The sequence below is a fragment of the Salmo salar genome, chromosome 14, assembly GCF_965601325.2.
Source record: "Salmo salar chromosome 14, fSalSal1, whole genome shotgun sequence".
NCBI lineage: Eukaryota > Metazoa > Chordata > Actinopteri > Salmoniformes > Salmonidae > Salmo > Salmo salar.
Window position 1 is genome coordinate 72090566 of NC_138304.1, and position 72089 is coordinate 72162654.

The 72089-nt window shown below is 43.0% G+C and overlaps 2 protein-coding genes and 1 long non-coding RNA gene across 3 annotated transcripts; 1 reads left to right on the forward strand and 2 right to left on the reverse strand.

Annotated features, from left to right (window-relative positions):
* Positions 1–5551: 5551 nt before the first annotated feature.
* On the reverse strand, positions 5552–40231 carry LOC106569952 (retinoic acid receptor RXR-beta-A-like). The gene is made up of 13 exons (XM_014141731.3): positions 40082–40231; positions 39415–39561; positions 31228–31457; positions 24473–24620; positions 23514–23693; positions 22955–22978; positions 19967–20127; positions 19573–19702; positions 14815–14947; positions 13131–13172; positions 12431–12522; positions 12193–12298; positions 5552–12093 (listed from the first exon to the last, which is right to left on the reverse strand). The coding sequence occupies exons 2-13, from the start codon at positions 39428–39430 to the stop codon at positions 11946–11948; spliced, it is 1410 nt and encodes a 469-aa protein (XP_013997206.2). The 5' UTR covers positions 39431–39561; positions 40082–40231; the 3' UTR covers positions 5552–11945.
* A 12374-nt stretch (positions 40232–52605) lies between these two features.
* Positions 52606–54233, forward strand: LOC145860376 (uncharacterized). Its single transcript, XR_014380414.1, has 3 exons — positions 52606–52729; positions 52814–52930; positions 53028–54233. It is a non-coding gene; the product is annotated as an uncharacterized LOC145860376 (long non-coding RNA).
* Positions 54234–64833: 10600 nt separating this feature from the next.
* On the reverse strand, positions 64834–69667 carry LOC106595621 (chitin synthase chs-1). The gene is made up of 9 exons (XM_082961408.1): positions 68688–69667; positions 68239–68397; positions 67330–67504; positions 67043–67144; positions 66793–66934; positions 66166–66366; positions 65785–66069; positions 65457–65636; positions 64834–65282 (listed from the first exon to the last, which is right to left on the reverse strand). The coding sequence occupies exons 1-9, from the start codon at positions 69665–69667 to the stop codon at positions 64834–64836; spliced, it is 2673 nt and encodes an 890-aa protein (XP_082817534.1).
* Between the last annotated feature and the right edge of the window lie 2422 nt (positions 69668–72089).

The following is a 72089-nucleotide window of genomic DNA, read 5'->3' on the forward strand; positions in this document are numbered from 1 at the left end:
TGTGCCAGCGCTCCGCCCTTGCAGGGCTAAAGTAAACATCCAGCCAGGACGGGTTGTGCCAGCCCTAAGCTCCAGACCTCCAGTGCGCCTCCACGGCCCAGTATACCCTGTGCCAGCTCTGCGCACCCGGTCTCCAGTGCGTCTCCCCAGTCTGGTGAGACCTGTTCCAGCTCCACGAAAGAAGCCTCCAGTGATGATCTATGGTCTGAAGCCTCCAGTGATGATCCATGGCACGAAGCCTCCAGTGATGATCCATGGCCCGGAGCCTGTAGTGATGATCCATGGCATGAAGCCTCCAGTGATAATCCATGGTCCGGAGCCTCCAGTGATAATCCATGGCACGAAGCCTCCAGTGATGATCCATGGCCCGGAGCCTCCAGTGATGATCCATGGCAAGAAGCCTCCAGTGATGATCCATGGTGCGGAACATGTAGTGATGATCCAGGGCATGGAGCCTCCAGTGATGATCCATGGCCCGGAGCCTGTAGGGATGATCCATGGCACGAAGCCTCCAGTGATGATCCATGACCCGGAGCCTGTAGGGATGATCCATGGCACGAAGCCTCCAGTGATAATCAATGGCCCGGAGCCTCCAGTGATAATCCATGGCAAGAAGCCTCCGGTGATGATCCATGGTGCGGAACCTGTAGTGATGATCCATGGCACGGAGCCTACAGTGAAGTCCCCTGGTCCGGAGCCTCCAGCGACGTTCCCCAGTCCGAAGCCTCCAGCAAAGGTCCGCAGTCCGGAGCCTCCAGCGAAGGTCCGCAGTCCGGAGCCTCCAGCGAAGGTCTGCAGTCCGGAGCCTCCAGCGAAGGTCTGCAGTCCGGAGCCTCCAGCAAAGGTCTGCAGTCCAGAGTCTCCAGCGCCGGCCTGCAGTCCAGAGTCTCCAGCGGCGGCCTGCAGTCCAGAGTCTTCAGCGGCGGCCTGCAGTCCAGAGTCTTCAGCGGCGGCCTGCAGTCCAGAGTCTTCAGCGGCGGCCTGCAGTCCAGAGTTTCCATTTCCGTTTCCTTTCTGTATTGTTTTTGGTTTCACTAATAAAGTATGTGGAAATACCGGCACGCTGCGCCTTGGCTGATCTATGACAGGGAGTTCGAAGATAGTGATCATGACAATGGTGGTGGCTGCATCATGTTATGGGTATGCTTGGCATCGGCAAGGACAAGGGAATTTTTTGGGATAAAAAGAACGGAATACAGCTATCTATAAGCACAGGCAAAATCCTATAGCAAAACCTGGTTGTCTGCTTTCCAACAGACAATGAGAGACTAGTTCACTTTTCAGTAGGACAATAACTTAAAACAAGGCCAAATCTGCAGTGTAGTTGCTTTACCAAGACAACATTGAATGTCGCTGAGTGGCTAGTTAGTTTTGACTTAAATTGACTTGAAAATCTATGGCGAGACTTGAAAATGGCTGTCTAGCAATGATCAACAACCAATTTGACAGAGCTTGTACAATCCAGGTGTGCAAAGCTCTTAGAGACTTACCCAGAAAGACTCAAAGCTGTAAATGCTCCCAAAGGTAATTCTAACATGTATTGACTCAGGGGTGTGAATACTTATGTAAATTAGATATTTCTTTCTACATTTGCTTAAATGTTTAAAAACCTGTTTTTACTTTGTCAGTATGCGGTATTGTGTGCTGATGGGTGACATTTTTAGTTTTTAATCCATTTTCAGGCTGTGACAACAAAATGTGGAATAGGTCAAGGGGTATGAATACTTTCTGAAGGCACTGTACCTTCCTCAAGTCTACCTGCATCGTTCACTTTTGACCTTATAGTCATAGAAAGAAACAGGATGGGACCGAAAGAAGAAAAAAAATGTAGGCTTTGTGAGCGATAATGGGATAGAATGAAGGCAGGATTAATACTGAGAGAGGAACGTAGCCAGTGTCCTAAATCAGATGATTTAGACAGAAAGGAACACGGGGGGATAACAGAAAGAAATGAGATTTAAGAGACACAGCCACGCTGATTAAAATAGATATTAGAGCATAACCTTCGAACCAAGTTCTTCAGTGATAGTGTGTATAACATGCAAATACATGCTTCAATATCTTAAATGTGAGTATAGTGTTTCTTAAATTGCACTGTGATTAAAGCATTCAAACAGTACAGAAACCTCAAGCCTTTCCATATGTGAATATTTGCTGAGTCTAAGTGATCAGTACACAGGTTCAATAAAGTTATGACTGCATGCAGCTAGGTGTGGGAGTTCCTTAACCACACATTGCCCACCAAAATGCTGGCATATGACTTCAAACAAATTGCTTGGTTCTCAAAACTCAGCAATAATATTAATTTAGAGTAATCAAACATTTGAGGTATGAGAGTTTAAAAAGAATGTGGAATTCCGTCCCTCCATGAAGGCCCCATTATGCCACCCTTAACACATAGGGAAATGGACAAGGAGGAGAAGAGGGAGAGGGGAGGGAGGAGAGGAACAGGATTGGGGAGGGACTGGGAGTTGGAAAGGAAAAGTGTTAAAAATAACCTGCGAGAGGTGAAGAAGCCATTTGCAAGAGAGGCCTCCACAGTGTGTGCAGCTGAGAGCAAGGGATTGTGAAAAACCAGCCACTGCAGATTCTGAAGAATGATTCACTGGCCTTAACAGTGTTGTATATATTCCCTTAATTCAAGAATTTCAGCCGATGCATTCAAAACGTTACTAAATATGACTCAAAGATACAGTTGAAGTCGGAAGTTTACATACACCTTAGCCAAATACATTTAAACTCAGTTTTTCACAATTCCTGACATTTAATCCTTGTAAAAATTCCGTTTTAGGTCAGTTAGGATCACCACTTTATTTTAAGAATGTGAAATGTCAGAATAATAGTAGAGAGAATGATTTATTTCAGCTTTTATTTCTTTCGTCACATTCCCAGTGGGACAGAAGTTTACATACACTCAATTAGTATTTGGTAGCATTGCCTTTAAATGGTTTAACTTGGGTCAAATGTTTCGGGTAGCTGATGTAACTGAGTCAGGTTTGTAGGTCTCTTTGCTCACACACACATTTTCAGTTCTGCCCACAAATTTTCTATAGGATTGAGGTCAGGGCTTTGTGATGGCCACTTCAATACCTTGACTTTGTTGTCTTTAAACCATTTTGCCACAACTTTGGAGGTATGCTTGGGGTCATTGTCCATTTGGAAGACCCATTTGCGACCAAGCTTTAACTTCCTGACTGATGTCTTGAGATGTCGCTTCAATATATCCACATAATTTTCCCACCTCATGATGCCATATATTTTGTGAAGTACACCAGTCCCTCCTGCAGCAAAGGATCCCCACAACATGATGCTGCCATCCCCGTGCTTCACGGTTGGGATGGTGTTCTTCGGCTTGCAAGCCTCCCCCCTTTTCCTCCAAACATAATGATGGTCATTACGGCCAAACAGTTCTATTTTTGTTTCATCAGACCAGAGGACATTTTTCTAGAAAGTACGATCTTTGTCCCCATGTGCAGTTGCAAACCGTAGTCGGGAATTTCTATGGTGGTTTTGGAGCGGTGGCTCCCTCCTTGCTGAGTGGCCTTTCAGGTTATGTCGATATAGGACTCGTTTCACTGTGGATATAGATACTTTCTACCTGTTTCCTCCAGCATATTCACAAGGTCCTTTGCTGTTGTTCTGGGATTGATTTGGACCTTTTGCACCAAAGTACGTTCATCTCTAGGAGACAGAACGCGTCTCCTTCCTGAGTGGTATGATGCTGTGTGGTCCCATGGTGTTTATACTTGCGTACTATTGTTTGTACAGATGAACGTGGTACCTTCAGGCGTTTGGAAATTACTCCCAAGGATGAACCAGACTTGTGGAGGTCTACAATTTCTTTTCTGAGGTCTTGGCTGATTTCTTTAGATTTTCCCAAAGTGGCACTGAGTTTGAAGGTAGGCCTTGAAATACATCCACATGTACACCTCCAATTGACTTAAATTATGTCAATTAGCCTATCAGAAGCTTCTAAAGCCATGACATCTTTTTCTGGAATTGTCCAAGCTGTTTAAAGGCACAGTCAACTTAGTGTATGTAAACTTCTGACCCACTGGAATTGTGATACAGTGAATTATAAGTGAAATAATCTGTCTGTAAACAATTGTTAGAAAAATTACTTGTCATGCACAAAGTAGATGTCCTAACTGACTTGCCAAAACTATAGTTTGTAAACAAGAAATTTGTGGAGTGGTTGAAAAAAGAGTTTTAATGACTCCAACCTAAGTGTATGTAAACTTCTGACTTCAATTGTACATGGGGGTCCACACATAGGCCTAGAATACAATTGAACCACTGCTTGACATCAAGTTCATCATGTCTCTGTGTTAAGAGGTTATTTATTGTACGTGCTCCCTCTGCCGGACACAATTGGAACAACAGACGCAGCTTCCTGAGTAGGCCTACTACTAAATGAGGACAGGCTCCACTTCAGTCAAATTCCACCGAATCACAATAAAGTTGGAAATTTGTATTGCGTGTGTAACGTAACGTTTGACTCGGTATGGTGCCGAAATAACGCGAGTACATAGCAAAAAGCCTTTTCAATTTCAGTCATAGCTGCTGCGTGACAGTAATTGACTAAGACGTTTAGACTAGCATACCGCCATTTGCCATTAGGCTACTTTACGCTGACCAAACCTGCAAAACGTGACTTTGAACAAGACATGTTTGAAACTATTTCAAAATAATGGGGAATTCAATTGTAACACGGTAGATAAATCTGAGGGACTGTAGCCTCAATAAATGGGGACCATTACTGAAAATGTGTTATAGAAAGTTGTATAGTCCGAGGCCTTGTTTTCAATGATATTATATAGTCTGCTATTTAGGCGGCCTGTGATTTATGTTCGGCATTTTACCGACTCGAAATGTATTGTTAATGGGCCCAAATAAATGAATTGTGCATATCGTTCTAGAAGTGTTTTGTAAATTTGAGGGGAAAGGCAAACAATTGTTGACCGAGAAGAAATTTAAACCAATGAGTGAAAATTGAGGGAGGAGACAGGGGCGGGTGGAGAGAACAAAAAATAAACCTGTACAGAGAAGCGGTCATAGCCAAACAGCGACGAGCAGACAGACACTCCGCGGCTGGGCAGTTGGTTCCAGGCCGGGGTAGAAAGGACACCATATAGTTGAATGAATGGGCGGACATAGGTCGGCGCTCCCTCTGCTGGGTTCATCACTAAACTACAGCGCCACTGGTCACTCGAGGCCCGGGGGTCCTGCTGGACTGAGGACCATACCATCCGATTTATTGGGATGGGGGACTACAAAGGCCAATCGGGACATTACATTTATTGGACAACAAGTTGTTTTATGTATGAAGGTTGGGGATGCTTACACTTACACACAAATGCTTACACTGATTTATATCAACTCAGAAGATCAGAATGTATAATTTATCTAAATACAAAAAAAATGTGGTCCAATAGTACATGGTTGTCAAGCTTCCAATAAGTCAAATGTTCCACATTGCTCTTTGAATGCTTCTTTTGAAACATGCACTGAAAAGCATGGAGTAAGACTAAATCCACCAAGACAGGAATGGTACAGTATTAAAACCTTTACTTGGAAATGATACAACAAACAGAAACAGATTCCGAATGACAATTTTTTGTTGTTACTTTCCTTCCCCAAAACACACAAAATAGTCTATAATTTGCACATGTATGCTGTAGTCAGAGATAAAAACTAGACAAAGAATTAACATGAGAAAAAGGAAACCCACGTGATTAAGTTTTTGCATTTGTTTAATACTCCTGAATACAGAAAGATGAACAGCGCGGTCATGGGAAAGAGTCAAACACAGACAAAGAAGCAGTGTATTGTGGTGGGAGTCAATGACAGGACATCTCTAGATCTAATTGAAAAGAAAACAGCTTTTCTTGATCAACAAATCATTATCTGATCAAGTCAAAGTGTCCCACCCTATGCCCCACCCTAAGCACTTCTCCAACTTTGAAAGCATTCTTTCAACTGGAGAGCACGACCTCCCTCCTATAAAGAGTGGCGTCTACCATGTTGAGTTGGCCCTCCCCTCAAGTTCATTCCATGTAATGGGACACTATCCAGAGGCGTGATTTCAGCGCGCACCTTTGGAGTCCATGCATTGGCTCCTTTTTTTCTCAGCCGAAGCCAAGGTTTGCTGCAGTGTCCCAACGCATATTTTTCTACGTAAACACTCCTGTTTGCGCTGGACACGGAAGATCGAACCGTGATCCAAATAGCCAAATGATCTGTGCACGTTCCTAGCTTGTAAATCTGCCCTCTTGGCAATCAAAGCAAGATCGACCCTTAAAAAAAAGCACCAATGTACAGCATTAGCACCATAGGGGCCACTGGCCCTCCCCCCTTGCTGTGACACCCTTCTTATAAGGGGCCTTTAGTGACAAACGCACACCCCTCAGCATGGCACAGCATCAACGCTGGCCTTCGAACCTGTTTGGCAGTGTTGCATCATCACATGGGTGGCGCAAACCAGCCAACCGCATGGGGTGTTTAGATCATTGCAGAGGGCCTTTGCTCCAGGGTGCCTATGTAAATAAGTATTGCGCCCCGCTACATACCAATACATGGCAGCTTCAAAGGCCCAGTTTTAATAAAGAAGCGTTTTTTTTTTAAAGCAAGTGATTTCAAAAGTAAGTTGGAGATACTGAACGTAATCAAAGGTCCAGGCGTCTGCCTTGAGTGCACGCGGTCACGAAGGACACGCGTCTTTGGGCCGCACGCCGGCGGTCTGTCTCCAAGAGCGACAACCGCCGCCGCACTGCCATCAAGTAATACCAAATGGCCATTGCACTCCGTTGGCAAGGGAAGAGGAAGGGCCGGGCAACGTGTATGCCAATTTACACCCCTTCGCTTGCGCCTTGCTATTCTGTGCATCTCGTTTTTTGTTGTTGAAAACCTCTCTCCATGCTGCAGCAGACCCGAGCTTGCTGGTATAACCAGAACAAGGCTTCATTGTACGCAGTCAACATCGTGACATATCAACATTGCGACATATCAACACAGTGACATAACACAATACCTTTAAAAAAAATTATAAAAATTACTTGGACCATCTTCTGATAAACTGTCTGCTTGAACAACTTGAAAATGCTTAGCTTATAAAACCTGTATAATTTGCATAGAGCTGTTATACGTATACTGTACTGTACTAAATAATCTCTGCTCATAGGAAAACTGCATTTTATAGGATAAGACACATTTTATAGGATAGCAAGGGATTCACTTTAAATGCACTGTTTTAACACTAGAAGAGGCAAGTGAGCCATTTTGACTTAATATGAATTTTAAATTGAAATATCTCAGCCATTTTTAAAGTCTGTCCTTGACTTTTCCTAAATAAGTCTGTTTAACACACGTATTTTATCATTTCGATATCACAAACAGAATGTGTGTTATAAGCTGTTTTAAAAGGACGTGTCTTTTTTAGAGTGCAAAAAAGGGACTTTTTCAAATCCTCCTACAGAGTCACATGCAGGTAAGACGTTTTGATTTCGATATAGTATCCAGAATTAGCTCCATTTCAAAACATCACTTCTCCCAATAATATCCACTGTTCCATGCGCTCCACACTTGAAGATTAGGCGACAGACAGCCTGCAGTAACATAAACAAATGAAAATTCTATTTTGTTCTTTGAAATTATAATTTTTTCGTATTCTAATGTTACCCAAGACATCCATAAACACAACCAAAATATTATTTATCCGATAGCGTATATGAAATGTACTTGCTAGACCTAGAATGTTGGAGTCAAAATGACTCGTTTGGTCCCTCGAGGCCAGGATTTTCTAGTGTTAAAGAAATGGGAGATGCAAGGCGTTCACATTCAACCGAGGAAGCTCCAAAAAAAACATGAGGGAATTGCAGAAAGGGCTGTTGCCAGCATCGTGAAGGTGTGACAAGATCATGGTCCACACTGGGGATGCACATATAAGATAGTCTACCCTGAGGTTCCACTCTGAAACCGTGGTGCGACAACAAGCAACCGCACCTCTTCTCTGTACATCCACAATCTGGACACTGAGGAACAGAGCATTTTCACATGTATAGACATACATAAACCAACAGGTATGTAAATAGTCTACAGTGCTCCTATTGCCTGTTCACAGGCTTGGAGTAGGACACACAAGTATAATCCTCCATATCCATATATTACATGGGGGAGGTGTTCCTCTCGCCAGAAAGGGCTGACTGCAAGTAAATCTAGGGGATCGGCTGAAAAGAGTACAGCTGAATGGGAATCCGATTTTAAGTAGACCTTGGTTTCAAGACGGAAAAAGGTGGAGGGTGTGTGTGCGTGTACTTGCACACTCTTAGCCTTGTGTTTGTGTGTGTACTGTGTCTGCGTTGGTGTAAACCAGGGGAGGCTGGTGGGAGGTGCTATAGGAGGACAGGCTCATTGCAATGGCTGGAATGGAATTCATGGAATGGTACCAAATATGCTTGACTCCGTTCCATTGATTCCGTTCCAGCCATTACAATGAGCCCATCCTCCTATAGCTCCTCCCACCAGCCTCCTCTGGTGTAAACAAGCATGTCTATAATTGTAAGACCATATGAGTCGTGTAGCACCTAGTTTAGGACAGCTGATCTACTGTCCAGTAAGAAGATACAGCAACCTCTATTCATCATAATTTCTGAATGGTAAATAATACCAATTTCTAAATATACTCCAGAAATCACCCATCTAAATCTTTTTATGGCCACAATATGGAAAGGGATACAGTGCCTTACAAAAGTATTCATGCCCCTTGGCGTTTTTCCTATTTTGTTGCATTACAACCTGTAATTTAAATGGATTTTATTTGGATTTCATGTAATGGACATACACAAAATAGTCCAAATTGGTGAAGTGAAATGAAAAAAAAAATACTTATTTCAAAAAATTCAAAACGGAAAAGTGGTGGGTGCATATGTATTCACCCCCTTTGCTATGAAGTCCCTAAATAAGATCTGGTGCAACCAATTACTTTCAGAAGTCACATAATTAGTTAAATAAAGTCCATCTGTGTGCAATCTAAGTGTCACATGATCTGTCACATGATCTCAATATATATATACACCTGTTCTGAAAGGCCCCAGAGTCTGCAACACCACTAAGCAAGGGGCACCACCAAGCAAGCGGTACCATGAAGACCAAGGAGCTCTCCAAACAGGTCAGCGACAACGTTGTGGAGAAGTACAGATCAGGGTTGGGTTATAAAAAAATATCTGAAACTTTGAACATTCCACTGAGCACCATTAAATCCATTACATGTTTGGTGTTCGCCAAAAGGCAGGTGGGAAACTCCTCAAACATATGGAAGAAGGTTCTCTGGTCAGATGAGACTAAAATTGAGCTTTTTGGCCATCAAGGAAAATGCTACGTCAGGCGCAAACCAAACACCTCTCATCACCCCGAGAACACCATCCCCACAGTGATGCATGGTGGTGGCAGCATCATGCTGTGGGGATGTTTTTCATTGGCAGGGACTGGGAAACTGGTCAGAATTTAAGGAATGATGGATGGTGCTAAATACAGGGAAATTCTTGAGGGAAACCTGTTTCAGTCTTTCAGAGATTTGAGACTGGGATAGAGGTTCACCTTTCAGCAGGGCAATGACCCTAAGCATACTGCTAAAGCAACACTTGAGTGGTTTAAGGGGGAACATTTATATGTCTTGGGATGGCCTAGTCAAAGCCCAGACCTCAGTCCAATTGAGAATCTGTGGTATGACTTAAAGATTGCTGTACACCAGCGGAACCCATCCAACTTGAAGGAGCTGGAGCAGTTTTGCCTTGAAGAATGGGCAAAAATCCCAGGGGCTAGATGTGCCAAGCTTAGAGACATACCCCAAGAGACTTGCAGCTGTAATTGCTGCAAAAGGTGGCTTTACAAAGTATTGACTTTGGGGGGGTGAATAGTTATGCACGCTCAAGCTTTCTGTATTTTTGTCTTATTTCTTGTTTGTTTCACTAGAAAAAATATTTTGCATATTCAAAGTGGTAGGCATGTTGTGTAAATAAAATGATGCAAACCCCCCAAAAATCAATTTTAATTCCAGGTTGTAAGGCAACAAAATAGGAAAAATGCCAAGGGGGGTGAATACTTTTGCAAGCCACTGTATATGGTCTCATTCTTTATGCATCCACCGATATTGCTTACGTTGTGTGTAATGATGCTCTTTTTATATTTCTGTTAATAGTTTGTATCTTATGTGTTGACATCCATTTCTGTTATGGGGAGCTGAATCAGCCCCCGGTGCATAGCTTTGTGTAAGCAGACCACACATTACATCCGCTGAAGCCTGCCGATCAGCTCCACGCTAAACAGGAAGTATCGTCTGAGGCTGGTCAGCCTAAGGGGGCGGGGTCTATCGCCCTGCCCGTGACACTGCCGACAGTGACCCGAAAGAATAGCATCACAACTACTAGTACAACTACTAGTACGACTACTAGTACGACTACTAGTACGACTACTAGTACAACTACTAGCAACCTACTAGTCAGTGACAATTAGGTGGGTTTTTCAAGCTTAAAATCCAGTCTATTGGTAAAACCCTTAAAGATTTTTTACAGATCAAGTTGAATGTGTAAAATAGCTGTTCATACTGTAGCTTGTGCTATCGGTGCATACTTTTTGTTGTGTGTGGGTATTAATATGCTCGCTAACGCCTGTGTCTTCCCTACTGTATGCATAGATTGGGATTACCCAATCGTACTCTAGTGAAGTAGTAGATGTGTCATGTTATTTACAGATTGTAAAAAGTTAACGGAAAGAGGCTGCAAGCACTGAATGAAACAAGCGGAGGATTCAGAAGGGGGGTTTGTAGGGGTATTGTAGGCCGATAGAACAAGATATCCAATGATATCCTGGCTTTTTTTAGAACGGACGGCCATTTCACAGAACAAAGCACCCAATTAACATATTGGTTCTTATGAAGACATATGATGAAAGATGGGGAGAGGTTCGTTCGATGACGTGTGTGTTGTGGTCGCCCCCAGTTTCTTAAAGATGGGCAGAAGGGTTTCTGCTAAATGTTTACTTACACAGTAACGTTTCACAGAGTGCAAAAATGACCATTAGCAAGGATAGGGTATGAAACAAAAGAAAGATCTACAACAGCACCAATGAACGCAGTGCTCTTGAACAAGGTTGCACTTTCTGTGCCCAATGGCCCTTGTTTGGACTTGAAGACCAAACGCCACAATGAAACAAAAGAAAACATCCTATAAGTCACTTTCTTTCTTTGAAAGCCTGGTGTGAGCTTTAAGAAGGGCCAATCAAAGTGCCCCCTCCTTGGATTTCAATGCCTTAAAAAAGGTCTCATTTTATGAGTACAGTACTTCAAAACAAATTCAGCGCATTTCAGCGTGAATAAAGCATAGTATTCAAATCACATTCAGATTGGTGAACTGAGAGGGGCGCGTCTGCCTCCGTTGGTTGTGTCCCGACCAATAGAAGCTGGAAAAGTTGGGAGACTTGATTGAAATATTACGCACCTGATTATGGCAGGTTTGGGGTAAACCCAAGAGTAAAACCAAAGACAGAGTAAGCCACTCGTCATATCTATGCGTACAGCAATGTATCTGAATAACCTACGAATCCCACAAGAAGCAGAGAGGTCTACCGGATATCGCAGAAGCATTTACACTCAAAGCTGAAGGCTACAAACTGAAGGCTAACTCATGATAAAACTTGTATATGTGGTTAAAAATGAGATATATCCATGTGTCTTAACCCCTACTGTGAAAAAGTATGTGTTTCTGGAAGAAGTGTTTGTTTTTGACAGCATATGGTCTTTTGGAGCTGTATCAGCTTGGGGGGATGTAATGAGTGAAGAAGGGGTGGTGGGGTTTGTGTGAGCGGGACGTCAAAACCAGCAGACATGGTGAAGTCCCAGTACCAGGGTGCCAGAACTAGAACCCCTGATGGACCAGAGCAGAACCTGGTTCCTAGGTCAGCTGGTGGGGCGCCTCCAGCATCTCCATGAGGAACGTGTCGATAGGGGTGTCGCCAATCAGCTTGAAGAAGAACAGGTGCTCCAGGCACTTCAGGCCAATGGAGCGTAGAGCTGGCAGCCGGAGGAGGAGCTTAGCGAACCTGGGGCGACGGGGGAGAACGAGTGAGGTCAATCATGGCGGTAACGTGGGAGTATTGTGTGGATAAGTGCTATAGTATGTCTGTGTGTTTCTCTTGTACCTGCCCTGCTGGTCGGGGTATCTATGTTTACAATAGGACTCCAGCGATGCGTACACCTTCTCCCTCAGCAATTCCACTTCACTGGAGCTGGAAAGGCCCTTGGCATCTGAACGCAGGAACAAACACCGGCATTATAGCACTGAGATGAATTAACGTGTGACTCTTCCTGACATCATGCTATATTTGGGATGAAATGGCTTATCTTGTCTCAAATCATTATTTGAGCGGATATCATTACCTGGGTTGAAGAGGATGATGGCTCGGAGGCACCCGAGCTCGGTCTTGTCCATCTGCATGTCTCTCATCTTACTGACCAGCTCAGTGAGAACTCTACAACCGGGGTCGAGGAGAAGGAGGTGTGACAGAGGGACGAGAGAGTGGGAGGAGATGGGTTAGCATCTTCTCTAGGGTTCACCACAGTTCCACTCAACGATGCAGCAGTTAAATAGAGAAATTAACAAGGGCAGGGGGGCTGGGATACAAGTCTAACATCCTCTTTACACTTTGTATTTACACTTTACACACAATCTACACATAACCTTATAAATTATAGAAATTGCAACAAAGCAATAGCCCAAACCACCACGTATTTATAGACTACGGCACATCGCAATAATGTTGGGTAATGTAATAATTCAATAAGGACAGAAAGAACACAAAGGGAGGAAAGTAAGCAGCCTGTGTTTTGTCGACACTGCGCCAGCGACCAGTCGAGCCTAATGTCCGACAGAAAAGAGGAGAAACAGAACACAACACTCACTGAAACACGTGCAGACAAGATACACACGACCCGCTTTTATACCTGGGCATATTACAGCACTTTCTTTGCCAGATTTGTTCATTCTCAACAACTGGGCCAAGATTGTTTTTGGGGGGGTGGCGTTATTTGTTTTGTTCGTTGTTGATAGGGGAAGGTGGGTGTGTAGTGATGTCATTACCTGTCAAATATGGCCCCAACCTCTGCATTGTGCGCACTCTCCCTGTGTATGCAATTACAATGTGTTATTACAATGTTATTACACAGTTACATTGTTATTACATTGTCCCCCCGCGTTGGTTTGGGCCCAGAGGAACAGGTAAGTTAGACTCTGCAGTGCATTTTGGTGCCCAGTTCCACTTCTGGGAGTAACAGGCTACAGGCTATTGTTGATGGAGACTTGACCTGATGAAAAGGTTTTTAGATAGCACTAAAACTACAGGAAGTAAAGCACCAAAACTACAGGAAGTAAAGCTTGAGGAATGACAAAAATACAAAGATATGACAATGTAACACAGCAACAAATAGATCAGAGACGTTTGGGCAGAAACACGATCAAGAGGAGAAAAAGTAAAAAGTTCTATGCAGTATTAACCAAGACCTCTGCTTAACTGAACTACTGTAGTGTTTTAGGCATACTTCATTGATAATTCGATAATTATCATATACAACTTCCTGGGTAAGTACGCATAATGAAAAAAATTCTAAATGTAACTGGTTTATCCAAATCAGCACAAAAAGGGTTATGTGTATTATGCATGAGCCAATGACAGTGGAGCAGGAGAATAGGAAAATAGAGGAGCGTGATAAATAGGCATCAAAGGAACAATGCAGTAATATGATCAGGGCAGTTTAATCATGTTCATTCAACCCATTTGGCATAAATCATAAAAGAATGCAAAGAAAATAATATTGTATGAATCAAACAAAAAAAAGAGAAGTGAGGATAAAAACATGAGAATTGAGAAATGTCAAAAAATAAATCAAAAAACCATTCACTGGACCACAAGGATGTCTAGATTGCGATGAATCTGAAACAAAAGCCTGCAACCGGTTAATCCAAGATATGCTTAAATTCCTGTGGGAATTGGGAGTCTTGCAGCTTATGAACTATTCATAAAAATGTAGTTACTGTGTAATAAACAATGAATTCACACCATGTGATGTGGCGACCCTACTGAGTTGGGGTGGGCACGCCTGTTCTTTGAGAGCTGCGATGAGCGCAGGATTTTACTCAAGACAGGTGCCATGCTACTGAATAAAATACTGACATCTGCCAATGTAAAACAGAATAGATGAATGTGTGGCTGTGATTGGGGTGGGGTGGAGGGGGTTATCCTAGTGAAATCAAGGGCGACGTCTACATGAAGCATTAGTCGCCAGCGTCCTGGCACGCTGTGTCATTCTAGAGGCAGACTAAGCAGTAAAGGCTCAGCAAGTCAGAGCCAGACACGCAGCCAGCAGAACCCTGGGAAAAAAAGTGCAAAGTTCTCCATTCTCCCTTCAGTCAGGAAAATGATTCAGCTCATTTCAACAAATCATCTGGACTCCAAAGAGAAACGGACATTTAATGAACAGTAAACTGCAACAGGCATAATTGGCCACCATTTCAATGCTTCAACGGATGACTATGACAGAAAGTGTATATATGACGGCGTGTATGATCAAATAAAACAAACGGCCATTACAAAAACACTAGACATTTATTGTTTAAACCAATGAAGAACGCTTTAATCATTCAGAGGCACTTTTTTTCAATCTTTCTCCCTGAAGTTTATGACCTTCTCTTTGAAAATTAACATGCAAAAGGTTGCTTCTATGTGCTTCACTGAGGTCCAACGCACGTGTGTGTGTGTGCCTGTTACCTGTCGAAGATGACTCCCACGCCAGCGCTGTGGGCGCTGTTCCTGTGCACATGCAGGCCGGTGGCCAGTAGGATGCCATCTTTCACGCTGATGGAGCGGTGAGAGAAGGAGGCAATCAGCAGCTCGTTCCAACCTGGAGAGAAGAGACAGACCGGGTTATCCATGTATTTGTATTTATTAAGGATCCCCATAAGCTGCTGCCTTGGCAGCAGCTACTCTTCCTGGGGTCCAGCAACATCAAGGCAGTTATAAACAATTCAAAATATTACATGACATTGCACTTCATAACACTTTTCCTAAGTCCCTCTTTGTGGCACCTGACCCCACGACTGGACAGTAAGTCCATGTGCGACAAAACCAGGGCCCGTAGGACCTGCAGAGTTGGGACCAAGTCACTATTATTCGAGTCCCGAGCAAGTCTCAAGTCACATGGTTTGAGTCTCAAGTCACAAGGTTCGAGTCTCAAGTCACAAGGTTCGAGTCTCAAGTCACAAGGCCTGAGTCTCAAGTCACAAGGTTCGAGTCTCAAGTCACAAGGCCTGAGTCTCAAGTCACAAGGTGCGAGTCTCAAGTCACAAGGTCCGAGTCTCAAGTCACAAGGCCTGAGTCTCAAGTCACAAGGTGCGAGTCTCAAGTCAAGACTCGAGTCAAGTCCAAGTCGTGCATTCTAAGAGCAAATCAAGTTGAGTCACGTTTTTCAAGTCAAGTAAAAAATACATATATACAAGCAACAACTTTGTCTATTTATTGAGGCTACCAGACAGCCATTTTCATTATTTTGTCTACAACACATTTTGACTATGTACTTGTAAAATAGGGAACTTGTAGCAGGCATGAAATCAGTAGAAGGCAAGGCAGGTTGACTGCTCAGAGTGTAGATTTATTTACAGGTCTTGATGATCCAATGGTGAAAGCGCCATTTCATACCAAATATACAAGTAGATTTACCAAATATACACGGGCAATAGCCCAAAAGAAATAGCCTTGGCCCGTGTATCAGGCTTAACTGGCTCTATCTTAACAGACACAGGTAGAGGGCAAGACTGTGCAGCCTCTCCTGGAGAAACCACATGGAATCTGTCTAACAGGAGCTCAAACAGGTAGGCCTACATTATATACGAACTTGGCCCCCAGGACCATATAATTACCCAACTGGCAATTACAACAAATCAACTGATTCTACAATGTAAAAGGACATTTTTCACATCAATTGTTACATTTGTCTTAATCAGATTTAATAATAATAATAATTTCAAACCCACGCATACATGGAACAATCATTTTCTCTTATTCAACTCCAAAGTGTTCTATGAGCACTGAGGCGCGCCCGCTCCAATTACGCACAACAGAAATGACAGAAATATAGGACACAGACACACAGAACTCTGACATAAACCGGAAAATATGAACAAAGGAAACCATATATTTAATTAAACAAACAGAACTTCTACCTCATGAGTCTTGCGAACGTTCATGCGCACTATAAAGTGCACTGCCTACTCAGAGCAGGGTAAGAAATGGTTGGCTAAATGAAAATGTGTTGTAGGCCTATCAAACATGAAACGGAAATGTCTACGTGTTGCAATAAACGGTACGGGATGGAATGATGAAACGCTATTAATGACTTTACTATTAAATGGAATATACAGTGCCTTCGAAAAGTATTCAGACTTTTTCCACATTTTGAAACGTTACAGCCTTATTCTAAAATGGATTAAATAAAAAATAAAAACTCAGCAATCTACACACAATACCCCATAATGACAAAGCGAAAACAAGTTTTTATAAAAATAAAAAAAATACCTGATTTACATAAGTATTCAGACCCTTTGCTATGAGACTCGAAATTGAGCTCATGTGCATCCTGTTTCCATTTATCATCCTTGAGATGTTTCTACAACTTGACTGGAGTCCACCTGTGGTAAATTCAAATGATTGGACATGATTTGGAAAGGCACACGCCTGTCTATATAAGATCCCACAGTTGACAGTGCATGTCAGATTAAAAACCAAGGGATGAGGTCAAAAGAATTGTCCGTAGAACTCCGAGACAGGATAGTGTTGGGTCACAGATCTGGGGAAGGGTACCAAAAAATGTCTACTGCATTGAAGGTCCCCAAATACACAGCGGCCTCAATCATTCTTAAATGGAAGAAGTTTGGAACCACCAAGACTCTTCCTAGAACTGACAGCCCGGCCAAACTGAGCAATCGGGAAGCATGGTGGTGACAGTATCATGCTGTGTGGAGGTTTCTCAGCGGCAGGGACTGGGAGACTAGTCAGGATTGAGGGAAAGATGAACGGAGTAAAGTACAGAGAGATCCTTGATGAAAACCTGCTCCAGAGCGCTCAGGACCTCAGACTGGGCACGAAGGTTCACCTGCCAACAGGACAACGACCCTAAGCACACAGCCAAGACAATGCAGGAGTGGCTTCGGGACAAGTCTCTGAATGTCCTTGAGTGGCCCAGCCAGAGCCGGACTTGAACCCGATCGAACATCTTTGGAGAGACCTGAAAATAACTGAACAGCAACGCTTCCCATCCAACCTTACAGAGCTTAAGAGGATCTGCAGAGAAGAATGGGAGAAACTCCCCAAATACAGGTGTGCCAAGCTTGTAGCATCATACCCAAGAAGACTTGAGGCTGTAATCACTGCCAAAGGTCCTTCAACAAAGTACTGAGTAAAGGCTCTGAATACTCATGTAAATGTAATATTTCCGTTTATTTTTATTTTTTTAAATTTTTAGCAAAAAAAAAAATATATATGTTTTCTCTTTGACATTATGGGGTATTGTGTGTAAATTGATGAGGGCCATTTAAAAAAAGGCCGTAATGTAACAAAATGTGTTAAAAGTCCAGGGGTCTGAATTCTTTCCGAAGGCACTGTACATTTACCACATAGGGCCTATGCATTTAAAAGTGTGAAAGCAACAGGAAACATTTCAACAAGAGAAAAGGCACTCTGTGCAAGTGAAGAGTCTTCGCCACAGTAATAATTCATTTTAACATCAAATTCCAAATGCATGCTTCATAAGTAAATGATCAATTTAAAGCAATTGCTAGGCCCACATACTAAAAGACCAAAAGGCCTATTGTCACGTCCTGACCAGTAAAAGGGGTTATTTGTCATTGTAGATTGGTCAGGGCGTGGCAGGGGGTGTTTGTTTTGTGTGTTTCGGTGTTTTTGGGTTTAGGTTCTATGTTCTCTATTTCTATGTTTATATCTAGTTTTCTATTTCTATGTTGAGTTTTTGGGAATGACCTCCAATTAGAGGCAGCGGATTGTCGTTGTCTCTAATTGGAGGCCATATTTAGTTGTGTTTGTTTCACTTGTGCTTTGTGGGTGGTTATTTTCTGTATAGCCTGTGTGCCTTATGGAACTGTTTCGTCGTTTTGTTTATTTTGTTTAAGTGTTATCTTTAAATAAATTGAAGAAGATGAGCACTATATCCGCTGTGCCTTGGTCCAATCCTTACGACGCCCATGACACCTATGCCAGTAATTGTTGCCCCATTGCTGGGGAGCTTGCAAAGTAAACAGTTAATGTTATTGATGGAAAAACATTTTTGAAGTTGCATATTTATTTATTATAGAGCTCCCTATAATTTGACGTTTGCGCTGCACCGATCCTATAGCTGTACAGCAAATCAGCAATCTGCTCGCCAGCTCATCCAACCTGTGTTGATTGACAGTATGCTGGTGTAATCAGAGTGCAGAGTTTGCGTTTCACTAAACAATCTGTTGCAACTTACATGTTTTTTTTACAAGGGCGATGCGGCTACTGTCTCTGGCTGCGTGAGTAATCCACGGAGACTCTGTGCCACAAAATGAGTGACAAAACATTACAAAACCTGGCCAGATAATATCAAGTCATCAGTCAAAGTTGAGTCCCGAGTCTTGAGGATCCAAGTCAAGTCTCAAGTTATTTTATTTTCTATCAAGTTGAGTCTCAAGTCATCAAATCAGACTCGAGTCCAAGTCATGTGACTTCAGAGTCTACAACTCTGAGGACCTGCCTTGTTTATAGTGTTGTTAAGAAGGCAGAGCAGCGCTTTATCATGGACAGACTTCTCCCCATCTTAGCTACTGTTGCATCAACATGTTTTGACCTACATAGACACTAACCTTACTCAAGGCTAGTAAGGGGCCTAGACAGCTGCCATGGGGAATTCCTGACTCTGCCTGGATTATGTTGGAGAAGCTTCCATTAAAGAGCACCCTCTGTTCTGTTAGACAGGTAACTCTTTATCCACAATATAGCAGGAGGTGTAAAGCCATAACACATACGTTTATCCAGCAGCAGACTATGATCAATAATGTCAAAAGCTGCACTGAAGTCTAGCAAAATAGCTCCCACAACTTTTTCAGCATCAATTTCTCTCAGCCAATCATCAGTCATTTGTGTAAGTGCCGTGCATGTGCCGTCCTTCCCTATAAGTGTGCTGAAAGTCTGTTGTCAATTTGTTTACTGTAAAATAGCATTGTATCTGGTCAAAATGTGTGGGTACTGTATTATAAAAGATAGTCCACGAGGAGAGAGACAGGGTTATCAGCCTATCCATGTAGGGCTGTGTACGGCTGTGATTTAATGAGGTCAAAGCTGCGCAGGGGTGTGCTCATTAGGGTGCATGAAATAAACGTTTTAAATGGAAAACAAACATTTTATTGGATATGTCCAGGTATTCCTCCCTGCTTCAGTTTGCTTTCTTCCATTTGGTGGCAATGAACATGAAAGGCGAAGGCTTTTTGAACGTACCGGCACGTAGCAGGATGACCTGGTCGTCCATGGCCAGCTCAGAGAAGTGGGGGACCCTCTTGGCCCACTCCACCAGGGTAAACAGCTGCTTGTCTGCAGCCTGGCAAATGTTGGTGACCGGGTCGTTGGGCTGGAGAGAGAAACAGAGGGAGAGAGACTGGCTTCAACATAGGGTACAAAATAGAGACTAGAGGCCTTTGGATCACATTTTTTTTAAAGTGGGTCTGTGGTCTCAGAATCTACTGTATCACAACAAATTGTTGGTGCAGTCGCACAATCCCATGTCTAGAAATAATAATAGACAGTGTGAGGAACGAAGTAAGAGAAATTGGTATGTGTGCATCGCAGGGCCAGATGGTGGGTCACACACAGAAACACACACACACATATTTACCGAGCTGCCCTCAGAGCTCCCGTCGGCATGCACCTCTGTCTTCTGCTCTATGGCCATCTCGGCCTCCAGGATCTTTTCCACGGGCATCTCCTCGTTGACGGCGCTGGTCGACTCCGCCTCACTCTCCCGCTCCTTGTTCCTCTGGCGCTCTTCCTGCACGGCTACAGGGGCACAGGAAGGGCCGAGGGAAGGAGAGGGGAAAGGAGGGGAAGAGAGTTGGGGGAGCGAGAAGGAGAGAGGCACAGGAGGGGAGGGAGGGTGAGAGGGGAAAGAAAGGGAGGGAGTAGGACAGATGGTGAAAAGAGAAAGAAAGGGCAGGAAAAGGCAGTGAAGGAGAGAGGGGGAGAGAGCAAACGGGAAGCAAAGTGAAGAAAAAAGAGAAAGGTGAGATAAGGGAGGTGAAATAAAAAAGGGAGGAGAAATAGGGAAAAAATAAAGAGACCAAGAAAAAAGTAGAGAAAGAGAGGATTGTAAGTAAAGCAGAGTGAAGAATAACAGGTAGTGAAAAAGAGAGAGCGAGATACACAGATATGTACATTTCCCGGTTAGTTCAAACAACAATGCTTTCTTTACCTTTCACCCCAGGGGTCTCAAACTCAAGGCCTAGGGGCCACATCAGGCTCGCAAGCTGCTTTCTTGTGGCCCCAAGACTGATATCTGATTCCCATCAGCCCTCAAGAGGATTTTCCTATTACAATCAACCCACAATAAGGTTTCTTCCTATGGCACATTACAGGTTATATATCCTTGGAGTCACCCCAGACCACATAAACTGGCACAACAATACCAATCATCGGTGCACCACTATCAGAGAATGCAGGGAAATATGTTAATCAGACCCTGACACCACAGTAATACATGATTGCAATACGATTATCCACAATGTCAGTGATACTGACAACACTAACACTTCTGCCCCACTAGAAGCGTCGCGCTGCGTTGCCATTAGCATTGTGTCAATGTGATGTTTTTCCTGCTACAAGCACATCGTTGCTAGTGGTTGTACTAAATTATTGTGTAATTACACAAGTTGCTTTTGTTTAACTTGTGAACCTTGCTGGTCAATGTAGCTAGCTAGCTAAACTCAGCAAAAAAAGAAATCACTGTCTACTGCGTTTATTTTCAGCAAACTTAACATGTGTAAATATTTGTATGAACATAACAAGATTCAACAACTGAGACATAAACTGAACAAGTTCCACAGACATGTGACTAACAGAAATAGAATAATGTGTCCCTGAACAAAGGGGGGGGGGGGTCAAAATCAACAGTCAGTATCTGGTGTGGCCACCAGCTGTTTTAAGCATTGCAGTGCATCTCATCCTCATGGACTGCACCAGATTTGCCAGTTCTAGCTGTGAGATGTCACCCCACTCTTCCACCAAGTACCCGGACATTTCTGGGGGGAATGGCCCTAGCCCTCACCCTCCGATCCAACAGGTCCCAGACGTGCTCAATGGGATTGAGATCCGGGCTCTTCGCTGGCCATGGCAGAACACTGACATTCCTGTCTTGTAGGAAATCATGCACAGAACGAGCAGTATGACTGGTGGCATTGTCATGCTGGAGGGCCATGTCAGGATGAGCCTGCATGAAAGGTACCACATGAGGGAGGAGGATGTCTTCCCTGTAACGCACAGCGTTGAGATTGCCTGCAGTGACAACAAGCTCAGTCCGATGATGCTGTGACACACCGCCCCAGACCATGACGGACCCACCACCTCCAAATCGATTCTGCTCCAGAGTTCAGGCCTCGGTGTAACTCTCATTCCTTCAACGATAAACGCAAATCCGACCATCACCCCTGGTGAGACAAAACAGCGACTCGTCAGTGAAGAGCACTTTTTGCCAGTCCTGTCTGGTCCAGCGACGGTGGGTTTGTGCCCATAGGCGACGTTGTTGCCGGTGATGTCTGGTGAGGACCTGCCTTACAACAGGCCTACAAGCCCTCAGTCCAGCCTCTCTCAGCCTATTGCGGACAGTCTGAGCACTGATGGAGGGATTGTGCGTTCCTGATGTAACTCGGGCAGTTGTTGCCATCCTGTACCTGTCCCGCTGGTGTGATGTTCGGATGTACCGATCCTGTGCAGGTGTTGTTACACGTGGTCTGCCACTGCCAGGACGATCAGCGGTCCGTCCTGTCTCCCTGTAGCGCTGTCTTAGGCTTCTCACAGTACGGACATTGCAATTTATTGCCCTGGCCACATCTGCAGTCCTCATGCCTCCTTGCAGCATGCCTAAGGCACGTTCACACAGATGAGCAGGGACCCTGGGCATCTTACTTTTGGTGTTTAGAGTCAGTAGAAAGGCGTCTTTAGTGTCCTAAGTTTTCATAACTGTGACCTTAATTGCCTACCGTCTGTAAGCTGTTAGTGTCTTAACGACCGTTCCACAGGTTTATGGTTCATTGAACAAGCATGGGAAAGTGTTTAAACCCTTTACAATGAAGATCTGTGAAGTTAATTGCATTTTTACGAATTATCTTTGAAAGACATGGTGCTGAAAAAGGGACGTTGCTTTTTTTGCTGAGTTTATTAGCTTCTTGACTTCATAAATCTTTGTACAATGACCAGTGTGGTATAGTCGAGGCCATATGCAACCAAAATCAACTTTATTTCTCATTATTCCAAATCACAAGATAGAATGAAAGCGCGCGTCAAGTATTGAACCTCTGCGATTCTTGAGCTTGGACGCTGACATTGGATGTGATGCAACGTGAGTGCTACACGGGCAGTGAAGCAGCTTTCATTGATTTAAAAGGAACCATTTCCTCAACGGCTGACGGCAATGCCGGACGCCCGATGGCTATAGTGTAGCAGGGCCGTAAGACTTACTTTGCGTCTGATAATTGGAGTTTCAGACCCCTGTTTCATACCAATACATTCTGCAATGTACCTCACACAGAAATGGGCCATCACAACAAAACAACATAAAATATTGTTTCTCACACACTCCCCATCACTCCTTCCCTCCCTCTTTTCTCCTTACATCTCTGTCGTTCATCTTGGACCACTACAGAAGAAGGGAGAGTGAGAGAGAAAATGAGAGGAAACAAGAGGGGAGAGAGGGGGACAGGGGTTAGTGTTTACAAGGCTCTCCATCCCCCTCTCTCCACCTCCTTTTCTCGCTCTTTCCATCCCCTTTGAGTACAATCAATACTCTCCGCTTAGAAATGTATATTACAATATTCTAATAAAATCTTAATGGCTCTTAGACATCTTTATTATACATAAATTATTTCAGTGGATTTAAAACAGATATTTGAAACAGTTTCATAGCAAGTAGGCTATACAATCTTTTTATCAACAATGTCAACGTTATTTCAGCAAGACGGTTGGTGAGTAGAGGTTTTCCGGTTAGGGTACACCTGACTACACACAAGGTGTCCCATCAATCTTCGTTCTACTTTCTTACTGTAGCAAGTCAGACCCAGATCCTAGCTCTCCCTCCATGTCAAGCCTTTACCCTTCCTGGTGATAGTGTTGCCCTTTAATAAGATATATTGAATGCGAGTTGAGGCCAGCAGACTGCTAGGCTCCCCCCTTACCTTCCCTCTTCATGCCACAGGCCAGGCACTTCTGGTAGCGACAGTACTGGCAGCGGTTGCGCTGGCGCTTGTCCACCAGGCAGTCCTTGTTGTCCCGGCAGGTGTAGCTCAGGTCCTTGCGCACCGTGCGCTTGAAGAAACCCTTGCAGCCCTCGCAGCTGTACACTCCGTAGTGCTTACCTATAGAGAGAGAGAGAGAAACAAAGAGGAAGAGAGAAAGACAAGAGAGAGGAATGTAAAAAAGACAAGACAGAAAGAGAGGGAAGAGGGGGGATAGAAAAAGGAGGGAAGGTAATTTCAGTAACAAACCACTTTCAATAATTCAGGTGCAATGCCTGCAGCACATAGTTCTTCAGGTGTGATGGTAATGAAAGTACATTAAGTGTTTCAGACCGTTTTAGTAGAAACTGAGCTCGTAAATAAACTGAGTAAATGCTTCGCACGGACAAGAGAGAGATGAAAAACTATTCCCTGCTGGGTTTTTTATTTTATGCAGCTTTTAAAAAATGTTCTATGAAGAGGAAAGGAGTAGTTCACCCCAAAATCAAGGGTTATCTGATGTTTCCATACCTCAAGTGGTATAAGTCCATGTAGCCAATGCCATCTGTTGTGTAGATCCCACTATGCACAGCAGAAATCTGTGGGTGTCAATCCCAAATTCATGGGAAAAGAAAATCGACACCACCTAACTAACTTTCATTCAACGCCTGTCAAATTTTGGGCAGAACAATCCTTTAATAAACAAAGCATATCGCACCACAAGTGCGTCTCTCTCTGACACAAACCCTCAATCCCAAATCAAAATCCCACCCCAGCCTGTCCTAAAGATCGAAGAGTAAATCGTTCAACTTGTCTTCTCACAGGCTGGGTGGGATTTCTGCCATATTTCTTACACCATTCAATTTCTCTCTGATCTCCACCACAAGTGCATAGGGTCTAGGGGCCGATTTGGGACTCACCGGAGGAGCGGTCGCCGCAGATGGCACACAGGCGCTTCTGGGAGAGCATGGGGCCCCCTGGGCTGTGGCCCCCCAGCCCGAACGGAGGCTTCACGTCGTCCGAGCTGCTGACCGCGTGCAGTCCCGACATGGACACTGTGGAGTTGATCTGGAGGCCGAGAGAAAGGGGGGAGGATAGGGGCAGGAGTGAGAGGGGAACTACTGAATTGAAGGGGGTAGGAGGAAAAGTCACTTATGTGTGAGGTACTGACAGCACGTCAGTCATTAGTTCGATTACTTGGAGCCATCGATGCAGTTGTCATAAAAAAACAATTTACCTTCATGCATTTAACAATGACATACATACTGCCAGTTCTCTCTTTGAGTGGGCTGATTGATCATTATTAAAGCAACATTCAATTTCCCGTTCGCACACCCAGGCATCATCGGCTGAGACAGGAGCATCTGGGCCTCGCCTCCCTCGCCCACAATGCAGTAGAGATTACAGAGCACTTCTCACCAACACCAGCTTAAGCAGAATCAGAGGGAAAAAGTGAAATGGGGGGAGGAGAATGACAGCGAAAGAGCCAGGGAGGGAGAGGAGGAAAAATAACACTGAGAAGGACCATCTGACATGAGAGAAGATAGAGGGAATAAAACAAAAAAGATAGTGAAAAGAAGAGGTCGGGGTGGGTGTCTCACTTCTATATTCCTGGCATACATATTGATCTATGAAGTAGAAAGAAAGGGATAAAGTAAATGCAGGGGAGGAAAGAAAGAGAAAGAGAGGCACTCGGGGATGGACAGTATGGGTATTTGTTTGGATATTCACTACAGTGCTGCCACTGTGAGCCCCTTGGACAAATAATATTGGACCTAGATGGAAAGAAAAAAAATGGCAATGTTCACAGATGCACATACATCCAAAGTAGATTTAAAAACTGTACTTTGTGCATGTGAATTTATGCTTTTTATGTATATCTTTCATTGAAAGATTGCAGAATATGTCCTCTATTTTCTAGACATACACAGGAGGACAGGGAGAGTTTGACCTTTTGATGTGTGATTTTGAGGGCAACCAATGATTCATCCACTGGCACCCTTCATCTAAAATGTCAGAAATGAATCATTACTGAAATCATTTCATATTTTGGGGGGTTTTAAAAGTCAGAACACGTTCAAAGAGTACGAACGAGAGACAAATAGCCTACTTCTATCTAACAATTAAGAGCAGGGAAACATGTTAAAAAAGTACCCAGATAATGCTGTTTCATGGTTGATTTTGCAGACAAACTGAATTGTATTGATATTGATATTACATTTTTGCATCTGAGCTCCTAGTGTGCGGCTCGTTTCTTTTTCTTCTAGAAAAACGGAATTGTTACATGGACTTTTAAGAATTACAATATCTATACTGAACAAAAATATAAAACGCAACATGTAAAGTGTTGGTCACATGTTTCATGAGCTGAAATAAAAGATTCCAGAAATTCTCCATACGTACAAAAAACGTATTTCTCTAAAATGTTGCGCACAAATTTGTTTACATCCCTGTTAGTGAGCATTTCTCCTTTGCCAAGATAATCCATCAACCTGACAGGTGTGGAAAATCAAGAAGCTGATTAAATAGCATGATCATTACACAGGTGCACCTTGTGCTGGGGACAATAAAATGCTCACCTTCTATTTTGCCCTGTTTATCAAAAGCATTGGAAAAACTTGTCAATAATCAACTGACTGTCTTTCTTGATGTCTATAGTATTCTCTCTGGTATGCAATCTGGTTTCTGCTCAGGTTATGGATGTGTCACCATTGCCCTTGATTCTAAGCAATGTTGTGCTGCTATTTTTATTGACTTGGCCAAAGCTTTTGATACGGTTGAGCATTCCATTCCTGTGGGCTGGCTAAGGAGTATTGGTGTCTCTGAGGGGTCTTTGGCCTGGTTTGCAAACTACCTCTCTCAAAGAGTGCAGTGTACAAAGTCAGAACATCTGCTGTCTCAGCCACTGCCTGTCACCAAGAGTGTACCCCAAGGCTCCATCCTAGGCCCCACGCTCTTCTCAATTTACATCAACAACATAGCTCTGGCAGTAGGAAGCTCTCTCATCCATTTATATGCAGATGATACAGTCTTATACTCAGCTGGCCCCTCCCTGGATTTTGTGTTAAACGCTCTACAACAAAGCTATCTTAGTGTCCAACAAGCTTTCTTTGCCCCTAACCTTGTTCTGAACACCTCCAAAACAAAGGTCATGTGGTTTGGTAAGAAAAATGCTCCTCTTCCCACAGGTGTGACCTCTGAAGGTTTAGAGCTTGAGGTAGTCACCTCATACAAGTACTTGGGAGTATGGCTAGACGGTACACTGTCCTTCTCTCAGCACATAACAAAGGTTAAATCTAGACTTGGTTTCCTCTATCGTAATCGCTCCTCTTTCACCCCAGCTGCCAAACTATCCCTGATTCAGATGACCATCATACCCATGCTAGATTACGGAGACATAATTTTTAGATCGTCAGGAAAGGGTGCTCTCGAGAGGCAAAATGGTCTTTACCATTTGGCCATCAGATTTGCCACCAATACTCCTTATAGGACACATCACTGCACTCTATACTCCTCTGTACACTGGTAATCTCTATATACCCTTTGCAAGACACACTGGTTGATGCTTATTCGTAAAACCCTCTTAGGCCTCACTCCCCCCTATCTGAGATGCCTACTGCAGCCCTCATCCTCCACATACAACACCTGTTCTGCCAGTCACATTCTGTTAAAGGTCCCCAAAGCACACACATCCCTGGGTCGCTCCTCTTTTCAGTTCACTGCAGTTAGCGACTGGAACGAGCTGCAACAAACACTCAAACTGGACAGTTTTATCTCCATCTCTTCATTCAAAGACTCAATCGTGGACACTCTTACTGACAGTTGTGGCTGCTTCGAGTGATGTATTGTTCAAATCAAATCGAAAACCTTACAGTGAAATGCTTACTTACAAGCCCTTAACCAACAATGCAGTTTAAAAAATATGAATGAGAATAACAAATAAAAATAACAAGTAGTTAAAGAGCAGCAATAAAATAACAATAGGGAGACTATATACAGGGGGTACCAGTACAGTCAATGTGCGGGGGCACCAGTTAGTCGAGGTAATTAAGGTAATATGTACATGTAGGTAGAGTTATTAAAGTGACTATGCATAGATAATAACAGAGAGTAGCAGCGGCATAAAAGAGGGTGGGGGGGCAATGCAAATAGTCTGGGTAGCCATTTGATTAGATGTTCAGGAGTCTTATGGCTTGGAGGTAGAAGCTGTTTAGAAGCCTCGACTTGGCGCTCCGGTACCGCTTGCCGTGCGGTAGCAGAGAAAACAGTCTATGACTAGGGTGGCTGGAGTCTTACCATTTTTAGGGCCTTCCTCTGACACCGCCTGGTAGAGGTCCTGGATGGCAGGAAGCTTGGCCCCAGTGATGTACTGGGCTCTACGCACTACCCTCTGTAGTGCGATATGGTCGGAGGCTGAGCAGTTGCCATACCAAGCAGTGATGCAACCAGTCAGGATGCTCTCGATGGTACAGCTGTAGAATCTTTTGAGGATCTGAGGACCTATGCCAAATCTTTTCAGTCTCCTGAGGGGGAATAGGTTTTGTCGTGCCCTCTTCACGACTGTCTTGGTGTGCTTGGACCATGTTAGTTTGTTGGTGATGTGGACACCAAGGAGCTTGAAGCTCTCAACCTGCTCCACTACAGCCCCGTCGATGAGAATGGGGGCGTGCTCGGTTCTCCTTTTCCTGTAGTCCACAATCATCTTCTTTGTCTTGATCACGTTGAGGGATAGGTTGTTATTCTGGCACCACACGGCCAGGTCTCTGACCTCCTCCCTATTGGCTGTCTCGTTGTTGTCGGTGATCAGGTCTACCACTGTTGTGTCATCGGCAAACTTAATGATGGTGTTGGAGTTGTGCCTGGCCATGTAGTTATGAGTGAACAGGGAGTACAGGAAGGGACTGAGCAAGCACCCCTGAGGGGCCCCTGTGTTGAGGATCAGCGTGGCAGATGTGTGGTTACCTACCCTCACCACTTGGGGGCGGCCCGTGAGGAAATCCAGCATCCAGTTGCAGAGGGAGGTGTTTAGTCCCAGGGTCCTTAGCTTATTGATGAGCTTTGAGGGCACAATGGTGTTGAATGCTGAGCTGTAGTCAATGAATAGCATTCTCACATAGGTGTTCCTTTTGTCCAGGTGTGAAAGGGCAGTGTGGAGTGCAATAGAGATTGCATCATCTGTGGAGCTGTTAGGATGGTATGCAAATTGGAGTGGGTCTAGGGTTTATGGGATAATGGTGTTGATGTGAGCCATGACCAGCCTTTCAAAGCACTTCATGGCTACAGACGTGAGTGCTACGGATCGGTAGTCATTTAGGCAGGTTACCTTAGTGTTCTTGGGCACAGGGACTATGGTGGTCTGCTTGAAACATGTTGGTATTACAGACTCGGACAGGGAGAGGTTGAAAATGTCAGTGAAGACACTTGACAGTTGGTCAGCGCATGCTTGCATTACATGTCCTGGTAATCCGTCTGGCCCTGCGGCCTTGTGAATGTTGACCTGTTTAAAGATCTTACACACATCGGCTGCGGAGAGCACGATCACACAGTCGCCCGGAACAGCTCTCATGCATGTTTCAGTGCTATTTGCCTCGAAGCTAGCATAGAGGTAGTTTAGCTCGTCTGGTAGGCTAGTGTCACTGGGCAGCTCTCGGCTGTGCTTCTCCTCATAGTCTGTAATGGTTTGCAAGCCCTGCCACATCCGATGAGTGTTGGAGCCAGTGTAGTACGATTCAATCTTAGTCCTGTATTGACACTTTGCCTGTTTGATGGTACATCGGAGGGCATAACGGGATTTCTTATCAGCTTCCGGGTTAGAGTCCCGCTCCTTGAAAGTGGCAGCTCTAGCCTTTAGCTTAGTGCGGATGTTGCCACAAACAGTCATGGCTTCTGGTTGGAGTATGTACGTACAGTCACTGTGGTGGGGACGTCATCGATGCACTTATTGATGAAGCCAATGACTGATGTGGTGTACTCCTCAATGCCATCATTTGACCACTTTTTTATTGACCGAGTCACTGGTGCTTCCTGCTTTAATTTTTGCTTGTAAGCAGGAATCAAGAGGATAGAATTATGGTCAGATTTGCCAAATGGAGGGCGAGGGAGAGCTTTGTATGTGTCTCTGTGTGTGGAGTAACATGCTGATAGAAATTTGGTAAAACAGATTTAAGTTTCCCTGCATTAAAGTCCCTGGCCACTAGGAGCGCCGCCTCTCTATGAGCGTTTTACTGTCAAATTGTTGTCTCTACCTTCTTGCCCTTTGTGCTGTTGTCTGTGCCCAATAATGTTTGTACCGTGTTTTGTGCTGCTACCATGTTGTGTTGCTACCATGCTATGTTGTCATGTGTTGCTGCCATGCTGTTGTTGTCTTAGGTCTCTCTTTATGTAGTGTTGTGGTGTCTCTCTTGTCGTGATGTGTGTTTTGTCCTATATTTGTATTTTATTTTTAATCCCAGCCCACCTCATGTTTCAGCATGATAATGCACGGCCCTATGTCGCAAGGATCTGTACACAATTCCTGGAAGCGGAAAAAGTCCCAGTTTTTCCATGGCCTGCATACTCACCAGACCCATTGAGCATGTTTGGGAAGCTTTGGATCGACATGTACGACAGCTTGTTCCAGTTCCCACCAATATCCTGCAACTTCGCAACATCCATTGAAGGAGTGGGACAACATTCCACAGGCCACAAACAGCCTGATCAAATCTATGCGAAGGTCAAATCTATGTCACGCTGCATGACTTAAAATGGTGGTCACACCAGATACTGACTGGTTTTCTGATATACGCCCTTACCTTTTTTAAAGGTATCTGTGACCAACAGACCCATATCTGTATTCCCAGTCATGTGAAATCCATAGATTAGGGCATAATGAATTTATTTCAATGGACTGATTGAAATTGTTGCATGTTGCGTTTATATTTTTGTTCAGTGTAGATATGTATTGTTTCAAGTTAGCCTTTGGTAGTTCTCCGCAATTTCACTTGACCTACAGTGCTGGGAATTGCCAGGGATATTATCACAACGCTAAGCTGTCGATACGATATGTATTGCGATTCTCACGATTCTATACGTATTTAAATTAGATACTTTGATTTTATTGCGATTCAATGTTCCAAACATATTGCTCAGCATATTTCTGCTGCAGAGGGACAAGACAGAGCCATGATAATACGATTTGTGATCAGTCATGGAAATAAAAGTGCTGAAAACAAAAATATGGAATACTGGAGTTTTGGTGCAGGTATAGCCAACTAGTGCACAAATAATATAGCAATATTGCCAAAACGATACAATATATCGTCACACATAATATCCCGATATGTAACTGTATCGATTTTCCCCCATCACCATTAACCTACAAAATAAATCACAGTATATAGCAAATTTTGGGGGCCATAAAATAGCAGCCAAGGTTAATTTACCATAAAAGTGCTCTCAACAAGTGATATTCTTCTCAACCAATCACCAAAGAGGCTGATGATGCTGGCAGAGACGCACATGTTGACTGCAGCCTATCAAGTCTCACAGGCCACTAGTGTAAAGCAGCTTTTATTGACCCATAACGCTAACTTCCCATCTCTGAATGGCCCTGAGAGGTGATGGATGAAAGATAAGGCAGAGGGAGAGGAGTGGTAGAATAGAAGTGCTAGCTACCTGTCTGGAACTCAGGGCTCACCTGGGGGCTGCTAATGGGGCCGTAGCCCACCGAGGGTGTCCCGGGCAAACATGGCGACCCCAAAGAGGAGCTGATGACAGAGAAGGGCGAGCCCATGCTGCTGATGGGGCTGTTGACGGCCAAGGTGAAGGGCGGCAGAGACGTCATGGCAGCAGCTGTGGGGGTCAGGGGGGGTGAGCGCTGGCCCGAGGGAGGGGAGGACACAGAGGAGCTGTCTGGGCTGCGGGAATCTGGTGAAAATGACAGGGATTACATGGCAGAGAGTGATGATACCCTACATACAACTCAAGTTTAAGAAAATATAATTATTGATAGTTTCCCTAGCCTGTTAGGGCTAGGGGGCAGTATTGACACGGCTGGATAAAAAACATACCCGATTTAATCTGGTTACCACTCCTACCCAGTAACTAGAATATGCATATACTTATTACATATGGATAGAAAACACCCTAAAGTTTCTAAAACTGTTTGAATGGTGTCTGTGAGTATAACAGAACTCAAATGGCAGGTCAAAACCTGAGAGATTCCTTTACAGGAAGTGGCCTGTCTGACCATTTCTTGAACTTCTTTTCCATCTCTATCTTTTACTAAGGATCTCTGCTCTAACGTGACACTTCCCACGTCGTCCATAGGCGCTCAGAGCCCGGGAAAAAACAGAATGTCGTCATTCCAGCCCCAGGCTGAAACACATTATCGCCTTTCTCAAGTGGCCGATCAAGGGACTCTGGGCTTATGCGCGTGACCCGACCGCCCCCGCCTTTGTGATTTTTTCCTCTGTTTGCCGAAAAGGAGATTCCCTGTCGGAATATTATCGCTTTTCTACGAGAAAAATGGCGTAAAAATTGATTTTAAACAGCGGTTGACATGCTTTGAAGTACGGTAATGGAATATTTAGAATTTTATTGTCACGAATTGCGCCATGCGCGCGACACTTCTTTACCATTTCGGATAGTGTCTGGAACGCACGAACAAAACGCCGCTATTCGGATATAACGATGGATTATTTTGGACCAAACCAACATTTGTTATTGAAGTAGCAGTCCTGGGTGTGCAATCTGACGAAGACAACAAAAGGTAATCAAACTTTTATAATAGTAAATATGATTATGGTGAGTGCTAAACTTGCCGGGTGTCTAAATAGCGAGCCCGTGATGCCTGGGCTATGTACTTAGAATATTGCAAAATGTGCTTTCACCAAAAAGCTATTTTAAAATCGGACATATCGAGTGCATAGAGGAGGTCTGTATCTATAATTCTTAAAATAATTGTTATGCTTTTTGTGAACGTTTATCGTGAGTAATTTAGTAAAATGTTAGCGAATTCCCCGGAAGTTTGCGGGGGGTATGCTAGTTCTGAACGTCACATGCTAATGTAAAAAGCTGGTTTTTGATATAAATATGAACTTGATTGAACATAACATGCATGTATTGTATAACATAATGTCCTAGGGTTGTCATCTGATGAAGATCATCAAAGGTGAGTGCTGCATTTAGCTGTCTTCTGGGTTTTGGTGACATTATATGCAGGCTTGAAAAATGGGTGTCTGATTATTTCTGGCTTGGTACTCTGCTGACATAATCTAATGTTTTGCTTTCGTTGTAAAGCCTTTTTGAAATCGGACAGTGTGGTTAGATTAACGAGAGTCTTGTCTTTAAATAGCTGTAAAATAGTCATATGTTTGAGAAATTGAAGTAATAGGATTTTTAAGGTTTTGAAAATCGCGCCACAGGCTGCAAGTGGCTGTTACGTAGGTGGGACGCAAGCGTCCCACCTAGCCCATAGAGGCTAGCTACCATGAAGTTAGTCGCCATACCCTAGCTCAACACCAACAATTTAAAATAAGCCACCAAAATACTTCCAATCCCGATTAAAAGGCATATACAGTGTAGCGCAGTGGTCTCCAACTGGTAGATCTTCAATGCATTCCTAGTGGATCACCAAACATTTCTGTAGAAAAGCCCAAAATAAAGGCTTGCGCTCCCTTCCTCTGCTGAGACTAATGCCGTGTTCCATACAACTGGCAACTCGGAAATCTCAGACTTCCGTGCGTTCAAGACAACTGGGAACTCAGGAAAAAAGTTCCCAGTCGAGTTCCCAGTTGTCTTGAAAGCACCATGACCATCAGATGCAGGTACCATCAGTCCAATAAAATAAAAAAGCTAATTATTTGCGAATTGTTTCAATTCATGCTCAGCTGTGGCTCACAAGTGCTACACCAACTGATCTATTTTGTTATCAAAGCTCGAGTTTTGTAATATAATACAGTCTGAGAAGAACAATATTGGCAGGCCAGGCATATAGTCAATATGCTGTGATAATGTATTAGGCCAGGCATATAGTCAATATGCAGTGATAATGTATTAGGCCAGGCATATAGTCAATATGCAGTGATAATGTATTAGGCCGACTCCACAAACCTCATTCTTACAGAACTGTTTTTATTAGGTTAATGTTACATTTTTAAAGAAATAAATCTGAGCGATAGATCTCGGCTTGCTTTTTCTTTTTGGTACTTTTACCCCCTTTTCTCCCCAATTTCGTGATATCCAATATCCAGTCTTGTCCCATCGCTGCAACTCCCGAACGGACTCCGGAGAGGCGAAGGTCGAAAGCCATGCGTCCTCCGAAACACGACCCCGCCAAGCCGCACTGCTTCTTGACACATGCTTGCTTAACTCAGAAGCCAGCTGCACCAATGCGTCTCCTCCGTACAGCTGGCGACCGAAATCAGCGTGCATGTGCCCGGCCGCCACAAGGAGTTGCTAGAGCGAGATGGGACAAGGACATCCCAGCCGGCCAAACCCTCCCCTAACCCGGACGACGCTGGGCCAATTGTGCACCGCCTCATAGGTCTCCCGGTCGGCTGCGACACAGCCCGGGATCAAACACGGATCTGTAGTGACGCCTCTAGCACTGCAGTGCCTTAGACCGCTGCGCCACCCAGGAGGCCCACGGCTTGCTTTTTGACTGATCGGTTGGCTGGCTTCAGGACCATACAGATGGCTCAGAGCATGGCAGGAAGGCTGTTTGCCCAGCTGGCTGGTGGATTGCTCAGAGCATGGCAGGAAGGCTGTTTGCCCGGCTGGCTGGCTTTAGGACAGCGCATAGATGCAGCTCTGCATTGAACAGTGCAACTTCTCTCAAAACAGTGCAGAGGTGAAGATGGCAGTAGATGGCTAGTTAACTGCTGTTTGACTTGACATGAAACTAAACTAGAGTTTTTTAACCTGGTGCTGAGCTACTGCGTAGCAGCTAATTGCTATATGACGTGTGTTGTAGAATGTTAAGTTCCCTATCGACTAAGGTGAATGAAGTTACAGCAGCCAATGTGATAATGGATGGAGTCAATTTATTATCATATTTTTTTGCATTTGGAGTTTTTACAGTGTAGAAATACAATAAATGAGCTTCAACTTTATAATAACCCCCCTCCAACCCCTCCCATGTCACTTTGCCATACCCTAGGTTAAGCAGAAATTAAGCTAGGCCTTATATATCTCTGGGAATAATTATGTATAAGCAATAATTAATAACAACAACCACGTTTCCATCCAACCATTTAATGTGGTTGAATAACCTAACATGAAAAAAGTAATGACAGGGCTGATGGAAAAAGGAAATGCTGGTACAAATTTAAAATGCCGACAGACAATTTTTTCGTTTAACATGGTGGGATCTTTTTGTGTGCAAATATAATGTGCAAATATTGATATCATAACCATCATATCGAAGTCATGCCGTGTGGTCTTCCCACTACGACTCGGGAAAGCATGCAGTTTATTAGGCTACAGATGAAATACATTCACAAGGTGGTGAATGTGCAAGGTGATGATGAGCTTGATGCTCCTTTTGAATAAATATCGAGGGTCTTATTCTGATGACATGATGATCGATGCTTGGCTGCCGTTTGATATATACAAATAATGTTGCTCTTATCCATAATAATCTCATAATGTGGGTAGCCTACCCGTACTGTATCTGGGACCTGTTGGCTAGAGCGCATGTACCAAGACCAGCGTGGGCACATTTGCTATATAAGGGTTTTCGTGACAAAACCGTCAGTTGAAAATGCGATCGAAACAAATTTAACTTGTCTTTTTCTACATGTACATGGGAATTTGACGGTAAAAGTTATTTTCATGTGCACTACGTCATCATGCACAGGCTTTTAGCCACAAAAACTAAGTTTAATGGAAACATCTCTGGTGGCACATATTGTTTTATGCAGATTTTTGAATATTTGCATGAAAATCTGTCACAAATTGGATGGAAGCCTAGCTGGGTAATAATAATTACATTTGTAAAGCGCATTTCCGATGCTCATTGCACATACAGTGCCTTCAACAAGTATACACACCCCTTGACATTTTCCACAATGTCGTGTTACAAAGTGGGATAAACATTTATTTAATTGTCATCTACACAAAATACTCTGTAATGTCAAAGTTGAAGAAAAAGTAACTTTTTTTTTTTATCAATGGAAAATAAAACAAATATATCTTGATATATCTTGATTAGATAAGTATTCAACCCCGAGTCAATACATGATAGAATAACCATTGGCAGCTATTACAGCTGTGAGTCTTTCTAAATCGAAGATCTTTGCACAGCTGGATTGTACAATATTAAAAAAAATATTCAAGCTCTGTCAAGTCGGTTGTTGATCATTGATAGACTGCCATTTAAGTCTTGCCATAGATTTCCAAGCAGATTTAAGTCAAAACTGTAACTAGGCCACTCAAGAACAGTCAAAGTCGTCTTGGTAAGTAACTCCAGTCTATATTAGGCCTTGTGTTTTAGGTAATTGTTCTGCTGAAAGTTACATAAGATTGTTTAAATCAATTCAAAACTTTGTCACATGCTCCGAATACAACAGGTAGACCTTACAATGAAATTCTTGCTTACAAGCCCTTAACCATCAATGCTTTAAGAAGTTAAGAAAAAAAGTTAACTAAAAAATAGATAAGTAAGAAATATAAAATAAAAGTAACAAATAATTAAACAGCAGCAGTAAAATAACAATAGCGAGACTACATACAAGGGGTACCGGTACAGAGTCAATGTGTGGGGACACCGGTTATTCGAGGTAATATGTACATGTAGGTAGAGTTAAAGTGACTATGCATAGACAATAAACCGAGAGTAGCAGCAGCTAAAAGAGGGGTCTAGGTAGCCCTTTGATTAGCTGTTCAGGAGTCTTATGGCTTGGGGGTAGAAGCTGTTAAGAAGCCTTTTGGACCAAGACCTGACACTCCGGTACCACTTGCCGTGCAGTAGCAGAGAGAACAGGCCATGACTAGGGTATCTCCAAGTTTCTGGTGGAATACAGACTGAACCAGGTTTTCCTGTAGGATTTTGCTTGTGCTTAGCTCTATTCCGTTTCTTTTTACCCTAAAAAACTCCCTAGTCCTTGCCGGTGACAAGAATACCCATAAAATGATTCAGCTACTACCATGCTTGAAAATATGAAGAGTGGTACTCGGTGATGTGTTTGATTTGCCCGTACATAACGTTCTGTCCTGAATACAACTTTTTTTTGCAGTATTACTTTAGTGCCTTATTGCAAAAAGGACGCATGTTTTGGATTATTTTTTATTCTGTACAGGCTTCCTTTTCACTGTTATTTCTGTTAGTATTGTGGAATAACTACAATGTTGTTTATCCATCCTCAGTTTTCTCCAACCACAGCCATTAAACTCTGGTTTAAAATCACCATTGGCCTCAGGGTAAAATCCCTGAGCGTTTTTTCCTTCTTTGGCAACTAGAATTAGGAAGGGCGCCTGTATCTTTGTAGTGACACACTGTCCAAAGTGTAATTAATAAATGCTTGAAGGGATATTCAATGTCTGCTTCTATTTTTTTACCCACCTACCAATAGGTGCCCTTCTTTGGAAACCATTGGAAAACTTCCCTCGTCTTTGTAGTTGAATTGGTGTTTGAAATTCACTGCTCGACTGAGGGACCTTACAGATAATTGTATGTGTGGGGTACAGCAATGGGGCAGTCATTTAAAAATCAGGTTAAACACTATTATTGTACACAGATTGAGTCTATGCAACTTATGAAGCACATTTCTACTCCTGAACTAATTTAGGTTTGCCATAATAAAAGGGTTGAATACTTGACTCAAGACATTTCAGCTTTTCATTTTTTATTAATTTGTAAACATTTCGAAAAACAAAATTCCACTGTGACATAGGGTATTATGTGTAGATCAGTGACAAAATCTAAATGTAATACATTTTAAATTCAGGCTGTAACACATGTGGAAAAAGTCAAGGGGAGGTGGGGTACTTTTTGAAGGCACTGTTTGAAAACAAAATTCAGCAACAATACAGTAAAATGTACAGAAATAAAATCACAATACATCAAACCACTGCCTACTAATACAAAACACAAGAGATGAAGCAATTATTTTTTTATTTAACCTTTATTTAACGAGGCAAGTCAGTTAAGAATAAATTCTTATTTACAATGACGGCCTACACCATCATAAAACATAAAAAGCTAGCTCGAATAGGTAGGTCTTTAGTTGTGTTTTAAAAAAGGAAATTGAAGCTGCCTTCTTGACATGTGTAGGTCACCCATAATGCACAGGCTTGTAGCTGGTGTGACCAGCCTGTTTGAGTCTGGCAATCGTAGTGTGCGTGCAGGAGAATAGTTCTCTATAAGTTAGCATATGTGTTTAGGTGCATCACCCTTGAGGGCCTGTATTGAATAGGAAGCCAATGGAGGTTGAATAAAGCAGAGTAGTTTGATTAATCAGGCTGTATTTAAACAATTAATTGGTATATACAGCCTGAAACTAATGACTGTAAAAATGTGTAAACGTTCCTTACGAGCCAGAATGTTGAATAAAATTACATTTGAACTTAATCTACCAGTTGTCTGTGGTGTTGGTCCTTCAGATGGTCGACATACGAGGCAAAATATCTACATGAAAGTATTGTTTATTGTTAAGAGCGCCGGTACTGAAGTTTCTATTATCACCTGGCACATGCAAAACCATGTAAATACCTGATGACTTCAGTTAGTATGCATGCATCGTGTGCACACATTTGCTCATGACCGAAGGCATTTGCACAAGATGGAAGTACATGCACGCAAAGCCTGCATACTTACTGAAGTCAAGTTTTATTAGTCATATGTATGGGATACACATGGTATACACAGTCCAATTAAACGCTTACTTGCAGGTTCCTTCTTCGACAATGCAACAATAAGAAATAATAAAATAAGAATACAAAGTAAAAGGCTCAGTAGAATAGTTAATACAGGAAGGCACAATTTATAGTCCAATATTTCAACGTGTTTAGGGGAAGGGAGGATTGGGGGCAAGTGTTTAAATTGTGCAGTATTTAGTAATCATAATAAGAGTCTGGTAGCAGCAGTTGTGATATATGAGTGGATATCTGTGTGTGAAGTGTGAGTGCGGAGAGTCAGTGCAGGTGGTCCATCCTGTTCAGCAGTCTCATGGCTTGTAGAAAGAAACTGTCTCGGAGCCTGTTGATATCAGACATACTCCAATACTGTCTGCTTGACGGTAGGGGAGTGAACACCTCGGGGGTGTGGTCCTTGATGCGGATGGCTTTCCTCAGGCACCGTTTTGAGTAGAAGTCCTGGATGGGTGGGAGCACGGTCCCAATGATGTACTTGTGTCAGCAGGTGTTTACATGGTTTTGCGCGTGCCAGGTGATAGACATTTCTAATTCAGTACCGGCACTCTAAACAGTTGGGTAAACAATACTTACCTATTAAATTTCGATCATCTGAAGGACTTACACCACAGACAACCGGTAGAGTAAGGTCAAATATACTTTTATTCAACATTCTGGCTTGTAAGGAACATTTACACAATTTAGCGGTCGTTATTTTCAAGCAGTATACACCAATAATTGCGTATTAGATGCTAAATAAATCAGACACAATTGGGGTGATATGTTTTTTTTTGTGTAGTTTGAGCGCATCCTGGTAGCTATTGCTAACTAAGTTATTCAGTAAGGTAGCTTAGTAACTTGTTATGCCTTGAGCAAATGTTTTATTTAACTAGGCAAGTCAAATATTGTTAGCAAGCATCGTTAATGCACTAGCTAACTAGTATAGTTAACCACTGGAACATAAAGACAAAGTGTAAACGTGGCTTGACAGCTAGCGAACTTCATTCGAAAACACCGATGGCCTTCTTACCTCTGCTGTCGCCCATGACTGCCTCCTTGGTGGAAAAGACGCGCTGTGACACCGATAGACGTGCTTCAATCACGCTGCTACCCAACTCAAGACCGCGGACTGAGTGAGGCCCGGGCCAGAGTCGTTTTTGGGGGACCAAAAACAGGGCTGAAAAAAATCCAAAACAAAATAATGAAATAACAGCCGCAAATGTCTACATTTGGCATCAGACCCGTGCGTTTGACAGCCAAGTATTTCCTAACATGAGCCATGAGGACCCATTCTCAGTGTGTGTGTGCATTTTGGCCAATAAGCATATCGTTTGCTGACTAACTAGCCTAGCCCGACTGGGTAACAAAACAAGCTAATAACAAACCACTTAGCTAGCTAACGTTAGCTATCTACAATTACTATCTAACTAGATTGCTACAAACGCTGAGTCGACAAAATATTGGCCTGTAGACAGTGCAGGCTTAAAAGAATGAGCGTTTTGTATCATTGGTACAGCTAGCAACCGAGCTAGCTGGCTAGCGTAGTGCAACAACCAACCAGAGAAAACTCGCAAGTGATAACGTTAGTTGGTCAGTTTGGAAAAATTCATATTAGCTATTCATTTCACCAACAGTAAGATATAACGTTAATGCTAAAACAAACTATGCATCAACAATAATTATAGCCAGCTACTAACGTTCTTGATCGTGCAGTTTCTTCGCATGAAAATATATGGTGGTAGGTCAGGCAGGCCACGAGTTCTTCCTCTCTCCCCACTTTCCCTCGTCGTCAGTCAGTCCTCCCTTCCCTTCCCCTGCCCTGCCCTGCTGCCTGTGGTTGACTGAGTAACGTTAGCTACTGTACCAAAGACAGTACAGTCTGAAGAGGTTTTATAGTAAAAAAAAAAAAACTATAAATCTGAAGTCTGTAATGAGCATTATGATGCATTTACATGACACTTTAATAAAATGCAGCCAGGTTCCCCATTAACATTACATGGGGGATATTAACACTGGGGCCCCTCAAGGGTGTGTACTTAGTCCCCTCATGTATTCCCTGTTCACCCACGACCGCGTGGCCAAACATGACTCCAACACCATCATTAAGTTTGCTGACGACACAACTGTTCACCGACAACGATGAGACGGCCTATAGGGAGGAGGTCAGAGAACTGGCAGTGCGGTGCCAAGACAACAACCTCTCCCTCAATGTGAGCAAGACAAAGGAGCTGATTGTGGACTACAGGAAAAGGTGGTCCGATTAGGCCCCCATTAACATCGATGGGGCTGTAGTGGAGCGGGTCGAGAGTTTCAAGTTTCTTGGTGTCCACATCACCAACAAACTATCATGGTCCAAACATACCAAGACAGTCGTGAAGAGGGCACGACAAAACCGTTTCCTCCTCAGGAGACTGAAAAGATTTGGCATGGGTCCCCAGATCTTCAAAAGGTTCTGCAGCTGCACCATCGAGAGCATCCTGGCCGGTTGCATCACCGCCTGGTATGGCAACTGCTCGGCATCTGACCGTAAGGCGCTACAGAGGGTAGTGCGAACGGCCCAGTACATCACTAGGGCCAAGCTTCCTGCCATCCAGGACCTATATAATAGGCGGTGTCAGAGGAAAGCCCATAAAATTGTCAAAGACTCCAGTCACCCAAGTCATAGACTGTTTTCTCTGCTACCGCACGGCAAGTCTAGGACCAAAAGGCCCCTCAACAGCTTCTACCCCCAAGCCATTGGACTGCTGAACAATTCATAAAAATCGCCACCGGACAATTTACATTGACCCACCCCCCCTCCCCTCTTGTGCACTGCTGCTACTCGCTGTTTGTTTGTTACCTATGCAGACTCGGTACCGGTTCCCCGTATATAGCCTCGTTATTCTTGTGTTACTTTTTATTATTACTTTTTATTTTAGCCTACTTGGTAAATATTTTCCTCTTCTTGAACTGCACTGTTGGTTAAGGGCTTGTAAGTAAGTATTTCACGGTAAAGTCTACACTTGTTGTATTCAGCGCATGTGGCAAATAAAGTTTGATTTGATTTAAACAAATGGTATGTAACTGAATGTCTAGAATTAGAACAATATTCAAAATTCTAAAAGTTGGCCAAACTTTAAATATATACTAAATATATACTGCTTCTCCAATACAGTGGCTGGTTGTTTAGCAACAAAACTGACAGATGCGGTGGCTTAGATTGTTGACAGCATATTTCATCTCCAATGTTTATTGAAAACATAAATAAATGAACAATGAGCACTTGTCTCTCAAATACATTGTTACAATTCTAACCATATTAGCATAGACTTGACATCAGTCAACACCTCAAAACAAGACATGGTATTGCAGCGACCTTTCACAGACAGCTGTGTGTTATGAGTTATGCTGTTCATTTGTTGTGTTGTACTTTTATTTTTTTTAGGGGGTGGATCAGCTTTAGTATTGCGGATAGATTGTCGCTTCAGTCAATGTAATTGTCTGCATCATTTCCAATCCCCCATGTATTTTTTGGGGGGTAAATATATACATTTATAAACAATAACACTTAGGCTTCTACTTCCAGCTTATACGTACTATATACATTTTACAGACACAATCTATTTTACAATAGTTATATTTTGTTTCTTTTTAGTCCTGGCCTTCCTCTATTTCTGATGTCCATCCAGTTTGATTTCTATTTACCATATATTTGTATTGTGTTGTACTTGTAGTATGATCTAAAATAAGGAGCGGCGACAACGAGGTTCTAGCTCCAGCCTGTTTATTAACCTAACCCTTGCATGTCATACATAGGTACGGATACCCCCAAGGGACATCCCACTACATCTTCCCCTCTCCCATGAACAACAACTCAACATGCATAACCACTGAAGCATAACTGAAATGCAATTTGGAAACCAGTATTATTCTCTAACATGCTACTTCACATCCTGAAACAGTATGAAAGCATTAATTCAAACAGTATGAAAATTAACTTAGGTACAGTCTCTTTTTGCTGGGTATGGTCCCCCACAGTATGTTCTCTTCGCGTAACAGTCTTTCAGCCACTCTGGTGGCTTCACATCCCTTTTTGGGCACGCTTGTGGCTCTGTGAGCATTCTCTCTCCTTCACCCTCTTTTTGTGCATTTTCTGTGGCCTCCGTCTGTTTGGCTGGTAGAACTGGAAGAGCTCTGAGGTGTGTTTTGTTCCTTCGTACCTCTTCTGAGCCTGTGTCCACCACATAGGAGCGTGGGGCATCCGCTTTCCTCAGCACTATTGCTGGTGTCTGAGTTTGTAATCCACACACGTTGACCTTCGGTCAGCTCTGGCCTCTCCTTAGCACGGTGTCTCCGATTAAAGTCTCCAGTTTGCGTTCGTTTCAGCCGTTTGTCCCTCTCAGTGAAGGCCTTCCTGTTAGGCCATCGGGGATTAAGCTGAGCCGGCGAGACAGGCAATGGGGAACGCAGCCTCCTGCCCATCAGGAGCTCGGCAGGCGACGGCCCATGATGCAGTGGTGTAACTCTGTATGCTAACAGAGCCCTGTATGGATCCTTGTTCTTTTTCAGCAGTCCCTTGACTGTTTTCACAGCTCTCTCTGCCTCACCATTACTCTGTGCATGGTAGGGGCTACTGATCACATGTGTGAAGCCATATTCTGCGGCAAAAGCAGAAAACGAGCTTGCAGAGAACTGGGGAGCGTTATCTGTAACCAGGACCTCAGCGACCCCTTGCCTGGAAAAAATTGACTTTAATCCATTGATAACACCAGCTGATGTGGTTATGGGTGTCTTTGCTATTTCAATGTATCTTGAATAGTAATCTACCACTAGCAGATAAGTGTCATTATTCCAATAGAACATATCTGCCCCTACCTTTTGCCATGGCTGTTTTGGCAGCTCTGTTGCCATCATTGGCTCCGGATGACAAGGTTGACATTTTGTACAGACCTCACACTGGGCCACCAGCTTGGCAATCTGAGTACTCAGACCAAGCCACCACACTGACTGTTGAGCCCTCAGTCTGCATTTGATTATCCCCATGTGTCCCTCATGCACTCTGTCTAGCATTTCTGGTTGTAGAGTCTCTGGGATAACTATCCGTTGTCCTTTCATGAGAAGGTCTCCATTACAGTGGAAGTCACTTTGGTGCACCCAATAGGGCTTCAGCAGCCGAGGCAGTTCCTCTTGCCTGGGCCATCCCCTTTTGCACTATCTGTCGGCAGATGTGGTCTCGTTGTTGCTCCTCTGCAATCTGCTGCGGTTTTGTCTAAGATGCAGGTAGGCTGTCCATCACCCTCTAGACGTTGCTCCTCCTCTGATAATGGACGTTTAATTGGGGCCATGGAGAGTGCATCTGCTGTGATCAGTGCCTTCCCTGGCACATACACCATCTTGTAGGTGAACCTCAGTAATCTGAGGCGGAAGCGCAGAACTCTGGGAGGCAAGTCGTCCAGTGCTTTTGTCCCTAACAGAGCCAACAGTGGTTTGTGGTCAGTCTCTGCTGTAAACTGCAGGCCAATAAGGTATTGGCTGAGCCTTTCACATGCCCATGTGATAGCCAACGCCTCCTTCTCCACTTGAGCATACCTTTGCTCTGTGTCGGATAAGCTTCGGGAGATGTATGCTATTGGACACCACTCCATGTTGTCCTGCATCTGTGTGAGGACCACCCCTAGCCCAAAGGATGATGCATCTGCTGATACTTTTGTCTTAGCGTGGGGACGGTACTGGGCCAGCACTCTCTGTGAGGCCAGGTCTCCTTTGATTTTGTCAAACACTACCTGTTGCATGTGACCCCATGACCAGTCATTCTCTTTGGCTAGTAAGTCTCTCTGAGGTTTGGTTGTATCTGAGAACTGTGGGAGGAACTTACCCACATATGTGGCCATGCCTAAGAAGGTCCTGACTTCAGCCATGTTCTGGGGTCTGGGCATATCTGTGATCGCGCTGATCTTCTCCGGGTCCGGCTCTATTCCAGCTTGACTGATTTTGTGTCCCAAGAACAAGACCTCTGACTGTGCAAAAGTGCATTTTTCATTGAGTGTCAGGCCAGTCTCCTGGAGTCTGGTCAGAACTGCTGTGAGCCTTACATCATGTTCTGCTCTGTCCCTTCCGCACACGAGCACATCGTCCGCGTGGACTATGACGCCACTCAGCCCATCCAACAGCTGGGACATGCGTCTTTAGAAATGCTCAGGACCGGAAGCGATTCCAAATGGCAAAACATTAAAACAGTAACAGCCAAACGGTGTTATAAACGTTGTGAGCGCCCTACTCTCTGATGACAGCGGTATCTGCCAGAAACCTGAGCGGGCATCCAGCTTTGTGAAGACTTGTGAGCCATCCAACTGAGCCAGTGACTGCTCCACTGATGGTAAGATGTGTCTCTCTCTGCAGAGTGCCTCATTCAAGTTAGACATGTCCACACAGATCCTTATGTCCCCATTGGCTTTTGGGACCACTACCATCCCTGCACACCAGTCTGTGGGACTCTCTATTTTAGACACCGCCCCAATTTCTTCCATCCTCCCCAACTCTTCCTTTACTCTGGCCAATAAAGGGATAGGCACACGGCGGGGGGTGGTAAGAGCATAGGGGACAGCATCCTCTTTCAAGCGGATTTTGTAGTCCCCTTCTATCCTTCCTAGACCAGAAAACACTTTTGAGAATTTATTTTTGAAAACCTCACCTGGGTCCTCCAGTTCGCTCACTCTCTCAATGAGTTGCAATGCTTCAGTTGCTGGCAGCCCCAGCAACGGTTTGGCTAGAGAGTCAATGACGAAGACAGGCTGGATGGCACTTTTGTCTTTACTCTCCAGTTTAATCATCAACTGCCCTACCACTGGTAAAATCTTATTACTGGACCTGTAGTTTTTTGTTTGTAGAAAGCAAAGGGCCATCTCTACTATAGCTATACAGCCTAGTTGGGATAGCTGTCACTGCTGCCCCAGTGTCTAGTTTAAATGACACAACCTCCCTTGAGTTTAATGTCTGAATGCCAGCCAGCATTGTTTTCCTTTACTTCTCCCAGAAAGATGCTGTCCTGCTGTACCTCCTCAGACATTTGCTTTAAATCGCCAGACAGCTGAAAAGTGTCCTCTCCTGTGACATCTCCTGCATTCCGCATCCTTTGCTGGGCAATCATTCCATCTGTGGAAAGGGGATTTCCCACATTTGCGACAAACACTTGAACTACCTACTGGTGCTGTCTGTGATTGTTTTCTCCACATCTGTTTCTGTTCCCCTCCGTTTTTTTTAGCTCGGTATGAAAATGCATTTATTTCCTCACTTTCTTCACTCTGCAAGGAGCTGCTGTCACTCAGTATCGTCTGCTGTCTTTTTACTGTCTCACTCTGCCTAACCTGGTTTACAGCTTTGGACAAGGTAAGCTGGGAATCCAACTGTAACTTTTCAGAAAGTGATATATTTCTTATTCCCACTACAATCCGATCTCCGATCAGCTCTTCCCTGGGCGCGCCAAACTGACAATGTTCTGCTAGTTTGTGAACAGCTGTGATAAAACTGTCGGTGGTTTCCCCCTGCTCCTGTTTGCGCATATTAAACCTAGCTCTCTCAAATATAATGTGTCTCCCTACAAAATGCGTTTCAAAACAGTCTTTAACAGCACTGTAGTTAAGTTTCTCTTCCTCAGTCAACGTTGAAGCATTTAATATATCCTCGGCTTCATCACCCATAGAGTAGATCAGTGTTAACTTGAAATGCCTCATCTTTCACGTTTAAGCCTGATGCTACCCTGTACCTTTCAAAGCGCCTGATCCATTTCGGCCAGTTTTGAATATCCATACAAACAAAATTCTCCGGGGGACTAATGCGAAATCCGTCAGCCCTAGCCACTGGCCTGTCCGTGTTTGCGCCAGAGCCCGTTGAACTTGGAGTCGCAAACCCTGATATCTCGCCAGTTGCTTCCTCTTGCAACATGTTGCTTAGCAGTAACTTAGTCATTGCTCGTTAGCTAGCAAAATAATGATATGCGCTGTTTTATCTCCAACACTGTGCCCTCCCTGCTTTGAAACAGACTGAACGTATGATTTACTTGGTACGTCCTTCACGTTTATGTGAATTTTAAAACCAATTCTGACACCATGTAGTATGATCTAAAATAAGGACGCGCGACAACGAGGTTCTAGCTCCAGCCTGTGTATTAACCTAACCCTCGCATGTCATAGATAGGTACGGATACACCCAAGGGACATCATACTACAGTACTTATCACTACCCAGTGTTCGCGGGGTCCGACATGCCAGTCAACCTACTACCTGCCAACCACGGGAATGCCTGGAATGTTCCGGTGCCGGGCATCCTTGTGGTTGGTGGAGCAGGGGGGTTTGGAAGGTGGTTGGAGTATCGCAAGTTTAAATTATGATTTTATATATATATATATATATATATATATATATATATATATATATATATATATTTTATGTAACCTTGTAGCTAGGCAAGTCAGTTAAGAACAAATTCGTATTTACAATGACGGCCAAACCCGGACGACGCTGGGCCAATTGTGCGCCGTCGTATGGGACTCCCAATCACGGCCGGATGTGATACAGCCTGGACCATGCTTAGCCATTGTTCTCGCTCTCTACGTCTGGTCTTAACAAGAGATGGGTCACTGTTGTTTGATACTGTTTCCCTTGGTTTATTTGGCGTGGGCTACGGCCAATCAGTAGCCTGTGTTGAGTTTGGTTAATAAACTGGGAATTCGTAAACGCAATATTCTGTCTGGACATTTGCTAATTTATGATCATCTAGCCAGGTCATTACAGTATCAAGACCAAACTAGATGGTAACTTTACAAGTAAAGTTGTGGGGCTTGTTTTAACTCTTTAAATAATTTTTGTGATAATGGAATAAGTTAAAAGTTTTACTATACTATTTAAAGCAAAGCAGTTACATACACTGAGTGTAGAAAACATTAAGAACTGCTCTTTCCATGAGACTGACCAGGTGAAAGCTATGATCCCTTATTGATGTCACCTGCTAAATCCACTTCAATCAGAGAGGAAGGGGAGGAGACAGGTTAAAGAAGGGTTTTTAAGCCTTGAGACAATTGAAACATGGATTGTGTATGTGTGCCATTCAGAGTGTGAATGGGCAAGACGGAAGGTTTAAGTTTTAAGACTTTGAATGGGGTATGGTAGTAGGTGCCAGGTGCACCAGTTTGAGAGTGTCAACCTTATTACTTTGGATTGTGGGGCAGTTGGATCACAAAAATGTCTAAACTACGGTTGTTGTGTGTGAAAGCTGACACGAGACAAAATGATCTTCTGTCAGAAGATGGGAATAAAAGGCAGGATCATAAGGACAACAATCTCAGGAAAACAAAGCAACTCTGAATCAATGTTTTAAAAAAAAATAGATGCGCGATTTACTTTTGTAAAACATTTATGTAAATGAAGGTTGATTTTTAGTTGTATGATGTAATGATTATAGTGTTTTAGGTTATTATTTGGGGAGAGAAATATGATGGTGCATCTAGTGATAACATCTCTTTTAAAAGTATTTTTGTGGTAAGTTAAACTATGCAGAATAGGTTTGTATGTAGACTTACAGCTAGCTAGCAGTAGGTCTATCTAATTAATAAACTCTTTAGGCTAACAGTGATTACTGAAAAGTACATTTCATGAAGAAAATGTGGTGCGCTTGCTAGCTTGTTTAAAAAAAAAAAGTGATTTGGTGACTGGTTATAGTTGAAAAAGTAGGTAGATGGGATAACCTGAACATGTGAAAGTTGGTTTGGGGTGTCTAGTTTGAACGGTTAAAGAGTTAAAATTGTTGGTGGGTATTATGTGCACATTTATGCAAATGTCAGTCGTTATAATTTAAAGTGCAGACCAGAGCTATTTCGAACCAGTGCTAGCTAGCTGCACCCTCGACCAGAGCTAATGTGGCAGGTTCTTTGGGCCTGTCATGGGGTTTGATAAACTGTTAGTGTCCGTTGCTATATCAATGGTGTGATCTAATGATTCGAATTTGAGATCATTACAGCCTAAACGACATGCTTTTCGTTATCGCTACGCAATCAAGACCGAGGTAAAGACAGTTTCAAGTTGGATATTCAACGGATATTCGCGCTTTCAAACCACTTGAGCCGCAGACTCCAAATAAGTGTCATTATGTTAGAAAAATTGCGCACAACATTGCACAGGTCTTATTTTCACTATTTGGACATTAAGTCGCTTTCCAAAGCTAATAAACATGTGGAAATGTGAGCAGCATTTTGTATTCCTAGTTGAATTAGTTTTTTTTACATTTGAATTTCAATAGCTAGGTCATGTGACCTGGCTGGTCATGTGACCTACTTGACTCAAACAAGGTCCAGAATGTCCACAGACTACCCTTCTATATTGCACTCCCTTTAGTTTGTCCATTTTCATCTCACAAGATTTTACATGAATTTTTCTAAATTTAGAATTTCAATAGCTCCTTGGTCATGTGACCTACTGACCTCAAACAAGGTTCAGAATGTCCACTGACTATACCTTCATATCTCACACTCTGTTTTTCTACTTTCATATCATGCAATTAGACTTAAATCTGTAACCTTTGCAGGCCTTCATTTCACATGGGTGTTAAAATGTTTTGAAGTTAAATGTTCCAGCCTCACTATCTTTCACATGGACACTGAAAAGATTCGCAAATGGCTGTATGTGGTATGGATCAAGGACAGGAGAGGTGTTTCGAACAGAGGTGCTTAACGGTAGGCCTCATGAAAAACAATGTTTCATATGCTCTTTTTAAATCACTGTAATAGGCAGTGATTTGTTAGTGACAGTGAGCTTGATAAGGTGAAAGAATCCTTTTCATAGCATCACTTTCATATACTGTACATTAAGACAAATCCTTCTACGTTGAGTATTAGAACGCAGTTTCCATAACCTGATAATGACTTGATATTTGAGTGCATTCACAACAAGCCACCTGCAGACAACTTACAAAATGCAATAGTGCATTTGAGGGTTGGTCTTTCTGATGAAAATAATTATTTGATGCATGGCCTACTATTTCTAACTGGAAAAACACATTCCTACGTCTTTTGTGAGTAAAATCCTTTTTCCAAAATGTATTTAGGTACATTTTTGTGAAGAGGTATGAGGGTTGTGATAAGGGTCATTTAATAGTAAAATCCTTTAAGGGATCAATACATTTCTATATTGCTTCCCCAGTATCTGCATGAACCATCAGGCCAAGTGTTTTTGGTTGACCCTGCTGGACAGAAAGAGAAGGAGGAATCGGAACACTGCATTCAAATTCAGGTCTTAGTTATTCCATTGTACTGGATCTAATACATATTATCATTTTACATACATTCATAAGTGTAATAATTTTTTATGACATACTGTGAAAAACTGTCACTTTCAGACATGCGCAGAGCAGACTGAAAGGGGAAGGGTAGCTCTTGACTTGAACCACAGGGGTTCTCTGTAAAGAGAGAGTAATCCAAAAGGCACAGACACACCCCTTGACTTTCAATTGGCACCTTTGACCTGTATGCATTCTCTCCTGATTGGCTCTGTGGTGCACAGTCTGGCAGTCTGACTAAAGTGCCAGAGGTATGAGGAGAGACATCCTCCTTTATATTTATGGGAACAAATATTTCCTAACACCTTGGATCCTATTCTTGGACAGTTAGAAGACACAATGCATCAATGCAAAAAAAAAAAAAAACGAATTACTGTCCATGAGTAACCTCAACCTTGTGGGTGTTTGGGCCAATAAAGTACTAACTCAATTCTACCAGTGACGAGTCTCTCATGCCCCTATGAACGGGGACACAGGGCAATAGTTTTAAATCTAAACCAGCCCTTTTTTACTGGAGTACACTAACCCCTAATTGGGGCTCTTTTCTTGACACATAGTAGCAGTTTACCAGATAAGAAGTCAAGAAGATCAAAAAGTTGATTGTTCTAAGGGTGTATTACATTCTGTGCTGGCCACATTGTCATATCCATTCTGGATTCTGAGTGGTAAAATCATAGCTGAAAAATGCCTCTATGTATGTGTATACATTTTCCGCCAAGACAGAACTGCCAAAGGGGGTGGAGTTGCAATCTACTGCAGAGTTCTGTCATGCTATCCAGGTCTGTGCCCAAACAGTTCGAGCTTCTACTTTTAAAAATCCACCTTTCCAGAAATAAGTCTCTCACTGTTGCTGCTTGTTACAGACCCCCCGCAGCCCCCAGCTGCACCCTGGACACCATATGTGAATGAATTGCTCCCCATTTATCTTCAGAGTTTGTACTGTTAGGTGACCTAAACTGGGATATGCTTAACACCCCGGCCATCCTACAATCTAAGCTAGATGCCCTCAATCTCACCCAAATTATCATGGAAGCTACCAGGTACAACCCCAAATCCGTAAACTCGGGCACCCTCATAGATATCATCCTGATCAACCTGTCCTCTAAATACACCTCTGCTGTCTTCAACCAGGATTTCAGCGATCACTGCCTCATTGCCTGCATCCGTAATGGGTCCGCGGTCAAATGACCACCCCTCATCACAGTCAAACGCTCCCTAAAACACTTCAGCGAGTAGGCCTTTCTAATCGATCTGGCCCGGGTATCCTGGAAAGATATTGACCTCATTCTGTCATTAGAGGATGCCTGGTTATTCTTTAAAAATGCTTTCCTCACCATCTTAAATAACCATGCCTCATTAAAAAATGTAGAACCAGGAACAGATATAGCTCTTGGTTCACTCCAGACCTGACTACCCTTTACCAGCACAAAAACATCCTGTGGTGTACTGCATTAGCATCGAATAGCCCCCGCGATATGCAACTTTTCATGGAAGTTAGGGACTCAACAGTCTTGGTTTCTCAAATGACTACCTCGCCTGGTTCACCAACTACTTCTCAGATAGAGTTCAGTGTGTCAAATCGGAGGGCCTGTTGTTCGGACCTCTGGCAGTCTCTATGGGGGTGCCACAGGGTTCAATTCTCGGGTCGACTCTTTTCTCTGTATACATCAATGATGTTGCCCTTGCAGCTGGTGATTCTCTGATCCACTTCTACGCAGACGACACCATTCTGTATACTTCTTGCCCTTCTTTGGACACTTAACTAATCATACAACTTTCCTTCCGTGGTCTCCAACTGCTCTTAAATGCAAGTAAAACTAAATGCATGCTCTTCAACCGATCGCTGCCTGCACCTCCCCGCCCGCCTAGCATCACTACTTTGTACGATTCCTTCTTAGAATATGTGGACAACTACAAATACCTAGGTGTCTGGCTAGACTGTAAACTCTCCTTCCAAACTCATATTAAGCATCTCCAATTCAAAATTAAATCTCCAATTGGCTTCCTATTTCGCAAAAAAGCATCCTTCACTCATGCTGCCAAACATACCCTCGTAAAATTGACTATCCTACCGAACCTTGACTTCGGCGATGTCATTTACAAAATAACCTCCAACACTCTACTCAGCAAATTGGATGCAGTCTATCACAATGCCATTTGTTTCGTCACCAAAGCCCCATATACTACCCACCACTGCGACCTGTATGCTCTCGTTGGCTGGCCCTCGCTTCATATTTGTCACCAAACCCCCCTGCTCCAGGTCATCTATAAGTCCTTGCTAGGTAAAGCCCCGCCTTATCTCAGCTCACTGGTCACCATAGCAGCACCCACCCGTAGCACGTGCTCCAGCAGGTATATTTGACTGGTCACCCCCAAAGCCAATTCCTTCTTTGGCCGCCTTTCCTTCCAGTTCTCTGCAACCAATGACTGGAACGAATTGCAAAAATCACTGAAGCTGTAGACTCATATCTCCCTCACTATCTTTAAGCATCAGCTATCAGAGCAGCTTACAGATCATTGCACCTCTACATAGCCCATCTGTAAATAGCCCATCCAACTACCTCATCCCCATATTGTTATTTATATTTTTTGCTCCTTTGCACCCCAGTATCTCTACTTGCACATTCATCTTCTGCACATCTATCACTCCAGTGTTTATTTGCGAAATTGTAATTATTTCGCCACTACGGCCTATTTACTGCCTTACCTCCCTAATCTTACTTAATTTGCACACACTGTACATAGACATTTCTAATGTGTTACTGACTGTACGTTTGTTTATTCCATGTGTAACTGTGTTTGTCACACTGCTTTGCTTTATCATGGCAGTGATAAGGAAAACAGTATAAACGTTTGGCTTGTGTATTCAGTTGCCTATAATTAATCAGAATTCCATTATGTTTACATAAAAACCAGAATACTTCAAAATGAGAAGATCCTGCCATGGAAAAGACGACTGGGTGGACATAAAGTGGAAAGGAGGGGAAATAACTCACACCATGCAGCAGGACACCTTCAGCTGTGGGGTCTTTGTAATGCAGGTTTGATAGTTATATTTTCAATAATGAATGGTTAGCTGATATGTGACAATTAGGTCAAAAACTCTATTTTATTTTTTGGTGTAGATGGCCAAGGAAGTTGCACAGAACTTCCAACATCCCCTCCCAAATTGATATGGAACCTTCAAAAATACATGGAGCAACTGCGAAAATAAATCGCTGAGGATATACTAAAATTCTCTGGTATGTAATGACATTAAATTCAAAGTAAATGTAAATTATTTATTTTTATGTAGTTGTGTGGGACAGCCATATGTTCAGTTCATGCCTATGATTTCAGAGTTCAACAAAGCCAACAACTGCTTCATGTGTGCCACTGATAAAGAACCTGGATGTGGCCCAAAGACTGACTGGGTTAGTAACTTTATTTAACATGTTTATAATCTCTTGACAACAGTGACGGCATGTAAGACAATTTATGATATAACACAATGGATGGCTAATCCGCCATTCATCGTACTGCATTGATATAATTTATAACGTGTTACGCTTTTTGTTTTACGTTTATTGCACACACTAAAGGGTGTGCAATATGTAGGCCCACTGAGTGGACATTCTGAACCTTGATTGAAGTCACTAGGTCATATGACCAAGGAGCTATTGAAATTTTACATTTTGAAAAATTCATGTAAAAACGTGTGAGATGAAAATGGACAAACTAAAGGCTGTGCAATATAGAAGGGTAGTCAGTGGACATTCTGAAACTTGTTTGAGTCCAGTAGGTCATATGATCAATGAGCTATTGAAATTAAAAAATGTAAATAAATCATTTAAAATAGTGTGAGATGTAAATTGACAAAAAATAAACGTGTGCAATGTGTGTCTATGCCATCGGGTTAGCTAGAACCAGTTTTGAAAGTTTTAGGAGTAATGGTTAACTGACTTGCCTAGTTAAATAAAAAGGTTAAATAAAAATAAAATAAACATACAGAGTGGAATTAACAAATACAACAGTCAAAATGCCTAATATAAGGCCTACAGTCCATGCTCCAAAATACTGGAAAAATGTTGATTCATTAGGTTACATGATCACCTATAAAAATTAATTATGCAATTATATGGCCATCAAATAACACATGACAGCATGGTATATTTAGAAAGCGGAATAGGCGTAGCCTAAATCATATTTACTTTCTATTTTGCAGCTCAGGCGGTTATTCTAGTCGAGGCTCTTCTGTGGTTATCATTCTCACAAGTCATTTGCTGAAGGCCCACAACCTATACTACGCCATTTACTAGTATAACGTCATTATTGAATGCAGTTCTAAAACAAGCTCCAGACTTTTATTTTGGAAATGAAATAGCTAGTCAATCAAGCAACTCTTCCCCAGATAACTTCGACAAGCGACATTCGGTTCATGTCCTTTGCAGATGCCACATTACTGACAAAAGTTTGTGCGTATTAAAAATATCTGTAACCGAGTAAAGGGAGAAGTAAAGTAAGAATTGAATGTGTAAATGTTCATTAAAGTCTTAACTTATGGGTTTTCTTACAATCCTAACAATTTATGTATGGGTTTTCTTGCTATCCTAACGATAAGTACATTCAACCTTTTGGCAGCTATCTCGCTCCACATAACACCCATTGACTATAATGTAAATGATTACAAAATGCCAAAGATTAGGCTAACATATCTCACATTCTCCCACATTTCAGGTTGGCAACACAGGGATCCCGAACATGAGCAAAAAAAACTACTATTTGATACAGAAAGTATTACCCCTTTTTCACAGAAAGGATTTCTGTTACGTAACTCCTAGTAGGACGGAGGTGCAGGAATCATGAGCAGGATAGCAAGGAAATCCCAGTGGCACAAACGTTTATTTAAGGCGTCCCAAATAAACATGTGGGAAAACACGCTAAAACGAAGTCGCCACACACAGGGAAGAAACACAACACACGAAGGAGAAACTTCTTCTCCTAGACAAATATATCAAAACGGTAACATTACCGTGAGCAAAGAAAACCCCGTGGTGCATACACGCACCCCTAACAACATAACACTGAACAATCCCGCACAAAGACTAGCAGCGGTCTATGGCACTGTATCTCAGTGCTAGAGGCGTCAGTACAGACCCTGGTTCGATTCCAGGCTGTATCACAACTGACCTTGATTGGGAGTCCAATGGGGCATCGCACAATTGGCCCAGCATCGTCTGGGTTAGGGTTTGGAATGGCAGATGTGCAGAAGATGAATGTGCAAGTAGAGATACTGGGGTGCAAAGGAGCAAGATAAATAAATAAATACAGTATGGGGATGAGGTAGATAGATGGGCTGTTTACAGATGGGCTATGTACAGGTGCAGTGATCTGTGAGCTGCTCTGACTGCTGGTGCTTAAAGCTAGTGAGGGAGATATGAGTCTCCAGCTTCAGTGATTTTTGCAGTTCGTTCCAGTCATTGGCAGCAGAGAACTGGAAGGAAAGGCAACCAAAGGAGGAATTGGCTTTGGGGGTGACCAGTGAGATATACCTGCTGGAGCGCATGTTACGAGTGGGTGCTGCTATGGTGACCAGTGAGCTAAGGGGGGGCTTTACCTAGCAGAGACTTGTAGATAACCTGTAGCCAGTGGGTTTGGCGACGAGTATGAAGCGAGGGCCAACCAACGAGAGCGTACAGGTCGCAGTGGTGGGTAGTGTATGGTGCTTTGGTGACAAAACGGATGGCACTGTGATAGACTGCATCCAATATGTTGAGTAGAGTGTTGGAGGCTATTTTATAGATGACATCGCCGAAGTCAAGGATCGGTAGGATGGTCAGTTTTACGAGGGTATGTTTGGCAGCATGAGTGAAGGATGCTTTGTTGCGATATAGGAAGCTGATTCTAGATACAATTTTGGATTGGAGATGCTTGATGTGAGTCTGGAAGGAGAGTTTACAGTCTAACCAGACAGCAAGGTATTTGTAGTTGTCCACGTATTCTAAGTCAGAGCCGTCCAGAGTAGTGATGCTGGACGGGCGGGCAGTGATCGATTGAATAGCATGCATTTAGTTTTACTTGCACTTAAGAGCAGTTGGAGGCCACGGAAGGAGAGTTGTATGGCATTGAAGCTCGTCTGGAGGTTAGTTAACACAGTGTCCAAAGAGGGGCCAGAAGTATACAGAATGGTATCGTCTGCGTAGAGGTGGATCAGAGAATCACCAGCAGCAAGAGCAACATCATTGATGTTTTCAGAGAAGAGAGTCGGCCTGAGAATTGAACCCTGTGGCACCCCCATTGAGACGGCCAGATGTCCGGACAACAGGCCCTCCGATTTGACACACTGAACTCTATCAGAGAAGTAGTTGGTAAACCAGTCGAGGCAATCATTTGAGAAACCAAGGCTGTCAAGTCTGCCAATAAGAATGTGGTGATTGACAGAGTCGAAGGCCTTGGCCAGGTCGATGAATACGGCTGCACAGTAATGTCTCTTATCGATGGCGGTTATGATGTCGTTTAGGACCTTGAGCGTGGCTGAGGTGCACCCATGACCAGCTCTGAAACCAGATTGCATAGCGGAGAAGGTACGGTGGAATTCAAAATGGTCGGTAATATGTTTGTTAACTTGGCTTTCGAAGACCTTAGAAAGACAGGGTAGGATAGATATAGGTCACCCCCTTTGAAGACGGGGATGACCGCGGCAGCTTTCCAATCTTTTGGAATGTCAGACGATACGAAAGAGAGGTTAAACAGGCTAGTAATAGGGGTTGCAAAAATTTCAGCAGATAATTTTAGAAAGAGAGGGTCCAGATTGTCTAGCCCGGCTGATTTGTAGGGGTCCAGATTTTGCAGCTCTTTCAGAACATCAGCTATCTGGATTTGGGTGAAGGAGAAATGGTGTGGGCTTTGGTGGGTTGCTGTGGAGGGTGCCGGGCAGTTGACCGGGGTAGGGGTAGCCAGGTGGGAAGCATGGCCAGCCGTAGAGAAATGCTTATTGAAATTCTCAATTATAGTGGATTTATCGGCGGTAACAGTATTTCCTAGCCTCAGAGCAGTGGGAAGCTGGGAGGAGGGGCTCTTATTCTCCATGGACTTTACAGTGTCCCAGGACTTTGAGTTTGTACTACAGGATGCACATTTCTGTTTGAACAAGCTAGCCTTAGCTTTCCTAACTGCCTGTGTATATTTGTTCCTAACTTCCCTGAAAAGTTGCATATCACGGGGGCTATTCGATGCTAATGCAGAACACCACAGGATGTTTTTGTGCTGGTCAAGGGCAGACTGGTCTGGAGTGAACCAAGGACTATATCTATTCCTAGATCTACATTTTTTGAATGGGGCATGCTTATTTAAGATGGTGAGGAAGGCACTTTTAAAGAATAACCAGGCATCCTCTTCTGACGGGATGAGGTCAATGTCATTCCAGGATACCCCGGCCAGGTCGATTAGAAAGGCCTGCTTGCAGAAGTGTTTTAGGGAATGTTTGACAGTGATGAGGGGTGGTCGTTTGGTCGCAGACCCATTACGGATGCAGGGAATGAGGCAGTGATCGTTGAGATCTTGATTGAAAACATCAGAGGTGTATTTGGAGGGCAAGTTAGTTAGGATGATATCTATCAGGGTGCCCGTGTTCACGGATTTGAGGTTTTACCTGGTAGGTTCATTGATAATTTGTGTGAGATTGAGGGCATCAAACTTAGATTGTAGGATGGCCGGGGTGTTAAGCATGTCCCAGTTTAGGTCACCTAGTAGCACAAGCTCAGAAGATAGATGGGGGCAATCAATTCACATATGGTGTCAAGGGCACAGCTGGGGGCAGAGGGTGGTCTATAGCAAGCGGCAACAGTGAGAGACTTGTTTCTGGAAAGGTTAATTTTTAGAGGTAGAAGCTCGAATTCTTTGGGTACAGACCTGGATAGTAAGAAGGAACTCTGCAGGCCAGCTTTGCAGTAGATTGCAACACCGCCCCCTTTGGCAGTTCTATCTTGGCGGAAAATGTTATAGTTAGGGATGGAGATTTCAGGGTTTTTGGTGGTTTTCCTAAGCCAGGATTCAGACACAGCTATGACATCCAGGTTGGCAGAGTGTGCTAAAGCAGTGAGTAAAACAAACTTAGGGAGTAGGCTTCTAATGTTAACATGCATGAAACCAAGGCTTTTACGGTTACAGAAGTCAACAAATGAGAGCACCTGGGGAGTGGGAGTGGAGCTAGGCACTGCAGGACCTGGATTAACCTCTACATCACCAGAGGAACAGAGGATAAGTAGGATAAGGAGCAGATTTCTGGGAACGATAGCATAGATTCAAGGCATAGTGTACAGACAAAGGTAAGGTAGGATGTGAGTACATTGGAGGTAAACCTAGGCATTGAGTAATGATGAGAGAGATATAGTCTCTAGAGACTTTTAAACCAGGTAATGTCATCGCATATGTAGGATGTGGAACAACGTGGTTGGTTAAGGCATATTGAGCAGGGCTAGAGGCTCTACAGTGAAATAAGACAGTAATCACTAACCAGGACAGTAATGGACGATGCATATTGATATTAGAGAGAGGCATGCGTAGCCAAGTGAACATATGGGTCCAGTGAGTGGTTGGGCTGGCTGGGGACACGGCGATTCAGACAGTTAGCAGGCCGGTGCTAACAAGCTAGCAGTTAGTAGGCCAGAGCTAACAAGCTAGCAGTTAGCAGACCGGGTTAGCAAGCAAGAAGTTAGCAGACCGGGTTAGCAAGCAAGCTAGCAGTTAGCAGACCGGGTTAGCAAGCAAGCTAGCAGTTAGCAGACCGGGTTAGCAAGCAAGCTAGCAGTTAGCAGACCGGGGCAAGCAAGCTAGCAGTTAGCAGACCGGGGCAAGCAAGCTAGCAGTTAGCAGACCGGGGCAAGCAAGCTAGCAGTTAGCAGACCGGGGCTAGCAAGCTAGCAGTTAGCAGACCGGGGCTAGCAAGCTAGCAGTTAGCAGACTGGGGCTAGCAAGCTAGCAGTTAGCAGACTGGGGCTAGCAAGCTAGCAGTTAGCAGACTGGGGCTAGCAAGCTAGCAGTTAGCAGACCGGGGCTAGCAAGCTAGCAGTTAGCAGATCGGGACTAGCAAGCTAGCAGTTAGCAGAAGAGCCTTTGGGGGATGTCGCGATGGTGGTAAGTCTGAGGAGTCGTGGATTAGTAGGGTTCCAAAAAGCTCTAGGTAGCTAGCACGCCGCAGTTAGCAGAATGGGCCTTCAGCGGACGTCGCGCCTGAGGGGCCTATTGGAATCCTCGGGCAGAATATGTCGGTATTAGGGGGCAGTAGAAGGGGTCTGGATATTGTAGCCCAGGAGTGGGTTTCGGTGGTAGCCCAGGAGCCCTAGCCGGGCTAGCTTCAGGCTAATTGCGAAGATCCAGATGAATATGTTCAGAGTTTGCGGTAGGAATCCGGGGATTTGGAAAGAAAAACAAAAAGGTCCGTTATGCTCTGGTTTGAGTCACGTTGTACGAACTGGCGAGAGCTTTCCATGCTAAAGGTTAGCTGATGATCGCTAGCAGTGGTTTGCTGACTGATAGCTGGTAGGTAGTTAGCTGGCTAGCTTCAGTTGAGGGATTCCAGATCCGAAGTAAATAGAAATACTTTAGAAAAAAAAACAGATCCATGCCACATTGGGTGAGGCGGGTTGCAGGAGAGTATTTAGAAGTTGAGGTTTAGGAAAATATTTTTAAAAGATATGCGAAGAAAAAGATATAAAAAGATATATAGAAGGGACACAACAAGACAAAGACGTCTGACTGCTACGCCATCTTGGATTTTTTAGGGAGCGGGTCTAAAATATTAATAATTTGTTCTTAACTGACTTGCCTAGTTAAATAAAGGTTCAGTAAAAAAATAAATAATGACGAATCGTGTACAGCCAAAATCTGACCATAGAAATGTATATCCATCTCTGTCACATTATAAAACCGCTCGCATCAGGTGCGCGTTTGAGAATGGTGTTCTCACGTAATAGCATTTTGGAATGTTCACGCATATGGCCGAGACGAGTGAACACATTGTCGAGTTAGGAATGGGAATTATTCATAGTTTATCAAGCTGAATGTTGTGATTTGTTTCATCAGCCTCATCTTTGTGTTTAAACATTTTAGTATGGAACCACTGTTTTATGCATTTGACATTTTTCTGGCCCATTGTCCCGCAACTGTCCCAAAGTCTGTTGTGAAGTGTCCCAGACATATTTTTGAACGTCCCCGGGAAGATAAAAAATTTGAGCCCTGGTTGTATGTGATCCAGAATCTGATTCCACCAACATGCACAAGGTGAAGGTAAAATGGCCAAAATACACACACCTACAGTATGTATATAGTTACTTAGCTAAGTTAGCAAACAGTACAATTATTTGATTTCCCCCCCACTGTAACACAGTAGTATGTTAGCCAGCAGTACACAATATGGGTTTCAGTAGATAAACTAAAGTTAGCTAGGTGGCTTGCACGAAAAATAACTTACTTAGCTAGGCACCGTATTTGTCATCTGCCCTCTTGGTGCTGGCATCGGCTGTAGCTGAGCTACTAACGTTAGCTAAATCCAACTCTTTGTTTCGAATCCTCATCGCTATATTCCGGTTGAAACATGGATGTCACCATATAGCTAATAGATGTTTCATCGTCTAATTTGTGTTGATGAGAGGAATCACTTGAAGCCATTGCTTCTGGTCAGTTCTTTCAGTTGTGCCCAAAGGATTGTTATTAGTGTCCACCTCCTTTTCAAAAAAGCCCGCCTTGGGGGACGGACGGGGGCCAGAGAACAAGGACCATCCCAAATTGTAGTGTTTCAGGGACTGGAAAAAATGTGTCTGCTTGTATATTTAGCAATGAATCCAGTGATAGGAACATCGTTGAAAGACGTCCAATGGCTTTATCGAACAAGGACAACCATATCTACACCCGTAAAAACGTATAGTCCGATCAGTTAACATAGAGCCTTCACGAAATGCCACAAAGAAGGACTACATGTATTTTTACATTTCTAAATTCCCCTTTAAGTGGCCCTCTTAATCCCCAGCATGCATCCGATTCTATTCGCCCTCATCACAGGTGTTATCTGTCTTAAATCAAAACTTTGATATGTTGAATCAGACGTACACAGAAACTATGAGAGAAATACAGTATGTATATAGTTTTATTACGCATTGATTAGAATACAGATAGCAGAATGAAACAAAGCACAATTTGTTATCGGTGTAGAGAGGGCTTATAAATTGTAAATAAGAATTTGTTCTTAACTGACTTAGCCTAGTTAAAAAAATAAATGTATTTGTTCTATTCAGTTACATAATAAATACATAGCAAACATAACTCCACTAAAAGTTCATTAAATATCTCCATAAATCAGTGCAATAAACAGATAAAGTTTTTCATTCAAAAGGGAAAAGTATAACTGCTAACCAAAATACTAATCGGAAGTGATTCACAACAAAGCATTTGATAAAAAAGGGAAAGCAATATGGTAACATTATATCACATTTCCCTGAGATTTAACTCACAGTCAATTGTTATACTCCGTTATTTATGTTATAATACATGTTGTTGACCGCTGCAATTGTTTTTAATGTTTTGTCCCTGTCTTTGCTCTTGTATTGTATGTTCACACTGCCCTCGCAAAAGAGGTTCATCAAAGGTTTTTTCCTGGTTAAACAAAGGTTAACTATATCAAATCAAATAAATACTCTCAATAATCTCTACTACTTGGAACATTCTCCCTCAATACTACTATATCTAACTGTGCAACATCTAACACAAAACTGCAGTGCCCCTATCCGATTCCTACTACTATTTTAGCTGCAACTGCTACCATTAAGAGACAGTCAGTAGTAAGACCTCACACTGGAGTTTATTGGTTATGTTGCTGGATTGTTGCTGGATTCTCTATAGACAGAAATGTGTCAAAGAATTTGTCGTATTTGAGCTCTTTCTCCAGCATGTCAGGAATCTGTGAAGTTGGAGTCAGAAGGTACAGAAACACATCTTTAGTTATCCACCAACAGGAATGTCATTGATATGATATAAAATGAAAACAAAGTGTTGGTTCCTTTTGTGCCCTCGAGGTTCCTCTTCATCGTCAACAAGATTATGTTAATTTACCTGCATGTCATCGCCTGGTTGTCTTCCCTCAGTCTTGGACTCCGTGTTCACAAATGCCACAAAATGGATCAGAGTGTAAATTCTAAAGGAACAAAATAATAATAATGTAATAGCAATAAAATGGGGACGATTTCATGGGTTAATTTATCATAATATAAAGGCAAACTAAATTACTTTAAGAAAATAGTATTTTGAAAATGTGGTTTAGAATTAGGTGATCCTGCCTATAAATAAATACATAAATAATTGAAGAACATGGCAAAGAATTGGATCAGCAGTAAGGATGCAAATCCCAAAAGGAACATCAGTTCTATTGGATCGATAAATACATACTCCCTAGTCTGAGTCAGATTCAGATTGGATTTTGGGATTCTGATGGTGACTGAGGTTCCGATGGCCTGAAGAGTGAACGTTGCCACCAGCCACATGGCATTGCAGATGAAAAAGATAAAAGTCACCTGTATGAAGAGGAGATGAGTTTCATTTAAAGGGATATGAACAAGACAGGCAAGCATGCACAAACAGTGGATTTCTCCGACTAGTGATAGTTTAGTGCTATTGAATCAATCTCTTTAATACCAGAGACAGACATAAAGTTCTTCACCTTCTACTTGATGCTAATATCATGTACATTGAAATGAAAAGACAGCATACAGCCATAGCCATAGCCGCAGGGAAGTAGGAGTGTTGCAGCACCCCCTGATAAATTGAAATAATTTTGCTAAAATAAAAAAATACATTTTCCAAAAATGTGACTCGTTTCAGGAAACAAGGCGTATGTTGCGCATCATTACTTCACAGGAAGTCATGTTGCGCATCATTACTAAAATGTGTTTTGTGGCAGAAATGCCTTCTGGAATATGAACTGTAATGTGCCTTAATAACAAACTTTTATGCATTCTGTAAATACGAAGAAAGTTGTTAAATTACGAGCCTAGTTGGTTTAGCCACGGAAAAAGACAGGGAACCTTCCCGCTAGCCGTGATTGGCTGAGATAATGTATGGGCAGGACATGCCGAGAGATGAGTTCAGATTGGTCTGCCATGTAGCAGACCAATCCTCCCTGACCAAGGCCCTTTTCCAACAATTGCTCAGTTTCGCCAGGCAGCCAGCTCCAGGAAGAGTCTTGGTGGTTCCAAACTTCTTCCATTTATGAAGAATGGAGGCCACTGTGTTCTTGGGGACCTTCAATGCTGCAGACATTTTTTTATACCCTTCCCCAGATCTGTGCCTCGTCACAATCCTGTCTCAGAGCTCTACGGACAATTCCTACGACCTCATGGCTTAGTTTTTGATCTGTCAACTGTGGGATCTTATATAGACAGATGTGTGCCTTTCCAAATCATGTCCAATCAATTGAATTTACCACAGGTGGACTCCAATCAAGTTGTAGAAAAATCTCAAGGATGATCAATGGAAACAGGATTCACCTGAGCTCAATTTCGAGTCTCATAGTAAAGGGTCTGAATACTTTATTTAAATAAGGTATTTCCAATTTTTATTTGTAATACATTTTTATGTATATTGCTATTAACATTGTACAATCTGTGTGTCTCTTTATTGGCCTGGGCTAATGTTCAAGACCCAGGCCCAGTTTCCCAAAAGCATCTTGCTGTCAGTTTGTCACTGTCAAAATAGCCACTCATTTCTGTCATTTGTGTGGTATTAAAAAAGATCATGCTAACATCTTATTTCATGTACATGTTGAAAAGCATTTATAATAGGCCCATTTCTTCCCAGACTTTGCAACAACAAAAAAGCCCATATGTGGAAATCCTAAAAACGTACCTTCTAAACTGTATGCCACAACACAAATGCGATTATAGATGCATGCAATGCTTTATCATAAAGGGGATTCCCCCCCCCCCCCCCCCCCAGCACCGCACACTCAAAATAGGGGTTATGCATACAGCATACCTTGTTTCTCAGTTCCTTTAGGTCATTTGTGATTTTCTTCTGTTTTTCTTTATCCTCAGCTAGAGGTTCCAAATAGAGCTTCTGGAGCTCTCTCCAAAAGTCCTCCTCTCCCTGGAGCACACCAAGAGACACTTATTAAATAGTCAAGTCAGATATCTACAGTGTATAGTGAAACATATGTGATTCTGGATATAGTGACATACCAACAACGTGAAGCGGTTAGACAACTTTAAATGTATCTTGTAACTTTTATGTCATTCATAATATTATGTTGGTAATAATATACCTTCCCAAGAAAATCTTCATTTAGAGGGAAATCATAGGACTTATTCTGCAGTTGTGTTACCCAGTCTGTAGATACAAAGAATCAAATAAAATATTAGTTATCACGTGCCAAATACAACTGGTGTAAACTTTACAGAGAAATGTTTGGTTATGAACCTTTCCCAACGATGCAGTTAAAAAAAAGGATAAAATAAAATAAAATGGTAACTTCCACAAGAGAAACAAAATAAAATACACTAAAACGGCGCTATATACAGGGAGTATCAGTACCAGTACAATGAAGAGGGGACATAGTTAGCACAGTGTGCAGAGTAACGGCTACTAGGTGAAGTCTAAATGTGCGTGTTATTTTCTCACGTTTGTAAGATAATATCATAATGTCTTCATCTTAAAGTCACAAAGTGGAAAGATTGTAATAGATCTATTCAAAAATATACTCAGTTTGTTCAGTAGACTGATGAGAACGGAATTCCACATTCCTTGATTGAAATAAATCAAACATTATTTGTTGTGCATTCCACACAACTTTCTCGATACACACATCAAAATAGGAGAAAATGAAAAATACACACTTTAAGAGAAAGATTTAAAGACGTTAGATAGAAATATATTGTATATGCAAATAATGAAACACTCCCGAAAAAGATCCTTGTGGAATGCCACATATAGCCTTGGAGTATAAGGACTTATCATTGAGGTGCACAAAGTGGTACCTGTCAAAAAACTACAGATCCAAATACTATGCTTAGCGTTTACACAGAATGATCCGACGTGTGATAGCACACCATAGGATATATTCTTGCCTTTTATCTCTAGTGTTATATTGTAAAAAGTGTTATGAATGTACATTAAACACATTTTATTCCATTTGACCATAGGACTCCAGACACTCAAAATGTAAATACCTGCTATTGTCTTGAGAGATCAGATTAGGGTTCACCTTTGGCTCATTAGCCAACACAACAGTTTCTGGCACCTGACCATTCTGGTCTGCTACTTTGCCACTGTCCCAGCAGAGAAACTTGCAGCACTTGGCCTGTAGGATGCGCTGTGTGATGGCCTTGGTTGGTGGCGCAGCGACTTGGACACCTGTCTCCCGAGTGCCCCAGGACACATTGTTCATGTTGACCATGGAGTAGATGGTCAGCAGGAGGTAGCCACTGGGGATTGAGATGAAGTAGAGGAGGCCGTAGACGACCAGATGGAACTCCTTGGGGTGGAATGCTGCTGTGATGATGTTCATCAGCACCAGGCTTATGATAAACAGGCCGCTAGGAGTCCAAATGGTTTGCTGCTCAACCATAGCACCTGAGATGAACAGAGATAGTTAACATAATGACAAAGAATTGACGTTTTGTATTTAATGAATGTCCAAGTTTGATATTGCCCATTACGTTGACCGGTTAGTCCGTAACTCTGAGGTTTGTATTCTTGAGGTTTTAATTTATGTTGATGGCGATGAAGTCTAGTGTCATCATTTACCTATGATGGACAATGCCGTTCCTATCATGAGGAAAGCGTACAAGAGACTCATGACAGCTGCTATGGCGATCTGTGTGTCCGATTTCAGCTTGAAGCAGACCAACAGGTACACCACAGGGGGCACTGTTGCAAGGACCAAAGCAACGTTGGGATTGATGTCTAGGATGAATGACAAGCTTCCTGAAAAAGAGAAAGGACCAGATTTATTATGAACGATATTCATCTTCCTTCAGTTTACAAAATGTTTGTATCCTGTTACATCCCAACAACAAACTACTCCAAAGCTAGAGCTGTATGTGGCCCCTGACAGACAGGTTGCCGTGGATACCTGAGATCATTAGGCAGATTGTAGCCGGGCCTAGAATGGAGGCGGCCATGCTGAGAATCTGGTAGAGGATGAAGGGTTTGGAGATAGAGCTGTTCCTCTGGGAGGTCAGAGACCCTGAGCCCAGCAGATCGATGGTGTTGGCCATGGTGGAGGGCCCCCAGCGCCGCCTCTGGTTATAGAACTCCTTGAAGTCCTGGGGGGCGTTGGTGTAGGCGTCAGACGCAGCATTGTACTCCACCCTCCAGCCCTGCTGCAGAAGGAGAGTGCACAGCCAGCGGTCTTCACCTGTGAGAGCAGAGGGAGGAACTGTAGACGAGAGAGGACTACACAGACAAGCAGCTCTGTTCTTCGAATGAGTGTTGTCCAGCAATAAAGATTTACCTTGATCATACTGTATGTAGTGGCTAGCCTCCGTGGCCTTAGTGGTGTATCTCTTCATGACGTTGTCGTCCATGAGGGCTGCGCCCCTGAACAGACTGAAGCAGCCGGGGCTGCAGAGCACGCTACCAAACACGTGCTCTGCAGTCTTCTGAAGCCAGTGGCCCACCGCGTACTCAAACTTCTGATACCATACCATAGGACCTGGGGCAATATAACAGAATGATCCGACGTGTGATAGCACACCATAGGATATATTCTTGCCTTTTATCTCTAGTGTTATATTGTAAAAAGTGTTATGAATGTACATTAAACACATTTTATTCCATTTGATCATAGGACCTGAGTAGATATCTGTATAATAGGGGCCATGAATGATGTATATTATACCCTAACTGTACTTATAGTGTTCACATACAATATTGTTTTAGGACCGGGTACATATAGTGGAAAAAGCAGGTACCATTGTACCACTAACTTAAATAGTCTTGGTTGGTGAGTACATCCAATAAACAATTAAACCAAAAAGATGATCCGGGTACGATGTTCAGTTGTGGCTATCTATCAGATATGACAACTCCCTAACAATCATTTGATCCTTATTACGATTCACACGAAAGCTTTATATACCTGTGCCTGTTGGGTGAATCCTCCCACATGCCGCAGCCACACGTGGATAACGTTTCAGTCGATCTATTAGGAGCATTACAGCAGAGGGCTGGAAGTCGGTGTCCCCATCCAAAGCCAGTAGATAGGTATTGTCCTTCTCTTTCTAACAGAATACAAGAGTATCAGTCCCATTTCCTTTATAAGAAGTAATTTAACAATTTATTCAAGTATGATGCTAGAATTGTAAAAAATGATTCTTTATGCTGTTCACCGTCATCTTTTCCCTCAGCTCCCTCACATCTTCACCCTGATCAAACTTCTTGAAATACTTCCTGGTGAGTCGCCAGCCGAGAATGTAGTACAAGTACATAATCTGAAACAGTGAGTGAACTAATTAAGTCTGTGGTTCCATGTCTAATTCAACTTCATCATCCAACTTTAATTCAAGTATATCACTTTCAATGAAATCATAGCTTCGTGATAGTACAATCAAAATTGAAATAGTGTTAGACCTTTCACAGACACATGGTAAACTGTATATTGACAGCATTGTCTCACCTGAGACCATCTCTTCTTGTGGCGGATCAGTAGCTTGTCCTTAAAGTGCACCATCAGCAGGTTGCCATAAGGGAGAGTGTACTCCAGTCGACCTCCGTAAGGGGTGTGCAGGATCCTCTGGCATGGAAGGGGTGGGCTCTCTTTGAAGATGCATGAATCCTCCTCATTGAAGATACTGAGGTTCAAAGGATGAAATGAGGGAAAGTTGATGTACATTATTATTCTCACCCGTACTGTTAAATCTGCAGTGTACACTGGGTTAGCAGTGCTGGGATTGAGTTACATTAGCACACTGAGCACCCCAGCAGTAGGGACCAAAGTCACTGCTTTGACACATGCAGGTATTTTTCACTACACCAAATGCCGTTAGGCCTCAACCCAGCACCTGTCTGCTGTCAGAGGAGATGTCAACTGTGCACGTTCCCTGAAGTGACAATTACCCTGATGACATTGTCATGGAAAGTCCCATTAGGTTTTTATGCTTACTTTAGAATCAACTTTTAACCCTTTTTTAAACATATTTTTCCCTACTGTCTGAGTTTGTTTTCTACTTGGACAAAAATGACATTCCTGATAAGAGTTATTAAAATCATTAATTTGGCCATCATTCCAGTTCTTCAGATAATTTTTTTATCAGGCACACACTTCAACAAACAATGACATTGATGGGGATTTGTTACAAATGGTTGAGAATGTGGGTAGAGCATCCCCTGGTGGTTTTCAGAGGAATATGTGGTTTCTTTTTTTAACTTAATCTTGATAAATGTCTCGTCTTTTCTAGTACATCGATATTATATCATACGTACCATGTATTCATTTCTTTACAGATTAAACATTACATCAAGTATATATGCAGTTAATTTTGTGCGCATTGGATCATCATTTGTGAACATTTGTTGCACTGCTTACTTGTAAACAACTCGGATAACGTCCACCAGGTCCTCTGCGTATTCGTTCACATGCCGTTCTTTACTACCTTTCACGTCTTTAAAAGCATCATCAAAGTAAATGTGAGACTCAAAGCTCACATCATCGTTGGAGTTATTCCTTGGCATGTATTTGTCCAGCCTGGTAAAGAAACAAATAAAAAAGACATCATTTGCGTGAAAAAGCTGCTAACTCTGCCAATTGTGTCGTTTCTCAATCATGTAAAAACGTCAGACTGTACCTGAACATTGAGATGATCATTTTCATCATTTCGTCATTGTTCTCATGCCACATTGTTGCACACAGGTACACTGTGACTGGGTCAGTTTGTCTGTGGCTGGAGAAAACGTTAGAATCGTAATTTGGCACTCCATCTCATGCACATTCATACAAAACTCTCCCACCCTCCACAGAATTTGCAATAATCTTACCATTTTTTCTTCCTCTGAATCTCAAAACGCGTGTTGAGCAGTATGGACTGTTCCAGAAAGGCCCCCTCGTACATCCTCCGCACAAACAGATTCTGTGTCCTCTCGATGCGCTGAAGCTGGAGGAACCAGATGTACATTGTGCACAGAATCCAACCCAACCACCAGCAGAGTGCAGAGCCTCCCAAGAGGCCCATTTCTGTTAGGTTGGTCATGTCCTGGGGACAGAGGGTATGGGTGATGTCCCTGACTAGCCTCTCAAACCAGACAGTATCGCTGCTTAGGCCCCTGCCATATGTGATGTCATGGCAGTACTCTGTAATGGTGTAGTTAGCACCTCTGGGGTCACTTGAATTCTGGAAGAAGATAATGACAGGAGCGACGAACGCTGCCAGAACACCTAACGAGGCCAGGTACATGGGTAACAGGAAGCTTCGCCGCATGGCGTGCATTTTGCAAGCCACCACCACGAACCAATGGCACAGAGCGGAGGACACTATCTGGATGGTCACCAAGATCAGGATCACCAACCCCACATCCCCTGGAACTGATGTCACCGATGACCAGACTCTGCCAGACAGAGGGACGTATGCCCCCACCACGGCTGCAGTGACAAGAATCCGGACCAGACTGGAGAGGATGCTCACCACATTCCTGGATCTCGCTATGTCTTCGCATATACTGTTCAGGAAGCGGTTGTTGAAGAGGGTGCTGTAGTTCTCCCACCAGTTCAGCGAGACAAAAATTGTCCCCACTATTGCCAGTCCGATCCAGACATTCATCCCCCTATCTTCCTTCAACAGCAGGTAACTGAGGATGAAGAGCACGTAGCCTGACACTATGAGGACTAATGAGATGATTGGGGGCACTATGAATTGCTTCGTCTCCCTCGCAATGCACTGAGCGGCCACCTGGAAGATGGAGGACAGGATGCTGATGCTGTTCAGCATCATCACATTGGTCACGATGCCGAAGAATGGCATGGTAACAATGGTGAGAACCGCTGTCCCCAGCGACACCAGGAATTCGACACACAGCACCTGGAAAATTGTACATTATCAGAATTACAATAGTATCATTAAATGCAAGCAAATGTAATGCTAAAGGATGAAAAACATTCTGAGGGAAGCTAATATAATATAACACATTCTGTTCCGGAAATACAACGATCTGTCCTTAACCCACTAAGGTCGATGTCCACGTCCTGCTGAAATCTAATTAGCATAATAAAACAATTCCCATAAAAATCTGTCAGTTTAAACTAGAGATACAGTTCTGTTTTTTTGCATTGTATGCGTCTCAATCCACCGCATCCACCGATATTGCTCTTACGCATCTGCGGTGAAAGGTGGCAGAGCTAGAGCTGTGTTTGTCAGACCATTAGACATCCCAAAAATCTAGAGACTCGTGTGAAGGTAACTGGTACTGGATTAAAACATTTATGGAAGTATGGAGGAAGTTTTGTGCCTACCCAAATAAGTAGGTTAAATATGTGTAATATATACAGTTGAAGTCAGAAGTTTACATACACCTAACCTCGCGTGTGTGAGCAAGGAGGCCTACAAACCTGATTCAGTTACACCAGCTCTGTCAGTAGGAATGGGCCAAAATTCACCCAACTTATTGTGGGACGCTTGTGGAAGGCTACCTGAAACATTTGACCCAAGTTAAACAATTTAAAGGAAATGCTACCAAATACTAATTGAGTGTATGTAACCTTCTAACCCACTGGGAATGTGATGAATGAAATAAAAGCTGAAATAAATCATTCTCTCTACTATTATTGTGACATTTCACATTCTTAAAATATTGTGGTGATCCTAACTGACCTAAGACAGGGAATTTTTACTAGGATTAAATGTCAGGAATTGTGAAAAACTGAGTTTAAATGTATTTGGCTAAGGTGTATGTAAACTTCCAACTTGAACTGTATATATAGTACCAGTCAAAAGTTTTTTTAAATGTTCTACATTGTAGAATAATAGTGAAGATATCAAAACTAGGAAATAACACATGGAGTCATGTAGTAACCCCCCAAAAATGAACAAATCTAAATATATTTTATATTTGAGATTCTTCAAATCAGCCCCCCTTTGACTTGATGACAGCTTTGCACAATCTTGGCATTCTCACAACCAGCTTAGTGAGGTAGTCACCTGGAATGCATTTCAATTAACAAGTGTGCCTTGTTAATTTGTGGAATTTCTTTCTTTCTTAATGCGTTTGAGCCAATCAATTGTGTTGGGACAAGATTTCAAGATCTTTAAACTTTTTCAAGTGCAGTCGCAAAAACCATCCAGAGCTTTGATGAAACTGGCTTTCATGAGGACCGCCATGGGAAAGGAAGACTCAGAGTTACCTCTGTTGCAGAGGATAAGTTCATTAGAGTTAACTGCACCTCAGCTTGCAGCCCAAATAAATGCTTCACAGAGTTCAAGTAACAGACAGATCTCAACATCAACTTTTCAGATTAGACTGCGGGAATCAGGCCTTCATGGTAGAATTGCTGCAAAGATACCACTACTAAAGGACACCAATAAGAAGAAGAATCTTGCTTAGGCCAAGAAACACTAGCAATGGACAATCAACTGGTGGAAATCTGTCCTTTGGTGTGATGAGTCCAAATGTAAGATTTTTGGTTCCAGCCGCGTGTCTTTGTGAGACGCAGAGTAGGCGGACGGATGATCTCTGCATGTGTGGTTCCCACCATGAAGCATGGAGGAGGAGGTGTACTGATGTGGGGGTTCTTTGCTGGTGGCAGTCTGTGATTTATTTAGAATTCAAGGCACACCAGCATGGCTACCACAGCCTTCTGCAGCAATACGCCATCCGATCTGGTTTGTGCTTAGTGGGTCTATCATTTGTTTTTCAACAGGAAAATGACCCAACACACCTTCAGGCTGCCTAAGGGCTATTTGACCAAGAAGGAGAGTAATGGTGCTGCATCAGATGACCTGGCCTCTACAATCACAGGACATCAAACCAATTGAGATGGTTTGGGATGAGTTGGACCGCAGAGTGGTGGAAAAGCAGCCAACAAGTGCTCAGCATATGTGGGAACTCCATCAAGATTGTTGGAAAAGCATTCCAGGTGAAGCTGATTGAGAGAATGCCAAGAGTGTGCAAAGCTATCATCAAGGCAGAGAGGCTACTTTAAAGAATCTAAAATAAAACATAAGTTTTGATTTGTTTAACACTTTTTTTGTTATTTCATAGTTTTGATGTCTTCAATATTATTCTACAATGTAGGAAATAGTAAAACTAAAGAAAACCACTTGCATAGTAGGTGTGTCCAAACCTTTGACTGGTACTGGAGCTTTCTTTTTTTTAATTTTCTTTTTTTTTTGTTAAGGGGTGGATCAGCTTAATATTGCGGAAAGATTGTTGCTTCCATCAATGTAATTG

What these genes read in the sequence shown, in the direction of transcription:
- LOC106569952 (XM_014141731.3), bottom strand. An exon ending in CCAAGATGAACGACAGAGAT is followed by an intron (nt 20,128 to 22,954) that starts GTAAGGAGAAAA and finishes GTGCCCCTGTAG; the next exon opens with CCGTGCAGGAAGAGCGCCAG. An exon ending in GTGGGAGTCATCTTCGACAG is followed by an intron (nt 13,173 to 14,814) that starts GTAACAGGCACA and finishes TTGCATACACAG; the next exon opens with GGAGAGTGCGCACAATGCAG.
- LOC106595621 (XM_082961408.1), bottom strand. Translation starts at nt 69,667, where the DNA reads ATGCCATTCTTCGGCATCGTGACCAATGTGATGATGCTGAACAGCATC. An exon ending in GTTATCCGAGTTGTTTACAA is followed by an intron (nt 67,505 to 68,238) that starts GTAAGCAGTGCA and finishes TTTGAACCTCAG; the next exon opens with TATCTTCAATGAGGAGGATT. An exon ending in AACGGCATTGTCCATCATAG is followed by an intron (nt 65,283 to 65,456) that starts GTAAATGATGAC and finishes TGTTCATCTCAG; the next exon opens with GTGCTATGGTTGAGCAGCAA.